Raw genomic sequence first — 72,089 nt, forward strand, 5'->3', positions numbered from 1 at the left:
TTGAACTGAAGATATTAGATGCTATCTGGATCTCATGTATGTCTTTCTAAAAGTTGCTGTTGCACTTATTGTTAACTCATAAAGACTGTGTTCGGAAGGAGGCCAGCAACAGTTTTCAACCAGATGAAATTCTCACCACCATATACAGATAATCAAACGATTTCAACAGATGTAATTATGCCCTTGCTCTGCCGTTGTTGTTGTGCTTCAATGTATGCTTCAGTGAACTTTCGAGTTTATACAGTAGGCTAAAGAGCAAACACTGCTTTGAAGAACGCTGGAGTCTTTTGTGTAGTGTGCTTCACCTGACACACTAAAAGATCTATATGTGACTTCACCGTTCACAGTGGTTTCCTATGTTGTTTCTTGGTAATTCACTGTGAAACTCTGAAAAAACCGTGTTTTCAAAGAGGCCTAGCTTAGAAATTATATCAGGTAAAGGATCATTCTTTGAAACAGGAGAGAACATCACAATTTCTAGCAATTATAACAGAAGTTATTGCTTTCTCTTCCCTGTCCGTGCTGTATTGGCATTCATTGTGGGAGATAGTGACCGGTGGCATTGCCAATGAAGGCAGAAGCAGAGATAGCAATGTCTGGACATATCTTGTTTTCCGTGCAGAGTAACGCATGTACTACTGAAAGTACAGATGTAGCTCTTTGAACTGAAGATATTAGATGCTATCTGGATCTCATGTATGTCTTTCTAAAAGTTGCTGTTGCACTTATTGTTAACTCATAAAGACTGTGTTCGGAAGGAGGCCAGCAACAGTTTTCAACCAGATGAAATTCTCACCACCATATACAGATAATCAAACGATTTCAACAGATGTAATTATGCCCTTGCTCTGCCGTTGTTGTTCTGCTTCAATGTATGCTTCAGTGAACTTTCGAGTTTATACAGTAGGCTAAAGAGCAAACACTGCTTTGAAGAACGCTGGAGTCTTTTGTGTAGTGTGCTTCACCTGACACACTAAAAGATCTATATGTGACTTCACCGTTCACAGTGGTTTCCTATGTTGTTTCTTGGTAATTCACTGTGAAACTCTGAAAATACCGTGTTTTCAAAGAGGCCTAGCTTAGAAATTATATCAGGTAAAGGATCATTCTTTGAAACAGGAGAGAACATCACAATTTCTAGCAATTATAACAGAAGTTATTGTTTTCTCTTCCCTGTCTGTGCGGTGATGGCATTCATTGTGGGAGATAGTGACCGGTGGCATTGCCATTGAAGGCAGAAGCAGAGATACCAATGTCTGGACATATCTGTTTTCCGTGCAGAGTAACGCATGTACTACTGAAAGTACAGATGTAGCTCTTTGAACTGAAGATATTAGATGCTATCTGGTTCTCATGTATGTCTTTCTAAAAGTTGCTGTTGCACTTATTGTTAACTCATAAAGACTGTGTTCGGAAGGAGGCCAGCAACAGTTTTCAACCAGATGAAATTCTAACCACCATATACAGATAATCAAACGATTTCAACAGATGTAATTATGCCCTTGCTCTGCCGTTGTTGTTGTGCTTCAATGTATGCCTCAGTGAAGTTTCGAGTTTATACAGTAGGCTAAAGAGCAAACACTGGTTTCAAGAACGCTGGAGTCTTTTGTGTAGTGTGCTTCACCTGACACACTAAAAGATCTATATGTGACTTCACCGTTCACAGTGGTTTCCTATGTTGTTTCTTGGTAATTCACTGTGAAACTCTGAAAAAACCGTGTTTTCAAAGAGGCCTAGCTTAGAAATTATATCAGGTAAAGGATCATTCTTTGAAACAGGAGAGAACATCACAATTTCTAGCAATTATAACAGAAGTTATTGTTTTCTCTTCCCTGTCTGTGCGGTGATGGCATTCATTGTGGGAGATAGTGACCGGTGGCATTGCCATTGAAGGCAGAAGCAGAGATAGCGATGTGTGGACATATCTTCTTTTTCATGCAGAGTAACGCATGTACTGCTGAAAGTACAGATGTAGCTCTTTGAACTGAAGATATTAGATGCTATCTGGTTCTCATGTATGTCTTTCTAAAAGTTGCTGTTGCACTTATTGTTAACTCATAAAGACTGTGTTCGGAAGGAGGCCAGCAACAGTTTTCAACCAGATGAAATTCTAACCACCATATACAGATAATCAAACGATTTCAACAGATGTAATTATGCCCTTGCTCTGCCGTTGTTGTTGTGCTTCAATGTATGCCTCAGTGAAGTTTCGAGTTTATACAGTAGACTAAAGAGCAAACACTGGTTTCAAGAACGCTGGAGTCTTTTGTGTAGTGTGCTTCACCTGACACACTAAAAGATCTATATGTGACTTCACCGTTCACAGTGGTTTCCTATGTTGTTTCTTGGTAATTCACTGTGAAACTCTGAAAATACCGTGTTTTCAAAGAGGCCTAGCTTAGAAATTATATCAGGTAAAGGATCATTCTTTGAAACAGGAGACAACATCACAATTTCTAGCAATTATAACAGAAGTTATTGCTTTCTCTTCCCTGTCCGTGCTGTATTGGCATTCATTGTGGGAGATAGTGACCGGTGGCATTGCCAATGAAGGCAGAAGCAGAGATAGCAATGTCTGGACATATCTTGTTTTCCGTGCAGAGTAACGCATGTACTACTGAAAGTACAGATGTAGCTCTTTGAACTGAAGATATTAGATGCTATCTGGATCTCATGTATGTCTTTCTAAAAGTTGCTGTTGCACTTATTGTTAACTCATAAAGACTGTGTTCGGAAGGAGGCCAGCAACAGTTTTCAACCAGATGAAATTCTCACCACCATATACAGATAATCAAACGATTTCAACAGATGTAATTATGCCCTTGCTCTGCCGTTGTTGTTCTGCTTCAATGTATGCTTCAGTGAACTTTCGAGTTTATACAGTAGACTAAAGAGCAAACACTGGTTTCAAGAACGCTGGAGTCTTTTGTGTAGTGTGCTTCACCTGCCACACTAAAAGATCTATATGTGACTTCACCGTTCACAGTGGTTTCCTATGTTGTTTCTTGGTAATTCACTGTGAAACTCTGAAAAAACCGTGTTTTCAAAGAGGCCTAGCTTAGAAATTATATCAGGTAAAGGATCATTCTTTGAAACAGGAGAGAACATCACAATTTCTAGCAATTATAACAGAAGTTATTGTTTTCTCTTCCCTGTCTGTGCGGTGATGGCATTCATTGTGGGAGATAGTGACCGGTGGCATTGCCATTGAAGGCAGAAGCAGAGATACCAATGTCTGGACATATCTGTTTTCCGTGCAGAGTAACGCATGTACTACTGAAAGTACAGATGTAGCTCTTTGAACTGAAGATATTAGATGCTATCTGGTTCTCATGTATGTCTTTCTAAAAGTTGCTGTTGCACTTATTGTTAACTCATAAAGACTGTGTTCGGAAGGAGGCCAGCAACAGTTTTCAACCAGATGAAATTCTAACCACCATATACAGATAATCAAACGATTTCAACAGATGTAATTATGCCCTTGCTCTGCCGTTGTTGTTGTGCTTCAATGTATGCCTCAGTGAAGTTTCGAGTTTATACAGTAGACTAAAGAGCAAACACTGGTTTCAAGAACGCTGGAGTCTTTTGTGTAGTGTGCTTCACCTGACACACTAAAAGATCTATATGTGACTTCACCGTTCACAGTGGTTTCCTATGTTGTTTCTTGGTAATTCACTGTGAAACTCTGAAAATACCGTGTTTTCAAAGAGGCCTAGCTTAGAAATTATATCAGGTAAAGGATCATTCTTTGAAACAGGAGAGAACATCACAATTTCTAGCAATTATAACAGAAGTTATTGTTTTCTCTTCCCTGTCTGTGCGGTGATGGCATTCATTGTGGGAGATAGTGACCGGTGGCATTGCCATTGAAGGCAGAAGCAGAGATAGCGATGTGTGGACATATCTTCTTTTTCATGCAGAGTAACGCATGTACTGCTGAAAGTACAGATGTAGCTCTTTGAACTGAAGATATTAGATGCTATCTGGATCTCATGTATGTCTTTCTAAAAGTTGCTGTTGCACTTATTGTTAACTCATAAAGACTGTGTTCGGAAGGAGGCCAGCAACAGTTTTCAACCAGATGAAATTCTCACCACCATATACAGATAATCAAACGATTTCAACAGATGTAATTATGCCCTTGCTCTGCCGTTGTTGTTCTGCTTCAATGTATGCTTCAGTGAACTTTCGAGTTTATACAGTAGACTAAAGAGCAAACACTGGTTTCAAGAACGCTGGAGTCTTTTGTGTAGTGTGCTTCACCTGACACACTAAAAGATCCATATGTGACTTCACCGTTCACAGTGGTTTCCTATGTTGTTTCTTGGTAATTCACTGTGAAACTCTGAAAAAACCGTGTTTTCAAAGAGGCCTAGCTTAGAAATTATATCAGGTAAAGGATCATTCTTTGAAACAGGAGACAACATCACAATTTCTAGCAATTATAACAGAAGTTATTGCTTTCTCTTCCCTGTCCGTGCTGTATTGGCATTCATTGTGGGAGATAGTGACCGGTGGCATTGCCAATGAAGGCAGAAGCAGAGATAGCAATGTCTGGACATATCTTGTTTTCCGTGCAGAGTAACGCATGTACTACTGAAAGTACAGATGTAGCTCTTTGAACTGAAGATATTAGATGCTATCTGGATCTCATGTATGTCTTTCTAAAAGTTGCTGTTGCACTTATTGTTAACTCATAAAGACTGTGTTCGGAAGGAGGCCAGCAACAGTTTTCAACCAGATGAAATTCTCACCACCATATACAGATAAACGATTTCAACAGATGTAATTATGCCCTTGCTCTGCCGTTGTTGTTCTGCTTCAATGTATGCTTCAGTGAACTTTCGAGTTTATACAGTAGACTAAAGAGCAAACACTGGTTTCAAGAACGCTGGAGTCTTTTGTGTAGTGTGCTTCACCTGACACACTAAAAGATCCATATGTGACTTCACCGTTCACAGTGGTTTCCTATGTTGTTTCTTGGTAATTCACTGTGAAACTCTGAAAAAACCGTGTTTTCAAAGAGGCCTAGCTTAGAAATTATATCAGGTAAAGGATCATTCTTTGAAACAGGAGACAACATCACAATTTCTAGCAATTATAACAGAAGTTATTGCTTTCTCTTCCCTGTCCGTGCTGTATTGGCATTCATTGTGGGAGATAGTGACCGGTGGCATTGCCAATGAAGGCAGAAGCAGAGATAGCAATGTCTGGACATATCTTGTTTTCCGTGCAGAGTAACGCATGTACTACTGAAAGTACAGATGTAGCTCTTTGAACTGAAGATATTAGATGCTATCTGGATCTCATGTATGTCTTTCTAAAAGTTGCTGTTGCACTTATTGTTAACTCATAAAGACTGTGTTCGGAAGGAGGCCAGCAACAGTTTTCAACCAGATGAAATTCTCACCACCATATACAGATAATCAAACGATTTCAACAGATGTAATTATGCCCTTGCTCTGCCGTTGTTGTTCTGCTTCAATGTATGCTTCAGTGAACTTTCGAGTTTATACAGTAGACTAAAGAGCAAACACTGGTTTCAAGAACGCTGGAGTCTTTTGTGTAGTGTGCTTCACCTGACACACTAAAAGATCCATATGTGACTTCACCGTTCACAGTGGTTTCCTATGTTGTTTCTTGGTAATTCACTGTGAAACTCTGAAAATACCGTGTTTTCAAAGAGGCCTAGCTTAGAAATTATATCAGGTAAAGGATCATTCTTTGAAACAGGAGAGAACATCACAATTTCTAGCAATTATAACAGAAGTTATTGTTTTCTCTTCCCTGTCTGTGCGGTGATGGCATTCATTGTGGGAGATAGTGACCGGTGGCATTGCCATTGAAGGCAGAAGCAGAGATACCAATGTCTGGACATATCTGTTTTCCGTGCAGAGTAACGCATGTACTACTGAAAGTACAGATGTAGCTCTTTGAACTGAAGATATTAGATGCTATCTGGTTCTCATGTATGTCTTTCTAAAAGTTGCTGTTGCACTTATTGTTAACTCATAAAGACTGTGTTCGGAAGGAGGCCAGCAACAGTTTTCAACCAGATGAAATTCTAACCACCATATACAGATAATCAAACGATTTCAACAGATGTAATTATGCCCTTGCTCTGCCGTTGTTGTTGTGCTTCAATGTATGCCTCAGTGAAGTTTCGAGTTTATACAGTAGACTAAAGAGCAAACACTGGTTTCAAGAACGCTGGAGTCTTTTGTGTAGTGTGCTTCACCTGACACACTAAAAGATCTATATGTGACTTCACCGTTCACAGTGGTTTCCTATGTTGTTTCTTGGTAATTCACTGTGAAACTCTGAAAAAACCGTGTTTTCAAAGAGGCCTAGCTTAGAAATTATATCAGGTAAAGGATCATTCTTTGAAACAGGAGAGAACATCACAATTTCTAGCAATTATAACAGAAGTTATTGTTTTCTCTTCCCTGTCTGTGCGGTGATGGCATTCATTGTGGGAGATAGTGACCGGTGGCATTGCCATTGAAGGCAGAAGCAGAGATACCAATGTCTGGACATATCTGTTTTCCGTGCAGAGTAACGCATGTACTACTGAAAGTACAGATGTAGCTCTTTGAACTGAAGATATTAGATGCTATCTGGTTCTCATGTATGTCTTTCTAAAAGTTGCTGTTGCACTTATTGTTAACTCATAAAGACTGTGTTCGGAAGGAGGCCAGCAACAGTTTTCAACCAGATGAAATTCTAACCACCATATACAGATAATCAAACGATTTCAACAGATGTAATTATGCCCTTGCTCTGCCGTTGTTGTTGTGCTTCAATGTATGCCTCAGTGAAGTTTCGAGTTTATACAGTAGACTAAAGAGCAAACACTGGTTTCAAGAACGCTGGAGTCTTTTGTGTAGTGTGCTTCACCTGACACACTAAAAGATCTATATGTGACTTCACCGTTCACAGTGGTTTCCTATGTTGTTTCTTGGTAATTCACTGTGAAACTCTGAAAATACCGTGTTTTCAAAGAGGCCTAGCTTAGAAATTATATCAGGTAAAGGATCATTCTTTGAAACAGGAGACAACATCACAATTTCTAGCAATTATAACAGAAGTTATTGCTTTCTCTTCCCTGTCCGTGCTGTATTGGCATTCATTGTGGGAGATAGTGACCGGTGGCATTGCCAATGAAGGCAGAAGCAGAGATAGCAATGTCTGGACATATCTTGTTTTCCGTGCAGAGTAACGCATGTACTACTGAAAGTACAGATGTAGCTCTTTGAACTGAAGATATTAGATGCTATCTGGATCTCATGTATGTCTTTCTAAAAGTTGCTGTTGCACTTATTGTTAACTCATAAAGACTGTGTTCGGAAGGAGGCCAGCAACAGTTTTCAACCAGATGAAATTCTCACCACCATATACAGATAATCAAACGATTTCAACAGATGTAATTATGCCCTTGCTCTGCCGTTGTTGTTCTGCTTCAATGTATGCTTCAGTGAACTTTCGAGTTTATACAGTAGACTAAAGAGCAAACACTGGTTTCAAGAACGCTGGAGTCTTTTGTGTAGTGTGCTTCACCTGACACACTAAAAGATCCATATGTGACTTCACCGTTCACAGTGGTTTCCTATGTTGTTTCTTGGTAATTCACTGTGAAACTCTGAAAAAACCGTGTTTTCAAAGAGGCCTAGCTTAGAAATTATATCAGGTAAAGGATCATTCTTTGAAACAGGAGAGAACATCACAATTTCTAGCAATTATAACAGAAGTTATTGTTTTCTCTTCCCTGTCTGTGCGGTGATGGCATTCATTGTGGGAGATAGTGACCGGTGGCATTGCCATTGAAGGCAGAAGCAGAGATACCAATGTCTGGACATATCTGTTTTCCGTGCAGAGTAACGCATGTACTACTGAAAGTACAGATGTAGCTCTTTGAACTGAAGATATTAGATGCTATCTGGTTCTCATGTATGTCTTTCTAAAAGTTGCTGTTGCACTTATTGTTAACTCATAAAGACTGTGTTCGGAAGGAGGCCAGCAACAGTTTTCAACCAGATGAAATTCTCACCACCATATACAGATAATCAAACGATTTCAACAGATGTAATTATGCCCTTGCTCTGCCGTTGTTGTTCTGCTTCAATGTATGCTTCAGTGAACTTTCGAGTTTATACAGTAGGCTAAAGAGCAAACACTGCTTTGAAGAACGCTGGAGTCTTTTGTGTAGTGTGCTTCACCTGACACACTAAAAGATCTATATGTGACTTCACCGTTCACAGTGGTTTCCTATGTTGTTTCTTGGTAATTCACTGTGAAACTCTGAAAATACCGTGTTTTCAAAGAGGCCTAGCTTAGAAATTATATCAGGTAAAGGATCATTCTTTGAAACAGGAGAGAACATCACAATTTCTAGCAATTATAACAGAAGTTATTGTTTTCTCTTCCCTGTCTGTGCGGTGATGGCATTCATTGTGGGAGATAGTGACCGGTGGCATTGCCATTGAAGGCAGAAGCAGAGATACCAATGTCTGGACATATCTGTTTTCCGTGCAGAGTAACGCATGTACTACTGAAAGTACAGATGTAGCTCTTTGAACTGAAGATATTAGATGCTATCTGGTTCTCATGTATGTCTTTCTAAAAGTTGCTGTTGCACTTATTGTTAACTCATAAAGACTGTGTTCGGAAGGAGGCCAGCAACAGTTTTCAACCAGATGAAATTCTAACCACCATATACAGATAATCAAACGATTTCAACAGATGTAATTATGCCCTTGCTCTGCCGTTGTTGTTGTGCTTCAATGTATGCCTCAGTGAAGTTTCGAGTTTATACAGTAGACTAAAGAGCAAACACTGCTTTGAAGAACGCTGGAGTCTTTTGTGTAGTGTGCTTCACCTGACACACTAAAAGATCTATATGTGACTTCACCGTTCACAGTGGTTTCCTATGTTGTTTCTTGGTAATTCACTGTGAAACTCTGAAAATACCGTGTTTTCAAAGAGGCCTAGCTTAGAAATTATATCAGGTAAAGGATCATTCTTTGAAACAGGAGAGAACATCACAATTTCTAGCAATTATAACAGAAGTTATTGTTTTCTCTTCCCTGTCCGTGCGGTGATGGCATTCATTGTGGGAGATAGTGACCGGTGGCATTGCCATTGAAGGCAGAAGCAGAGATAGCGATGTGTGGACATATCTTCTTTTTCATGCAGAGTAACGCATGTACTGCTGAAAGTACAGATGTAGCTCTTTGAACTGAAGATATTAGATGCTATCTGGTTCTCATGTATGTCTTTCTAAAAGTTGCTGTTGCACTTATTGTTAACTCATAAAGACTGTGTTCGGAAGGAGGCCAGCAACAGTTTTCAACCAGATGAAATTCTCACCACCATATACAGATAATCAAACGATTTCAACAGATGTAATTATGCCCTTGCTCTGCCGTTGTTGTTGTGCTTCAATGTATGCCTCAGTGAAGTTTCGAGTTTATACAGTAGACTAAAGAGCAAACACTGGTTTCAAGAACGCTGGAGTCTTTTGTGTAGTGTGCTTCACCTGACACACTAAAAGATCTATATGTGACTTCACCGTTCACAGTGGTTTCCTATGTTGTTTCTTGGTAATTCACTGTGAAACTCTGAAAAAACCGTGTTTTCAAAGAGGCCTAGCTTAGAAATTATATCAGGTAAAGGATCATTCTTTGAAACAGGAGAGAACATCACAATTTCTAGCAATTATAACAGAAGTTATTGTTTTCTCTTCCCTGTCTGTGCGGTGATGGCATTCATTGTGGGAGATAGTGACCGGTGGCATTGCCATTGAAGGCAGAAGCAGAGATACCAATGTCTGGACATATCTGTTTTCCGTGCAGAGTAACGCATGTACTACTGAAAGTACAGATGTAGCTCTTTGAACTGAAGATATTAGATGCTATCTGGTTCTCATGTATGTCTTTCTAAAAGTTGCTGTTGCACTTATTGTTAACTCATAAAGACTGTGTTCGGAAGGAGGCCAGCAACAGTTTTCAACCAGATGAAATTCTAACCACCATATACAGATAATCAAACGATTTCAACAGATGTAATTATGCCCTTGCTCTGCCGTTGTTGTTGTGCTTCAATGTATGCCTCAGTGAAGTTTCGAGTTTATACAGTAGACTAAAGAGCAAACACTGGTTTCAAGAACGCTGGAGTCTTTTGTGTAGTGTGCTTCACCTGACACACTAAAAGATCTATATGTGACTTCACCGTTCACAGTGGTTTCCTATGTTGTTTCTTGGTAATTCACTGTGAAACTCTGAAAAAACCGTGTTTTCAAAGAGGCCTAGCTTAGAAATTATATCAGGTAAAGGATCATTCTTTGAAACAGGAGAGAACATCACAATTTCTAGCAATTATAACAGAAGTTATTGTTTTCTCTTCCCTGTCTGTGCGGTGATGGCATTCATTGTGGGAGATAGTGACCGGTGGCATTGCCATTGAAGGCAGAAGCAGAGATACCAATGTCTGGACATATCTGTTTTCCGTGCAGAGTAACGCATGTACTACTGAAAGTACAGATGTAGCTCTTTGAACTGAAGATATTAGATGCTATCTGGTTCTCATGTATGTCTTTCTAAAAGTTGCTGTTGCACTTATTGTTAACTCATAAAGACTGTGTTCGGAAGGAGGCCAGCAACAGTTTTCAACCAGATGAAATTCTAACCACCATATACAGATAATCAAACGATTTCAACAGATGTAATTATGCCCTTGCTCTGCCGTTGTTGTTGTGCTTCAATGTATGCCTCAGTGAAGTTTCGAGTTTATACAGTAGACTAAAGAGCAAACACTGGTTTCAAGAACGCTGGAGTCTTTTGTGTAGTGTGCTTCACCTGACACACTAAAAGATCTATATGTGACTTCACCGTTCACAGTGGTTTCCTATGTTGTTTCTTGGTAATTCACTGTGAAACTCTGAAAATACCGTGTTTTCAAAGAGGCCTAGCTTAGAAATTATATCAGGTAAAGGATCATTCTTTGAAACAGGAGACAACATCACAATTTCTAGCAATTATAACAGAAGTTATTGCTTTCTCTTCCCTGTCCGTGCTGTATTGGCATTCATTGTGGGAGATAGTGACCGGTGGCATTGCCAATGAAGGCAGAAGCAGAGATAGCAATGTCTGGACATATCTTGTTTTCCGTGCAGAGTAACGCATGTACTACTGAAAGTACAGATGTAGCTCTTTGAACTGAAGATATTAGATGCTATCTGGATCTCATGTATGTCTTTCTAAAAGTTGCTGTTGCACTTATTGTTAACTCATAAAGACTGTGTTCGGAAGGAGGCCAGCAACAGTTTTCAACCAGATGAAATTCTCACCACCATATACAGATAATCAAACGATTTCAACAGATGTAATTATGCCCTTGCTCTGCCGTTGTTGTTCTGCTTCAATGTATGCTTCAGTGAACTTTCGAGTTTATACAGTAGACTAAAGAGCAAACACTGGTTTCAAGAACGCTGGAGTCTTTTGTGTAGTGTGCTTCACCTGACACACTAAAAGATCCATATGTGACTTCACCGTTCACAGTGGTTTCCTATGTTGTTTCTTGGTAATTCACTGTGAAACTCTGAAAAAACCGTGTTTTCAAAGAGGCCTAGCTTAGAAATTATATCAGGTAAAGGATCATTCTTTGAAACAGGAGAGAACATCACAATTTCTAGCAATTATAACAGAAGTTATTGTTTTCTCTTCCCTGTCTGTGCGGTGATGGCATTCATTGTGGGAGATAGTGACCGGTGGCATTGCCATTGAAGGCAGAAGCAGAGATACCAATGTCTGGACATATCTGTTTTCCGTGCAGAGTAACGCATGTACTACTGAAAGTACAGATGTAGCTCTTTGAACTGAAGATATTAGATGCTATCTGGTTCTCATGTATGTCTTTCTAAAAGTTGCTGTTGCACTTATTGTTAACTCATAAAGACTGTGTTCGGAAGGAGGCCAGCAACAGTTTTCAACCAGATGAAATTCTAACCACCATATACAGATAATCAAACGATTTCAACAGATGTAATTATGCCCTTGCTCTGCCGTTGTTGTTGTGCTTCAATGTATGCTTCAGTGAAGTTTCGAGTTTATACAGTAGACTAAAGAGCAAACACTGCTTTGAAGAACGCTGGAGTCTTTTGTGTAGTGTGCTTCACCTGACACACTAAAAGATCTATATGTGACTTCACCGTTCACAGTGGTTTCCTATGTTGTTTCTTGGTAATTCACTGTGAAACTCTGAAAATACCGTGTTTTCAAAGAGGCCTAGCTTAGAAATTATATCAGGTAAAGGATCATTCTTTGAAACAGGAGAGAACATCACAATTTCTAGCAATTATAACAGAAGTTATTGTTTTCTCTTCCCTGTCTGTGCGGTGATGGCATTCATTGTGGGAGATAGTGACCGGTGGCATTGCCATTGAAGGCAGAAGCAGAGATACCAATGTCTGGACATATCTGTTTTCCGTGCAGAGTAACGCATGTACTACTGAAAGTACAGATGTAGCTCTTTGAACTGAAGATATTAGATGCTATCTGGTTCTCATGTATGTCTTTCTAAAAGTTGCTGTTGCACTTATTGTTAACTCATAAAGACTGTGTTCGGAAGGAGGCCAGCAACAGTTTTCAACCAGATGAAATTCTCACCACCATATACAGATAATCAAACGATTTCAACAGATGTAATTATGCCCTTGCTCTGCCGTTGTTGTTGTGCTTCAATGTATGCCTCAGTGAAGTTTCGAGTTTATACAGTAGACTAAAGAGCAAACACTGGTTTCAAGAACGCTGGAGTCTTTTGTGTAGTGTGCTTCACCTGACACACTAAAAGATCTATATGTGACTTCACCGTTCACAGTGGTTTCCTATGTTGTTTCTTGGTAATTCACTGTGAAACTCTGAAAATACCGTGTTTTCAAAGAGGCCTAGCTTAGAAATTATATCAGGTAAAGGATCATTCTTTGAAACAGGAGACAACATCACAATTTCTAGCAATTATAACAGAAGTTATTGCTTTCTCTTCCCTGTCCGTGCTGTATTGGCATTCATTGTGGGAGATAGTGACCGGTGGCATTGCCAATGAAGGCAGAAGCAGAGATAGCAATGTCTGGACATATCTTGTTTTCCGTGCAGAGTAACGCATGTACTACTGAAAGTACAGATGTAGCTCTTTGAACTGAAGATATTAGATGCTATCTGGATCTCATGTATGTCTTTCTAAAAGTTGCTGTTGCACTTATTGTTAACTCATAAAGACTGTGTTCGGAAGGAGGCCAGCAACAGTTTTCAACCAGATGAAATTCTCACCACCATATACAGATAATCAAACGATTTCAACAGATGTAATTATGCCCTTGCTCTGCCGTTGTTGTTCTGCTTCAATGTATGCTTCAGTGAACTTTCGAGTTTATACAGTAGACTAAAGAGCAAACACTGGTTTCAAGAACGCTGGAGTCTTTTGTGTAGTGTGCTTCACCTGCCACACTAAAAGATCTATATGTGACTTCACCGTTCACAGTGGTTTCCTATGTTGTTTCTTGGTAATTCACTGTGAAACTCTGAAAAAACCGTGTTTTCAAAGAGGCCTAGCTTAGAAATTATATCAGGTAAAGGATCATTCTTTGAAACAGGAGAGAACATCACAATTTCTAGCAATTATAACAGAAGTTATTGTTTTCTCTTCCCTGTCTGTGCGGTGATGGCATTCATTGTGGGAGATAGTGACCGGTGGCATTGCCATTGAAGGCAGAAGCAGAGATACCAATGTCTGGACATATCTGTTTTCCGTGCAGAGTAACGCATGTACTACTGAAAGTACAGATGTAGCTCTTTGAACTGAAGATATTAGATGCTATCTGGTTCTCATGTATGTCTTTCTAAAAGTTGCTGTTGCACTTATTGTTAACTCATAAAGACTGTGTTCGGAAGGAGGCCAGCAACAGTTTTCAACCAGATGAAATTCTAACCACCATATACAGATAATCAAACGATTTCAACAGATGTAATTATGCCCTTGCTCTGCCGTTGTTGTTGTGCTTCAATGTATGCCTCAGTGAAGTTTCGAGTTTATACAGTAGACTAAAGAGCAAACACTGGTTTCAAGAACGCTGGAGTCTTTTGTGTAGTGTGCTTCACCTGACACACTAAAAGATCTATATGTGACTTCACCGTTCACAGTGGTTTCCTATGTTGTTTCTTGGTAATTCACTGTGAAACTCTGAAAATACCGTGTTTTCAAAGAGGCCTAGCTTAGAAATTATATCAGGTAAAGGATCATTCTTTGAAACAGGAGAGAACATCACAATTTCTAGCAATTATAACAGAAGTTATTGTTTTCTCTTCCCTGTCTGTGCGGTGATGGCATTCATTGTGGGAGATAGTGACCGGTGGCATTGCCATTGAAGGCAGAAGCAGAGATAGCGATGTGTGGACATATCTTCTTTTTCATGCAGAGTAACGCATGTACTGCTGAAAGTACAGATGTAGCTCTTTGAACTGAAGATATTAGATGCTATCTGGATCTCATGTATGTCTTTCTAAAAGTTGCTGTTGCACTTATTGTTAACTCATAAAGACTGTGTTCGGAAGGAGGCCAGCAACAGTTTTCAACCAGATGAAATTCTCACCACCATATACAGATAATCAAACGATTTCAACAGATGTAATTATGCCCTTGCTCTGCCGTTGTTGTTCTGCTTCAATGTATGCTTCAGTGAACTTTCGAGTTTATACAGTAGACTAAAGAGCAAACACTGGTTTCAAGAACGCTGGAGTCTTTTGTGTAGTGTGCTTCACCTGACACACTAAAAGATCCATATGTGACTTCACCGTTCACAGTGGTTTCCTATGTTGTTTCTTGGTAATTCACTGTGAAACTCTGAAAAAACCGTGTTTTCAAAGAGGCCTAGCTTAGAAATTATATCAGGTAAAGGATCATTCTTTGAAACAGGAGACAACATCACAATTTCTAGCAATTATAACAGAAGTTATTGCTTTCTCTTCCCTGTCCGTGCTGTATTGGCATTCATTGTGGGAGATAGTGACCGGTGGCATTGCCAATGAAGGCAGAAGCAGAGATAGCAATGTCTGGACATATCTTGTTTTCCGTGCAGAGTAACGCATGTACTACTGAAAGTACAGATGTAGCTCTTTGAACTGAAGATATTAGATGCTATCTGGATCTCATGTATGTCTTTCTAAAAGTTGCTGTTGCACTTATTGTTAACTCATAAAGACTGTGTTCGGAAGGAGGCCAGCAACAGTTTTCAACCAGATGAAATTCTCACCACCATATACAGATAATCAAACGATTTCAACAGATGTAATTATGCCCTTGCTCTGCCGTTGTTGTTCTGCTTCAATGTATGCTTCAGTGAACTTTCGAGTTTATACAGTAGACTAAAGAGCAAACACTGGTTTCAAGAACGCTGGAGTCTTTTGTGTAGTGTGCTTCACCTGCCACACTAAAAGATCTATATGTGACTTCACCGTTCACAGTGGTTTCCTATGTTGTTTCTTGGTAATTCACTGTGAAACTCTGAAAAAACCGTGTTTTCAAAGAGGCCTAGCTTAGAAATTATATCAGGTAAAGGATCATTCTTTGAAACAGGAGAGAACATCACAATTTCTAGCAATTATAACAGAAGTTATTGTTTTCTCTTCCCTGTCTGTGCGGTGATGGCATTCATTGTGGGAGATAGTGACCGGTGGCATTGCCATTGAAGGCAGAAGCAGAGATACCAATGTCTGGACATATCTGTTTTCCGTGCAGAGTAACGCATGTACTACTGAAAGTACAGATGTAGCTCTTTGAACTGAAGATATTAGATGCTATCTGGTTCTCATGTATGTCTTTCTAAAAGTTGCTGTTGCACTTATTGTTAACTCATAAAGACTGTGTTCGGAAGGAGGCCAGCAACAGTTTTCAACCAGATGAAATTCTAACCACCATATACAGATAATCAAACGATTTCAACAGATGTAATTATGCCCTTGCTCTGCCGTTGTTGTTGTGCTTCAATGTATGCCTCAGTGAAGTTTCGAGTTTATACAGTAGACTAAAGAGCAAACACTGGTTTCAAGAACGCTGGAGTCTTTTGTGTAGTGTGCTTCACCTGACACACTAAAAGATCTATATGTGACTTCACCGTTCACAGTGGTTTCCTATGTTGTTTCTTGGTAATTCACTGTGAAACTCTGAAAAAACCGTGTTTTCAAAGAGGCCTAGCTTAGAAATTATATCAGGTAAAGGATCATTCTTTGAAACAGGAGAGAACATCACAATTTCTAGCAATTATAACAGAAGTTATTGTTTTCTCTTCCCTGTCTGTGCGGTGATGGCATTCATTGTGGGAGATAGTGACCGGTGGCATTGCCATTGAAGGCAGAAGCAGAGATACCAATGTCTGGACATATCTGTTTTCCGTGCAGAGTAACGCATGTACTACTGAAAGTACAGATGTAGCTCTTTGAACTGAAGATATTAGATGCTATCTGGTTCTCATGTATGTCTTTCTAAAAGTTGCTGTTGCACTTATTGTTAACTCATAAAGACTGTGTTCGGAAGGAGGCCAGCAACAGTTTTCAACCAGATGAAATTCTAACCACCATATACAGATAATCAAACGATTTCAACAGATGTAATTATGCCCTTGCTCTGCCGTTGTTGTTGTGCTTCAATGTATGCCTCAGTGAAGTTTCGAGTTTATACAGTAGACTAAAGAGCAAACACTGGTTTCAAGAACGCTGGAGTCTTTTGTGTAGTGTGCTTCACCTGACACACTAAAAGATCTATATGTGACTTCACCGTTCACAGTGGTTTCCTATGTTGTTTCTTGGTAATTCACTGTGAAACTCTGAAAATACCGTGTTTTCAAAGAGGCCTAGCTTAGAAATTATATCAGGTAAAGGATCATTCTTTGAAACAGGAGACAACATCACAATTTCTAGCAATTATAACAGAAGTTATTGCTTTCTCTTCCCTGTCCGTGCTGTATTGGCATTCATTGTGGGAGATAGTGACCGGTGGCATTGCCAATGAAGGCAGAAGCAGAGATAGCAATGTCTGGACATATCTTGTTTTCCGTGCAGAGTAACGCATGTACTACTGAAAGTACAGATGTAGCTCTTTGAACTGAAGATATTAGATGCTATCTGGATCTCATGTATGTCTTTCTAAAAGTTGCTGTTGCACTTATTGTTAACTCATAAAGACTGTGTTCGGAAGGAGGCCAGCAACAGTTTTCAACCAGATGAAATTCTCACCACCATATACAGATAATCAAACGATTTCAACAGATGTAATTATGCCCTTGCTCTGCCGTTGTTGTTCTGCTTCAATGTATGCTTCAGTGAACTTTCGAGTTTATACAGTAGACTAAAGAGCAAACACTGGTTTCAAGAACGCTGGAGTCTTTTGTGTAGTGTGCTTCACCTGACACACTAAAAGATCCATATGTGACTTCACCGTTCACAGTGGTTTCCTATGTTGTTTCTTGGTAATTCACTGTGAAACTCTGAAAAAACCGTGTTTTCAAAGAGGCCTAGCTTAGAAATTATATCAGGTAAAGGATCATTCTTTGAAACAGGAGAGAACATCACAATTTCTAGCAATTATAACAGAAGTTATTGTTTTCTCTTCCCTGTCCGTGCGGTGATGGCATTCATTGTGGGAGATAGTGACCGGTGGCATTGCCATTGAAGGCAGAAGCAGAGATACCAATGTCTGGACATATCTGTTTTCCGTGCAGAGTAACGCATGTACTACTGAAAGTACAGATGTAGCTCTTTGAACTGAAGATATTAGATGCTATCTGGTTCTCATGTATGTCTTTCTAAAAGTTGCTGTTGCACTTATTGTTAACTCATAAAGACTGTGTTCGGAAGGAGGCCAGCAACAGTTTTCAACCAGATGAAATTCTAACCACCATATACAGATAATCAAACGATTTCAACAGATGTAATTATGCCCTTGCTCTGCCGTTGTTGTTGTGCTTCAATGTATGCTTCAGTGAAGTTTCGAGTTTATACAGTAGACTAAAGAGCAAACACTGCTTTGAAGAACGCTGGAGTCTTTTGTGTAGTGTGCTTCACCTGACACACTAAAAGATCTATATGTGACTTCACCGTTCACAGTGGTTTCCTATGTTGTTTCTTGGTAATTCACTGTGAAACTCTGAAAATACCGTGTTTTCAAAGAGGCCTAGCTTAGAAATTATATCAGGTAAAGGATCATTCTTTGAAACAGGAGAGAACATCACAATTTCTAGCAATTATAACAGAAGTTATTGTTTTCTCTTCCCTGTCTGTGCGGTGATGGCATTCATTGTGGGAGATAGTGACCGGTGGCATTGCCATTGAAGGCAGAAGCAGAGATACCAATGTCTGGACATATCTGTTTTCCGTGCAGAGTAACGCATGTACTACTGAAAGTACAGATGTAGCTCTTTGAACTGAAGATATTAGATGCTATCTGGTTCTCATGTATGTCTTTCTAAAAGTTGCTGTTGCACTTATTGTTAACTCATAAAGACTGTGTTCGGAAGGAGGCCAGCAACAGTTTTCAACCAGATGAAATTCTAACCACCATATACAGATAATCAAACGATTTCAACAGATGTAATTATGCCCTTGCTCTGCCGTTGTTGTTGTGCTTCAATGTATGCCTCAGTGAAGTTTCGAGTTTATACAGTAGACTAAAGAGCAAACACTGGTTTCAAGAACGCTGGAGTCTTTTGTGTAGTGTGCTTCACCTGACACACTAAAAGATCTATATGTGACTTCACCGTTCACAGTGGTTTCCTATGTTGTTTCTTGGTAATTCACTGTGAAACTCTGAAAATACCGTGTTTTCAAAGAGGCCTAGCTTAGAAATTATATCAGGTAAAGGATCATTCTTTGAAACAGGAGAGAACATCACAATTTCTAGCAATTATAACAGAAGTTATTGTTTTCTCTTCCCTGTCCGTGCGGTGATGGCATTCATTGTGGGAGATAGTGACCGGTGGCATTGCCATTGAAGGCAGAAGCAGAGATAGCGATGTGTGGACATATCTTCTTTTTCATGCAGAGTAACGCATGTACTGCTGAAAGTACAGATGTAGCTCTTTGAACTGAAGATATTAGATGCTATCTGGTTCTCATGTATGTCTTTCTAAAAGTTGCTGTTGCACTTATTGTTAACTCATAAAGACTGTGTTCGGAAGGAGGCCAGCAACAGTTTTCAACCAGATGAAATTCTAACCACCATATACAGATAATCAAACGATTTCAACAGATGTAATTATGCCCTTGCTCTGCCGTTGTTGTTGTGCTTCAATGTATGCCTCAGTGAAGTTTCGAGTTTATACAGTAGACTAAAGAGCAAACACTGGTTTCAAGAACGCTGGAGTCTTTTGTGTAGTGTGCTTCACCTGACACACTAAAAGATCTATATGTGAATTCACCGTTCACAGTGGTTTCCTATGTTGTTTCTTGGTAATTCACTGTGAAACTCTGAAAATACCGTGTTTTCAAAGAGGCCTAGCTTAGAAATTATATCAGGTAAAGGATCATTCTTTGAAACAGGAGACAACATCACAATTTCTAGCAATTATAACAGAAGTTATTGCTTTCTCTTCCCTGTCCGTGCTGTATTGGCATTCATTGTGGGAGATAGTGACCGGTGGCATTGCCAATGAAGGCAGAAGCAGAGATAGCAATGTCTGGACATATCTTGTTTTCCGTGCAGAGTAACGCATGTACTACTGAAAGTACAGATGTAGCTCTTTGAACTGAAGATATTAGATGCTATCTGGATCTCATGTATGTCTTTCTAAAAGTTGCTGTTGCACTTATTGTTAACTCATAAAGACTGTGTTCGGAAGGAGGCCAGCAACAGTTTTCAACCAGATGAAATTCTCACCACCATATACAGATAATCAAACGATTTCAACAGATGTAATTATGCCCTTGCTCTGCCGTTGTTGTTCTGCTTCAATGTATGCTTCAGTGAACTTTCGAGTTTATACAGTAGACTAAAGAGCAAACACTGGTTTCAAGAACGCTGGAGTCTTTTGTGTAGTGTGCTTCACCTGACACACTAAAAGATCCATATGTGACTTCACCGTTCACAGTGGTTTCCTATGTTGTTTCTTGGTAATTCACTGTGAAACTCTGAAAAAACCGTGTTTTCAAAGAGGCCTAGCTTAGAAATTATATCAGGTAAAGGATCATTCTTTGAAACAGGAGAGAACATCACAATTTCTAGCAATTATAACAGAAGTTATTGTTTTCTCTTCCCTGTCTGTGCGGTGATGGCATTCATTGTGGGAGATAGTGACCGGTGGCATTGCCATTGAAGGCAGAAGCAGAGATACCAATGTCTGGACATATCTGTTTTCCGTGCAGAGTAACGCATGTACTACTGAAAGTACAGATGTAGCTCTTTGAACTGAAGATATTAGATGCTATCTGGTTCTCATGTATGTCTTTCTAAAAGTTGCTGTTGCACTTATTGTTAACTCATAAAGACTGTGTTCGGAAGGAGGCCAGCAACAGTTTTCAACCAGATGAAATTCTAACCACCATATACAGATAATCAAACGATTTCAACAGATGTAATTATGCCCTTGCTCTGCCGTTGTTGTTGTGCTTCAATGTATGCTTCAGTGAAGTTTCGAGTTTATACAGTAGACTAAAGAGCAAACACTGCTTTGAAGAACGCTGGAGTCTTTTGTGTAGTGTGCTTCACCTGACACACTAAAAGATCTATATGTGACTTCACCGTTCACAGTGGTTTCCTATGTTGTTTCTTGGTAATTCACTGTGAAACTCTGAAAATACCGTGTTTTCAAAGAGGCCTAGCTTAGAAATTATATCAGGTAAAGGATCATTCTTTGAAACAGGAGAGAACATCACAATTTCTAGCAATTATAACAGAAGTTATTGTTTTCTCTTCCCTGTCTGTGCGGTGATGGCATTCATTGTGGGAGATAGTGACCGGTGGCATTGCCATTGAAGGCAGAAGCAGAGATACCAATGTCTGGACATATCTGTTTTCCGTGCAGAGTAACGCATGTACTACTGAAAGTACAGATGTAGCTCTTTGAACTGAAGATATTAGATGCTATCTGGTTCTCATGTATGTCTTTCTAAAAGTTGCTGTTGCACTTATTGTTAACTCATAAAGACTGTGTTCGGAAGGAGGCCAGCAACAGTTTTCAACCAGATGAAATTCTAACCACCATATACAGATAATCAAACGATTTCAACAGATGTAATTATGCCCTTGCTCTGCCGTTGTTGTTGTGCTTCAATGTATGCCTCAGTGAAGTTTCGAGTTTATACAGTAGACTAAAGAGCAAACACTGGTTTCAAGAACGCTGGAGTCTTTTGTGTAGTGTGCTTCACCTGACACACTAAAAGATCTATATGTGACTTCACCGTTCACAGTGGTTTCCTATGTTGTTTCTTGGTAATTCACTGTGAAACTCTGAAAATACCGTGTTTTCAAAGAGGCCTAGCTTAGAAATTATATCAGGTAAAGGATCATTCTTTGAAACAGGAGACAACATCACAATTTCTAGCAATTATAACAGAAGTTATTGCTTTCTCTTCCCTGTCCGTGCTGTATTGGCATTCATTGTGGGAGATAGTGACCGGTGGCATTGCCAATGAAGGCAGAAGCAGAGATAGCAATGTCTGGACATATCTTGTTTTCCGTGCAGAGTAACGCATGTACTACTGAAAGTACAGATGTAGCTCTTTGAACTGAAGATATTAGATGCTATCTGGATCTCATGTATGTCTTTCTAAAAGTTGCTGTTGCACTTATTGTTAACTCATAAAGACTGTGTTCGGAAGGAGGCCAGCAACAGTTTTCAACCAGATGAAATTCTCACCACCATATACAGATAATCAAACGATTTCAACAGATGTAATTATGCCCTTGCTCTGCCGTTGTTGTTCTGCTTCAATGTATGCTTCAGTGAACTTTCGAGTTTATACAGTAGACTAAAGAGCAAACACTGGTTTCAAGAACGCTGGAGTCTTTTGTGTAGTGTGCTTCACCTGACACACTAAAAGATCCATATGTGACTTCACCGTTCACAGTGGTTTCCTATGTTGTTTCTTGGTAATTCACTGTGAAACTCTGAAAAAACCGTGTTTTCAAAGAGGCCTAGCTTAGAAATTATATCAGGTAAAGGATCATTCTTTGAAACAGGAGAGAACATCACAATTTCTAGCAATTATAACAGAAGTTATTGTTTTCTCTTCCCTGTCTGTGCGGTGATGGCATTCATTGTGGGAGATAGTGACCGGTGGCATTGCCATTGAAGGCAGAAGCAGAGATACCAATGTCTGGACATATCTGTTTTCCGTGCAGAGTAACGCATGTACTACTGAAAGTACAGATGTAGCTCTTTGAACTGAAGATATTAGATGCTATCTGGTTCTCATGTATGTCTTTCTAAAAGTTGCTGTTGCACTTATTGTTAACTCATAAAGACTGTGTTCGGAAGGAGGCCAGCAACAGTTTTCAACCAGATGAAATTCTAACCACCATATACAGATAATCAAACGATTTCAACAGATGTAATTATGCCCTTGCTCTGCCGTTGTTGTTGTGCTTCAATGTATGCTTCAGTGAAGTTTCGAGTTTATACAGTAGACTAAAGAGCAAACACTGCTTTGAAGAACGCTGGAGTCTTTTGTGTAGTGTGCTTCACCTGACACACTAAAAGATCTATATGTGACTTCACCGTTCACAGTGGTTTCCTATGTTGTTTCTTGGTAATTCACTGTGAAACTCTGAAAATACCGTGTTTTCAAAGAGGCCTAGCTTAGAAATTATATCAGGTAAAGGATCATTCTTTGAAACAGGAGAGAACATCACAATTTCTAGCAATTATAACAGAAGTTATTGTTTTCTCTTCCCTGTCTGTGCGGTGATGGCATTCATTGTGGGAGATAGTGACCGGTGGCATTGCCATTGAAGGCAGAAGCAGAGATACCAATGTCTGGACATATCTGTTTTCCGTGCAGAGTAACGCATGTACTACTGAAAGTACAGATGTAGCTCTTTGAACTGAAGATATTAGATGCTATCTGGTTCTCATGTATGTCTTTCTAAAAGTTGCTGTTGCACTTATTGTTAACTCATAAAGACTGTGTTCGGAAGGAGGCCAGCAACAGTTTTCAACCAGATGAAATTCTAACCACCATATACAGATAATCAAACGATTTCAACAGATGTAATTATGCCCTTGCTCTGCCGTTGTTGTTGTGCTTCAATGTATGCCTCAGTGAAGTTTCGAGTTTATACAGTAGACTAAAGAGCAAACACTGGTTTCAAGAACGCTGGAGTCTTTTGTGTAGTGTGCTTCACCTGACACACTAAAAGATCTATATGTGACTTCACCGTTCACAGTGGTTTCCTATGTTGTTTCTTGGTAATTCACTGTGAAACTCTGAAAATACCGTGTTTTCAAAGAGGCCTAGCTTAGAAATTATATCAGGTAAAGGATCATTCTTTGAAACAGGAGAGAACATCACAATTTCTAGCAATTATAACAGAAGTTATTGTTTTCTCTTCCCTGTCTGTGCGGTGATGGCATTCATTGTGGGAGATAGTGACCGGTGGCATTGCCATTGAAGGCAGAAGCAGAGATAGCGATGTGTGGACATATCTTCTTTTTCATGCAGAGTAACGCATGTACTGCTGAAAGTACAGATGTAGCTCTTTGAACTGAAGATATTAGATGCTATCTGGTTCTCATGTATGTCTTTCTAAAAGTTGCTGTTGCACTTATTGTTAACTCATAAAGACTGTGTTCGGAAGGAGGCCAGCAACAGTTTTCAACCAGATGAAATTCTAACCACCATATACAGATAATCAAACGATTTCAACAGATGTAATTATGCCCTTGCTCTGCCGTTGTTGTTGTGCTTCAATGTATGCCTCAGTGAAGTTTCGAGTTTATACAGTAGACTAAAGAGCAAACACTGGTTTCAAGAACGCTGGAGTCTTTTGTGTAGTGTGCTTCACCTGACACACTAAAAGATCTATATGTGACTTCACCGTTCACAGTGGTTTCCTATGTTGTTTCTTGGTAATTCACTGTGAAACTCTGAAAATACCGTGTTTTCAAAGAGGCCTAGCTTAGAAATTATATCAGGTAAAGGATCATTCTTTGAAACAGGAGAGAACATCACAATTTCTAGCAATTATAACAGAAGTTATTGCTTTCTCTTCCCTGTCCGTGCTGTATTGGCATTCATTGTGGGAGATAGTGACCGGTGGCATTGCCAATGAAGGCAGAAGCAGAGATAGCAATGTCTGGACATATCTTGTTTTCCGTGCAGAGTAACGCATGTACTACTGAAAGTACAGATGTAGCTCTTTGAACTGAAGATATTAGATGCTATCTGGATCTCATGTATGTCTTTCTAAAAGTTGCTGTTGCACTTATTGTTAACTCATAAAGACTGTGTTCGGAAGGAGGCCAGCAACAGTTTTCAACCAGATGAAATTCTCACCACCATATACAGATAATCAAACGATTTCAACAGATGTAATTATGCCCTTGCTCTGCCGTTGTTGTTGTGCTTCAATGTATGCTTCAGTGAACTTTCGAGTTTATACAGTAGGCTAAAGAGCAAACACTGCTTTGAAGAACGCTGGAGTCTTTTGTGTAGTGTGCTTCACCTGACACACTAAAAGATCTATATGTGACTTCACCGTTCACAGTGGTTTCCTATGTTGTTTCTTGGTAATTCACTGTGAAACTCTGAAAAAACCGTGTTTTCAAAGAGGCCTAGCTTAGAAATTATATCAGGTAAAGGATCATTCTTTGAAACAGGAGAGAACATCACAATTTCTAGCAATTATAACAGAAGTTATTGCTTTCTCTTCCCTGTCCGTGCTGTATTGGCATTCATTGTGGGAGATAGTGACCGGTGGCATTGCCAATGAAGGCAGAAGCAGAGATAGCAATGTCTGGACATATCTTGTTTTCCGTGCAGAGTAACGCATGTACTACTGAAAGTACAGATGTAGCTCTTTGAACTGAAGATATTAGATGCTATCTGGATCTCATGTATGTCTTTCTAAAAGTTGCTGTTGCACTTATTGTTAACTCATAAAGACTGTGTTCGGAAGGAGGCCAGCAACAGTTTTCAACCAGATGAAATTCTCACCACCATATACAGATAATCAAACGATTTCAACAGATGTAATTATGCCCTTGCTCTGCCGTTGTTGTTCTGCTTCAATGTATGCTTCAGTGAACTTTCGAGTTTATACAGTAGGCTAAAGAGCAAACACTGCTTTGAAGAACGCTGGAGTCTTTTGTGTAGTGTGCTTCACCTGACACACTAAAAGATCTATATGTGACTTCACCGTTCACAGTGGTTTCCTATGTTGTTTCTTGGTAATTCACTGTGAAACTCTGAAAATACCGTGTTTTCAAAGAGGCCTAGCTTAGAAATTATATCAGGTAAAGGATCATTCTTTGAAACAGGAGAGAACATCACAATTTCTAGCAATTATAACAGAAGTTATTGTTTTCTCTTCCCTGTCTGTGCGGTGATGGCATTCATTGTGGGAGATAGTGACCGGTGGCATTGCCATTGAAGGCAGAAGCAGAGATACCAATGTCTGGACATATCTGTTTTCCGTGCAGAGTAACGCATGTACTACTGAAAGTACAGATGTAGCTCTTTGAACTGAAGATATTAGATGCTATCTGGTTCTCATGTATGTCTTTCTAAAAGTTGCTGTTGCACTTATTGTTAACTCATAAAGACTGTGTTCGGAAGGAGGCCAGCAACAGTTTTCAACCAGATGAAATTCTAACCACCATATACAGATAATCAAACGATTTCAACAGATGTAATTATGCCCTTGCTCTGCCGTTGTTGTTGTGCTTCAATGTATGCCTCAGTGAAGTTTCGAGTTTATACAGTAGGCTAAAGAGCAAACACTGGTTTCAAGAACGCTGGAGTCTTTTGTGTAGTGTGCTTCACCTGACACACTAAAAGATCTATATGTGACTTCACCGTTCACAGTGGTTTCCTATGTTGTTTCTTGGTAATTCACTGTGAAACTCTGAAAAAACCGTGTTTTCAAAGAGGCCTAGCTTAGAAATTATATCAGGTAAAGGATCATTCTTTGAAACAGGAGAGAACATCACAATTTCTAGCAATTATAACAGAAGTTATTGTTTTCTCTTCCCTGTCTGTGCGGTGATGGCATTCATTGTGGGAGATAGTGACCGGTGGCATTGCCATTGAAGGCAGAAGCAGAGATAGCGATGTGTGGACATATCTTCTTTTTCATGCAGAGTAACGCATGTACTGCTGAAAGTACAGATGTAGCTCTTTGAACTGAAGATATTAGATGCTATCTGGTTCTCATGTATGTCTTTCTAAAAGTTGCTGTTGCACTTATTGTTAACTCATAAAGACTGTGTTCGGAAGGAGGCCAGCAACAGTTTTCAACCAGATGAAATTCTAACCACCATATACAGATAATCAAACGATTTCAACAGATGTAATTATGCCCTTGCTCTGCCGTTGTTGTTGTGCTTCAATGTATGCCTCAGTGAAGTTTCGAGTTTATACAGTAGACTAAAGAGCAAACACTGGTTTCAAGAACGCTGGAGTCTTTTGTGTAGTGTGCTTCACCTGACACACTAAAAGATCTATATGTGACTTCACCGTTCACAGTGGTTTCCTATGTTGTTTCTTGGTAATTCACTGTGAAACTCTGAAAATACCGTGTTTTCAAAGAGGCCTAGCTTAGAAATTATATCAGGTAAAGGATCATTCTTTGAAACAGGAGACAACATCACAATTTCTAGCAATTATAACAGAAGTTATTGCTTTCTCTTCCCTGTCCGTGCTGTATTGGCATTCATTGTGGGAGATAGTGACCGGTGGCATTGCCAATGAAGGCAGAAGCAGAGATAGCAATGTCTGGACATATCTTGTTTTCCGTGCAGAGTAACGCATGTACTACTGAAAGTACAGATGTAGCTCTTTGAACTGAAGATATTAGATGCTATCTGGATCTCATGTATGTCTTTCTAAAAGTTGCTGTTGCACTTATTGTTAACTCATAAAGACTGTGTTCGGAAGGAGGCCAGCAACAGTTTTCAACCAGATGAAATTCTCACCACCATATACAGATAATCAAACGATTTCAACAGATGTAATTATGCCCTTGCTCTGCCGTTGTTGTTCTGCTTCAATGTATGCTTCAGTGAACTTTCGAGTTTATACAGTAGACTAAAGAGCAAACACTGGTTTCAAGAACGCTGGAGTCTTTTGTGTAGTGTGCTTCACCTGCCACACTAAAAGATCTATATGTGACTTCACCGTTCACAGTGGTTTCCTATGTTGTTTCTTGGTAATTCACTGTGAAACTCTGAAAAAACCGTGTTTTCAAAGAGGCCTAGCTTAGAAATTATATCAGGTAAAGGATCATTCTTTGAAACAGGAGAGAACATCACAATTTCTAGCAATTATAACAGAAGTTATTGTTTTCTCTTCCCTGTCTGTGCGGTGATGGCATTCATTGTGGGAGATAGTGACCGGTGGCATTGCCATTGAAGGCAGAAGCAGAGATACCAATGTCTGGACATATCTGTTTTCCGTGCAGAGTAACGCATGTACTACTGAAAGTACAGATGTAGCTCTTTGAACTGAAGATATTAGATGCTATCTGGTTCTCATGTATGTCTTTCTAAAAGTTGCTGTTGCACTTATTGTTAACTCATAAAGACTGTGTTCGGAAGGAGGCCAGCAACAGTTTTCAACCAGATGAAATTCTAACCACCATATACAGATAATCAAACGATTTCAACAGATGTAATTATGCCCTTGCTCTGCCGTTGTTGTTGTGCTTCAATGTATGCCTCAGTGAAGTTTCGAGTTTATACAGTAGACTAAAGAGCAAACACTGGTTTCAAGAACGCTGGAGTCTTTTGTGTAGTGTGCTTCACCTGACACACTAAAAGATCTATATGTGACTTCACCGTTCACAGTGGTTTCCTATGTTGTTTCTTGGTAATTCACTGTGAAACTCTGAAAATACCGTGTTTTCAAAGAGGCCTAGCTTAGAAATTATATCAGGTAAAGGATCATTCTTTGAAACAGGAGAGAACATCACAATTTCTAGCAATTATAACAGAAGTTATTGTTTTCTCTTCCCTGTCTGTGCGGTGATGGCATTCATTGTGGGAGATAGTGACCGGTGGCATTGCCATTGAAGGCAGAAGCAGAGATAGCGATGTGTGGACATATCTTCTTTTTCATGCAGAGTAACGCATGTACTGCTGAAAGTACAGATGTAGCTCTTTGAACTGAAGATATTAGATGCTATCTGGATCTCATGTATGTCTTTCTAAAAGTTGCTGTTGCACTTATTGTTAACTCATAAAGACTGTGTTCGGAAGGAGGCCAGCAACAGTTTTCAACCAGATGAAATTCTCACCACCATATACAGATAATCAAACGATTTCAACAGATGTAATTATGCCCTTGCTCTGCCGTTGTTGTTCTGCTTCAATGTATGCTTCAGTGAACTTTCGAGTTTATACAGTAGACTAAAGAGCAAACACTGGTTTCAAGAACGCTGGAGTCTTTTGTGTAGTGTGCTTCACCTGACACACTAAAAGATCCATATGTGACTTCACCGTTCACAGTGGTTTCCTATGTTGTTTCTTGGTAATTCACTGTGAAACTCTGAAAAAACCGTGTTTTCAAAGAGGCCTAGCTTAGAAATTATATCAGGTAAAGGATCATTCTTTGAAACAGGAGACAACATCACAATTTCTAGCAATTATAACAGAAGTTATTGCTTTCTCTTCCCTGTCCGTGCTGTATTGGCATTCATTGTGGGAGATAGTGACCGGTGGCATTGCCAATGAAGGCAGAAGCAGAGATAGCAATGTCTGGACATATCTTGTTTTCCGTGCAGAGTAACGCATGTACTACTGAAAGTACAGATGTAGCTCTTTGAACTGAAGATATTAGATGCTATCTGGATCTCATGTATGTCTTTCTAAAAGTTGCTGTTGCACTTATTGTTAACTCATAAAGACTGTGTTCGGAAGGAGGCCAGCAACAGTTTTCAACCAGATGAAATTCTCACCACCATATACAGATAAACGATTTCAACAGATGTAATTATGCCCTTGCTCTGCCGTTGTTGTTCTGCTTCAATGTATGCTTCAGTGAACTTTCGAGTTTATACAGTAGACTAAAGAGCAAACACTGGTTTCAAGAACGCTGGAGTCTTTTGTGTAGTGTGCTTCACCTGACACACTAAAAGATCCATATGTGACTTCACCGTTCACAGTGGTTTCCTATGTTGTTTCTTGGTAATTCACTGTGAAACTCTGAAAAAACCGTGTTTTCAAAGAGGCCTAGCTTAGAAATTATATCAGGTAAAGGATCATTCTTTGAAACAGGAGACAACATCACAATTTCTAGCAATTATAACAGAAGTTATTGCTTTCTCTTCCCTGTCCGTGCTGTATTGGCATTCATTGTGGGAGATAGTGACCGGTGGCATTGCCAATGAAGGCAGAAGCAGAGATAGCAATGTCTGGACATATCTTGTTTTCCGTGCAGAGTAACGCATGTACTACTGAAAGTACAGATGTAGCTCTTTGAACTGAAGATATTAGATGCTATCTGGATCTCATGTATGTCTTTCTAAAAGTTGCTGTTGCACTTATTGTTAACTCATAAAGACTGTGTTCGGAAGGAGGCCAGCAACAGTTTTCAACCAGATGAAATTCTCACCACCATATACAGATAATCAAACGATTTCAACAGATGTAATTATGCCCTTGCTCTGCCGTTGTTGTTCTGCTTCAATGTATGCTTCAGTGAACTTTCGAGTTTATACAGTAGACTAAAGAGCAAACACTGGTTTCAAGAACGCTGGAGTCTTTTGTGTAGTGTGCTTCACCTGACACACTAAAAGATCCATATGTGACTTCACCGTTCACAGTGGTTTCCTATGTTGTTTCTTGGTAATTCACTGTGAAACTCTGAAAATACCGTGTTTTCAAAGAGGCCTAGCTTAGAAATTATATCAGGTAAAGGATCATTCTTTGAAACAGGAGAGAACATCACAATTTCTAGCAATTATAACAGAAGTTATTGTTTTCTCTTCCCTGTCTGTGCGGTGATGGCATTCATTGTGGGAGATAGTGACCGGTGGCATTGCCATTGAAGGCAGAAGCAGAGATACCAATGTCTGGACATATCTGTTTTCCGTGCAGAGTAACGCATGTACTACTGAAAGTACAGATGTAGCTCTTTGAACTGAAGATATTAGATGCTATCTGGTTCTCATGTATGTCTTTCTAAAAGTTGCTGTTGCACTTATTGTTAACTCATAAAGACTGTGTTCGGAAGGAGGCCAGCAACAGTTTTCAACCAGATGAAATTCTAACCACCATATACAGATAATCAAACGATTTCAACAGATGTAATTATGCCCTTGCTCTGCCGTTGTTGTTGTGCTTCAATGTATGCCTCAGTGAAGTTTCGAGTTTATACAGTAGACTAAAGAGCAAACACTGGTTTCAAGAACGCTGGAGTCTTTTGTGTAGTGTGCTTCACCTGACACACTAAAAGATCTATATGTGACTTCACCGTTCACAGTGGTTTCCTATGTTGTTTCTTGGTAATTCACTGTGAAACTCTGAAAAAACCGTGTTTTCAAAGAGGCCTAGCTTAGAAATTATATCAGGTAAAGGATCATTCTTTGAAACAGGAGAGAACATCACAATTTCTAGCAATTATAACAGAAGTTATTGTTTTCTCTTCCCTGTCTGTGCGGTGATGGCATTCATTGTGGGAGATAGTGACCGGTGGCATTGCCATTGAAGGCAGAAGCAGAGATACCAATGTCTGGACATATCTGTTTTCCGTGCAGAGTAACGCATGTACTACTGAAAGTACAGATGTAGCTCTTTGAACTGAAGATATTAGATGCTATCTGGTTCTCATGTATGTCTTTCTAAAAGTTGCTGTTGCACTTATTGTTAACTCATAAAGACTGTGTTCGGAAGGAGGCCAGCAACAGTTTTCAACCAGATGAAATTCTAACCACCATATACAGATAATCAAACGATTTCAACAGATGTAATTATGCCCTTGCTCTGCCGTTGTTGTTGTGCTTCAATGTATGCCTCAGTGAAGTTTCGAGTTTATACAGTAGACTAAAGAGCAAACACTGGTTTCAAGAACGCTGGAGTCTTTTGTGTAGTGTGCTTCACCTGACACACTAAAAGATCTATATGTGACTTCACCGTTCACAGTGGTTTCCTATGTTGTTTCTTGGTAATTCACTGTGAAACTCTGAAAATACCGTGTTTTCAAAGAGGCCTAGCTTAGAAATTATATCAGGTAAAGGATCATTCTTTGAAACAGGAGACAACATCACAATTTCTAGCAATTATAACAGAAGTTATTGCTTTCTCTTCCCTGTCCGTGCTGTATTGGCATTCATTGTGGGAGATAGTGACCGGTGGCATTGCCAATGAAGGCAGAAGCAGAGATAGCAATGTCTGGACATATCTTGTTTTCCGTGCAGAGTAACGCATGTACTACTGAAAGTACAGATGTAGCTCTTTGAACTGAAGATATTAGATGCTATCTGGATCTCATGTATGTCTTTCTAAAAGTTGCTGTTGCACTTATTGTTAACTCATAAAGACTGTGTTCGGAAGGAGGCCAGCAACAGTTTTCAACCAGATGAAATTCTCACCACCATATACAGATAATCAAACGATTTCAACAGATGTAATTATGCCCTTGCTCTGCCGTTGTTGTTCTGCTTCAATGTATGCTTCAGTGAACTTTCGAGTTTATACAGTAGACTAAAGAGCAAACACTGGTTTCAAGAACGCTGGAGTCTTTTGTGTAGTGTGCTTCACCTGACACACTAAAAGATCCATATGTGACTTCACCGTTCACAGTGGTTTCCTATGTTGTTTCTTGGTAATTCACTGTGAAACTCTGAAAAAACCGTGTTTTCAAAGAGGCCTAGCTTAGAAATTATATCAGGTAAAGGATCATTCTTTGAAACAGGAGAGAACATCACAATTTCTAGCAATTATAACAGAAGTTATTGTTTTCTCTTCCCTGTCTGTGCGGTGATGGCATTCATTGTGGGAGATAGTGACCGGTGGCATTGCCATTGAAGGCAGAAGCAGAGATACCAATGTCTGGACATATCTGTTTTCCGTGCAGAGTAACGCATGTACTACTGAAAGTACAGATGTAGCTCTTTGAACTGAAGATATTAGATGCTATCTGGTTCTCATGTATGTCTTTCTAAAAGTTGCTGTTGCACTTATTGTTAACTCATAAAGACTGTGTTCGGAAGGAGGCCAGCAACAGTTTTCAACCAGATGAAATTCTCACCACCATATACAGATAATCAAACGATTTCAACAGATGTAATTATGCCCTTGCTCTGCCGTTGTTGTTCTGCTTCAATGTATGCTTCAGTGAACTTTCGAGTTTATACAGTAGGCTAAAGAGCAAACACTGCTTTGAAGAACGCTGGAGTCTTTTGTGTAGTGTGCTTCACCTGACACACTAAAAGATCTATATGTGACTTCACCGTTCACAGTGGTTTCCTATGTTGTTTCTTGGTAATTCACTGTGAAACTCTGAAAATACCGTGTTTTCAAAGAGGCCTAGCTTAGAAATTATATCAGGTAAAGGATCATTCTTTGAAACAGGAGAGAACATCACAATTTCTAGCAATTATAACAGAAGTTATTGTTTTCTCTTCCCTGTCTGTGCGGTGATGGCATTCATTGTGGGAGATAGTGACCGGTGGCATTGCCATTGAAGGCAGAAGCAGAGATACCAATGTCTGGACATATCTGTTTTCCGTGCAGAGTAACGCATGTACTACTGAAAGTACAGATGTAGCTCTTTGAACTGAAGATATTAGATGCTATCTGGTTCTCATGTATGTCTTTCTAAAAGTTGCTGTTGCACTTATTGTTAACTCATAAAGACTGTGTTCGGAAGGAGGCCAGCAACAGTTTTCAACCAGATGAAATTCTAACCACCATATACAGATAATCAAACGATTTCAACAGATGTAATTATGCCCTTGCTCTGCCGTTGTTGTTGTGCTTCAATGTATGCCTCAGTGAAGTTTCGAGTTTATACAGTAGACTAAAGAGCAAACACTGCTTTGAAGAACGCTGGAGTCTTTTGTGTAGTGTGCTTCACCTGACACACTAAAAGATCTATATGTGACTTCACCGTTCACAGTGGTTTCCTATGTTGTTTCTTGGTAATTCACTGTGAAACTCTGAAAATACCGTGTTTTCAAAGAGGCCTAGCTTAGAAATTATATCAGGTAAAGGATCATTCTTTGAAACAGGAGAGAACATCACAATTTCTAGCAATTATAACAGAAGTTATTGTTTTCTCTTCCCTGTCCGTGCGGTGATGGCATTCATTGTGGGAGATAGTGACCGGTGGCATTGCCATTGAAGGCAGAAGCAGAGATAGCGATGTGTGGACATATCTTCTTTTTCATGCAGAGTAACGCATGTACTGCTGAAAGTACAGATGTAGCTCTTTGAACTGAAGATATTAGATGCTATCTGGTTCTCATGTATGTCTTTCTAAAAGTTGCTGTTGCACTTATTGTTAACTCATAAAGACTGTGTTCGGAAGGAGGCCAGCAACAGTTTTCAACCAGATGAAATTCTAACCACCATATACAGATAATCAAACGATTTCAACAGATGTAATTATGCCCTTGCTCTGCCGTTGTTGTTGTGCTTCAATGTATGCCTCAGTGAAGTTTCGAGTTTATACAGTAGACTAAAGAGCAAACACTGGTTTCAAGAACGCTGGAGTCTTTTGTGTAGTGTGCTTCACCTGACACACTAAAAGATCTATATGTGACTTCACCGTTCACAGTGGTTTCCTATGTTGTTTCTTGGTAATTCACTGTGAAACTCTGAAAAAACCGTGTTTTCAAAGAGGCCTAGCTTAGAAATTATATCAGGTAAAGGATCATTCTTTGAAACAGGAGAGAACATCACAATTTCTAGCAATTATAACAGAAGTTATTGTTTTCTCTTCCCTGTCTGTGCGGTGATGGCATTCATTGTGGGAGATAGTGACCGGTGGCATTGCCATTGAAGGCAGAAGCAGAGATACCAATGTCTGGACATATCTGTTTTCCGTGCAGAGTAACGCATGTACTACTGAAAGTACAGATGTAGCTCTTTGAACTGAAGATATTAGATGCTATCTGGTTCTCATGTATGTCTTTCTAAAAGTTGCTGTTGCACTTATTGTTAACTCATAAAGACTGTGTTCGGAAGGAGGCCAGCAACAGTTTTCAACCAGATGAAATTCTAACCACCATATACAGATAATCAAACGATTTCAACAGATGTAATTATGCCCTTGCTCTGCCGTTGTTGTTGTGCTTCAATGTATGCCTCAGTGAAGTTTCGAGTTTATACAGTAGACTAAAGAGCAAACACTGGTTTCAAGAACGCTGGAGTCTTTTGTGTAGTGTGCTTCACCTGACACACTAAAAGATCTATATGTGACTTCACCGTTCACAGTGGTTTCCTATGTTGTTTCTTGGTAATTCACTGTGAAACTCTGAAAAAACCGTGTTTTCAAAGAGGCCTAGCTTAGAAATTATATCAGGTAAAGGATCATTCTTTGAAACAGGAGAGAACATCACAATTTCTAGCAATTATAACAGAAGTTATTGTTTTCTCTTCCCTGTCTGTGCGGTGATGGCATTCATTGTGGGAGATAGTGACCGGTGGCATTGCCATTGAAGGCAGAAGCAGAGATACCAATGTCTGGACATATCTGTTTTCCGTGCAGAGTAACGCATGTACTACTGAAAGTACAGATGTAGCTCTTTGAACTGAAGATATTAGATGCTATCTGGTTCTCATGTATGTCTTTCTAAAAGTTGCTGTTGCACTTATTGTTAACTCATAAAGACTGTGTTCGGAAGGAGGCCAGCAACAGTTTTCAACCAGATGAAATTCTAACCACCATATACAGATAATCAAACGATTTCAACAGATGTAATTATGCCCTTGCTCTGCCGTTGTTGTTGTGCTTCAATGTATGCCTCAGTGAAGTTTCGAGTTTATACAGTAGACTAAAGAGCAAACACTGGTTTCAAGAACGCTGGAGTCTTTTGTGTAGTGTGCTTCACCTGACACACTAAAAGATCTATATGTGACTTCACCGTTCACAGTGGTTTCCTATGTTGTTTCTTGGTAATTCACTGTGAAACTCTGAAAATACCGTGTTTTCAAAGAGGCCTAGCTTAGAAATTATATCAGGTAAAGGATCATTCTTTGAAACAGGAGACAACATCACAATTTCTAGCAATTATAACAGAAGTTATTGCTTTCTCTTCCCTGTCCGTGCTGTATTGGCATTCATTGTGGGAGATAGTGACCGGTGGCATTGCCAATGAAGGCAGAAGCAGAGATAGCAATGTCTGGACATATCTTGTTTTCCGTGCAGAGTAACGCATGTACTACTGAAAGTACAGATGTAGCTCTTTGAACTGAAGATATTAGATGCTATCTGGATCTCATGTATGTCTTTCTAAAAGTTGCTGTTGCACTTATTGTTAACTCATAAAGACTGTGTTCGGAAGGAGGCCAGCAACAGTTTTCAACCAGATGAAATTCTCACCACCATATACAGATAATCAAACGATTTCAACAGATGTAATTATGCCCTTGCTCTGCCGTTGTTGTTCTGCTTCAATGTATGCTTCAGTGAACTTTCGAGTTTATACAGTAGACTAAAGAGCAAACACTGGTTTCAAGAACGCTGGAGTCTTTTGTGTAGTGTGCTTCACCTGACACACTAAAAGATCCATATGTGACTTCACCGTTCACAGTGGTTTCCTATGTTGTTTCTTGGTAATTCACTGTGAAACTCTGAAAAAACCGTGTTTTCAAAGAGGCCTAGCTTAGAAATTATATCAGGTAAAGGATCATTCTTTGAAACAGGAGAGAACATCACAATTTCTAGCAATTATAACAGAAGTTATTGTTTTCTCTTCCCTGTCTGTGCGGTGATGGCATTCATTGTGGGAGATAGTGACCGGTGGCATTGCCATTGAAGGCAGAAGCAGAGATACCAATGTCTGGACATATCTGTTTTCCGTGCAGAGTAACGCATGTACTACTGAAAGTACAGATGTAGCTCTTTGAACTGAAGATATTAGATGCTATCTGGTTCTCATGTATGTCTTTCTAAAAGTTGCTGTTGCACTTATTGTTAACTCATAAAGACTGTGTTCGGAAGGAGGCCAGCAACAGTTTTCAACCAGATGAAATTCTAACCACCATATACAGATAATCAAACGATTTCAACAGATGTAATTATGCCCTTGCTCTGCCGTTGTTGTTGTGCTTCAATGTATGCTTCAGTGAAGTTTCGAGTTTATACAGTAGACTAAAGAGCAAACACTGCTTTGAAGAACGCTGGAGTCTTTTGTGTAGTGTGCTTCACCTGACACACTAAAAGATCTATATGTGACTTCACCGTTCACAGTGGTTTCCTATGTTGTTTCTTGGTAATTCACTGTGAAACTCTGAAAATACCGTGTTTTCAAAGAGGCCTAGCTTAGAAATTATATCAGGTAAAGGATCATTCTTTGAAACAGGAGAGAACATCACAATTTCTAGCAATTATAACAGAAGTTATTGTTTTCTCTTCCCTGTCTGTGCGGTGATGGCATTCATTGTGGGAGATAGTGACCGGTGGCATTGCCATTGAAGGCAGAAGCAGAGATACCAATGTCTGGACATATCTGTTTTCCGTGCAGAGTAACGCATGTACTACTGAAAGTACAGATGTAGCTCTTTGAACTGAAGATATTAGATGCTATCTGGTTCTCATGTATGTCTTTCTAAAAGTTGCTGTTGCACTTATTGTTAACTCATAAAGACTGTGTTCGGAAGGAGGCCAGCAACAGTTTTCAACCAGATGAAATTCTAACCACCATATACAGATAATCAAACGATTTCAACAGATGTAATTATGCCCTTGCTCTGCCGTTGTTGTTGTGCTTCAATGTATGCCTCAGTGAAGTTTCGAGTTTATACAGTAGACTAAAGAGCAAACACTGGTTTCAAGAACGCTGGAGTCTTTTGTGTAGTGTGCTTCACCTGACACACTAAAAGATCTATATGTGACTTCACCGTTCACAGTGGTTTCCTATGTTGTTTCTTGGTAATTCACTGTGAAACTCTGAAAATACCGTGTTTTCAAAGAGGCCTAGCTTAGAAATTATATCAGGTAAAGGATCATTCTTTGAAACAGGAGAGAACATCACAATTTCTAGCAATTATAACAGAAGTTATTGTTTTCTCTTCCCTGTCTGTGCGGTGATGGCATTCATTGTGGGAGATAGTGACCGGTGGCATTGCCATTGAAGGCAGAAGCAGAGATAGCGATGTGTGGACATATCTTCTTTTTCATGCAGAGTAACGCATGTACTGCTGAAAGTACAGATGTAGCTCTTTGAACTGAAGATATTAGATGCTATCTGGTTCTCATGTATGTCTTTCTAAAAGTTGCTGTTGCACTTATTGTTAACTCATAAAGACTGTGTTCGGAAGGAGGCCAGCAACAGTTTTCAACCAGATGAAATTCTCACCACCATATACAGATAATCAAACGATTTCAACAGATGTAATTATGCCCTTGCTCTGCCGTTGTTGTTGTGCTTCAATGTATGCTTCAGTGAACTTTCGAGTTTATACAGTAGGCTAAAGAGCAAACACTGCTTTGAAGAACGCTGGAGTCTTTTGTGTAGTGTGCTTCACCTGACACACTAAAAGATCTATATGTGACTTCACCGTTCACAGTGGTTTCCTATGTTGTTTCTTGGTAATTCACTGTGAAACTCTGAAAAAACCGTGTTTTCAAAGAGGCCTAGCTTAGAAATTATATCAGGTAAAGGATCATTCTTTGAAACAGGAGAGAACATCACAATTTCTAGCAATTATAACAGAAGTTATTGCTTTCTCTTCCCTGTCCGTGCTGTATTGGCATTCATTGTGGGAGATAGTGACCGGTGGCATTGCCAATGAAGGCAGAAGCAGAGATAGCAATGTCTGGACATATCTTGTTTTCCGTGCAGAGTAACGCATGTACTACTGAAAGTACAGATGTAGCTCTTTGAACTGAAGATATTAGATGCTATCTGGATCTCATGTATGTCTTTCTAAAAGTTGCTGTTGCACTTATTGTTAACTCATAAAGACTGTGTTCGGAAGGAGGCCAGCAACAGTTTTCAACCAGATGAAATTCTCACCACCATATACAGATAATCAAACGATTTCAACAGATGTAATTATGCCCTTGCTCTGCCGTTGTTGTTCTGCTTCAATGTATGCTTCAGTGAACTTTCGAGTTTATACAGTAGGCTAAAGAGCAAACACTGCTTTGAAGAACGCTGGAGTCTTTTGTGTAGTGTGCTTCACCTGACACACTAAAAGATCTATATGTGACTTCACCGTTCACAGTGGTTTCCTATGTTGTTTCTTGGTAATTCACTGTGAAACTCTGAAAAAACCGTGTTTTCAAAGAGGCCTAGCTTAGAAATTATATCAGGTAAAGGATCATTCTTTGAAACAGGAGACAACATCACAATTTCTAGCAATTATAACAGAAGTTATTGCTTTCTCTTCCCTGTCCGTGCTGTATTGGCATTCATTGTGGGAGATAGTGACCGGTGGCATTGCCAATGAAGGCAGAAGCAGAGATAGCAATGTCTGGACATATCTTGTTTTCCGTGCAGAGTAACGCATGTACTACTGAAAGTACAGATGTAGCTCTTTGAACTGAAGATATTAGATGCTATCTGGATCTCATGTATGTCTTTCTAAAAGTTGCTGTTGCACTTATTGTTAACTCATAAAGACTGTGTTCGGAAGGAGGCCAGCAACAGTTTTCAACCAGATGAAATTCTCACCACCATATACAGATAATCAAACGATTTCAACAGATGTAATTATGCCCTTGCTCTGCCGTTGTTGTTCTGCTTCAATGTATGCTTCAGTGAACTTTCGAGTTTATACAGTAGGCTAAAGAGCAAACACTGCTTTGAAGAACGCTGGAGTCTTTTGTGTAGTGTGCTTCACCTGACACACTAAAAGATCTATATGTGACTTCACCGTTCACAGTGGTTTCCTATGTTGTTTCTTGGTAATTCACTGTGAAACTCTGAAAATACCGTGTTTTCAAAGAGGCCTAGCTTAGAAATTATATCAGGTAAAGGATCATTCTTTGAAACAGGAGAGAACATCACAATTTCTAGCAATTATAACAGAAGTTATTGCTTTCTCTTCCCTGTCCGTGCTGTATTGGCATTCATTGTGGGAGATAGTGACCGGTGGCATTGCCATTGAAGGCAGAAGCAGAGATACCAATGTCTGGACATATCTGTTTTCCGTGCAGAGTAACGCATGTACTACTGAAAGTACAGATGTAGCTCTTTGAACTGAAGATATTAGATGCTATCTGGTTCTCATGTATGTCTTTCTAAAAGTTGCTGTTGCACTTATTGTTAACTCATAAAGACTGTGTTCGGAAGGAGGCCAGCAACAGTTTTCAACCAGATGAAATTCTAACCACCATATACAGATAATCAAACGATTTCAACAGATGTAATTATGCCCTTGCTCTGCCGTTGTTGTTGTGCTTCAATGTATGCCTCAGTGAAGTTTCGAGTTTATACAGTAGACTAAAGAGCAAACACTGGTTTCAAGAACGCTGGAGTCTTTTGTGTAGTGTGCTTCACCTGACACACTAAAAGATCTATATGTGACTTCACCGTTCACAGTGGTTTCCTATGTTGTTTCTTGGTAATTCACTGTGAAACTCTGAAAAAACCGTGTTTTCAAAGAGGCCTAGCTTAGAAATTATATCAGGTAAAGGATCATTCTTTGAAACAGGAGAGAACATCACAATTTCTAGCAATTATAACAGAAGTTATTGTTTTCTCTTCCCTGTCTGTGCGGTGATGGCATTCATTGTGGGAGATAGTGACCGGTGGCATTGCCATTGAAGGCAGAAGCAGAGATACCAATGTCTGGACATATCTGTTTTCCGTGCAGAGTAACGCATGTACTACTGAAAGTACAGATGTAGCTCTTTGAACTGAAGATATTAGATGCTATCTGGTTCTCATGTATGTCTTTCTAAAAGTTGCTGTTGCACTTATTGTTAACTCATAAAGACTGTGTTCGGAAGGAGGCCAGCAACAGTTTTCAACCAGATGAAATTCTAACCACCATATACAGATAATCAAACGATTTCAACAGATGTAATTATGCCCTTGCTCTGCCGTTGTTGTTGTGCTTCAATGTATGCCTCAGTGAAGTTTCGAGTTTATACAGTAGACTAAAGAGCAAACACTGGTTTCAAGAACGCTGGAGTCTTTTGTGTAGTGTGCTTCACCTGACACACTAAAAGATCTATATGTGACTTCACCGTTCACAGTGGTTTCCTATGTTGTTTCTTGGTAATTCACTGTGAAACTCTGAAAATACCGTGTTTTCAAAGAGGCCTAGCTTAGAAATTATATCAGGTAAAGGATCATTCTTTGAAACAGGAGAGAACATCACAATTTCTAGCAATTATAACAGAAGTTATTGTTTTCTCTTCCCTGTCTGTGCGGTGATGGCATTCATTGTGGGAGATAGTGACCGGTGGCATTGCCATTGAAGGCAGAAGCAGAGATAGCGATGTGTGGACATATCTTCTTTTTCATGCAGAGTAACGCATGTACTGCTGAAAGTACAGATGTAGCTCTTTGAACTGAAGATATTAGATGCTATCTGGTTCTCATGTATGTCTTTCTAAAAGTTGCTGTTGCACTTATTGTTAACTCATAAAGACTGTGTTCGGAAGGAGGCCAGCAACAGTTTTCAACCAGATGAAATTCTCACCACCATATACAGATAATCAAACGATTTCAACAGATGTAATTATGCCCTTGCTCTGCCGTTGTTGTTGTGCTTCAATGTATGCTTCAGTGAACTTTCGAGTTTATACAGTAGGCTAAAGAGCAAACACTGCTTTGAAGAACGCTGGAGTCTTTTGTGTAGTGTGCTTCACCTGACACACTAAAAGATCTATATGTAACTTCACCGTTCACAGTGGTTTCCTATGTTGTTTCTTGGTAATTCACTGTGAAACTCTGAAAAAACCGTGTTTTCAAAGAGGCCTAGCTTAGAAATTATATCAGGTAAAGGATCATTCTTTGAAACAGGAGAGAACATCACAATTTCTAGCAATTATAACAGAAGTTATTGCTTTCTCTTCCCTGTCCGTGCTGTATTGGCATTCATTGTGGGAGATAGTGACCGGTGGCATTGCCAATGAAGGCAGAAGCAGAGATAGCAATGTCTGGACATATCTTGTTTTCCGTGCAGAGTAACGCATGTACTACTGAAAGTACAGATGTAGCTCTTTGAACTGAAGATATTAGATGCTATCTGGATCTCATGTATGTCTTTCTAAAAGTTGCTGTTGCACTTATTGTTAACTCATAAAGACTGTGTTCGGAAGGAGGCCAGCAACAGTTTTCAACCAGATGAAATTCTCACCACCATATACAGATAATCAAACGATTTCAACAGATGTAATTATGCCCTTGCTCTGCCGTTGTTGTTCTGCTTCAATGTATGCTTCAGTGAACTTTCGAGTTTATACAGTAGGCTAAAGAGCAAACACTGCTTTGAAGAACGCTGGAGTCTTTTGTGTAGTGTGCTTCACCTGACACACTAAAAGATCTATATGTGACTTCACCGTTCACAGTGGTTTCCTATGTTGTTTCTTGGTAATTCACTGTGAAACTCTGAAAAAACCGTGTTTTCAAAGAGGCCTAGCTTAGAAATTATATCAGGTAAAGGATCATTCTTTGAAACAGGAGACAACATCACAATTTCTAGCAATTATAACAGAAGTTATTGCTTTCTCTTCCCTGTCCGTGCTGTATTGGCATTCATTGTGGGAGATAGTGACCGGTGGCATTGCCAATGAAGGCAGAAGCAGAGATAGCAATGTCTGGACATATCTTGTTTTCCGTGCAGAGTAACGCATGTACTACTGAAAGTACAGATGTAGCTCTTTGAACTGAAGATATTAGATGCTATCTGGATCTCATGTATGTCTTTCTAAAAGTTGCTGTTGCACTTATTGTTAACTCATAAAGACTGTGTTCGGAAGGAGGCCAGCAACAGTTTTCAACCAGATGAAATTCTCACCACCATATACAGATAATCAAACGATTTCAACAGATGTAATTATGCCCTTGCTCTGCCGTTGTTGTTCTGCTTCAATGTATGCCTCAGTGAAGTTTCGAGTTTATACAGTAGACTAAAGAGCAAACACTGGTTTCAAGAACGCTGGAGTCTTTTGTGTAGTGTGCTTCACCTGACACACTAAAAGATCTATATGTGACTTCACCGTTCACAGTGGTTTCCTATGTTGTTTCTTGGTAATTCACTGTGAAACTCTGAAAATACCGTGTTTTCAAAGAGGCCTAGCTTAGAAATTATATCAGGTAAAGGATCATTCTTTGAAACAGGAGAGAACATCACAATTTCTAGCAATTATAACAGAAGTTATTGTTTTCTCTTCCCTGTCTGTGCGGTGATGGCATTCATTGTGGGAGATAGTGACCGGTGGCATTGCCATTGAAGGCAGAAGCAGAGATAGCGATGTGTGGACATATCTTCTTTTTCATGCAGAGTAACGCATGTACTGCTGAAAGTACAGATGTAGCTCTTTGAACTGAAGATATTAGATGCTATCTGGTTCTCATGTATGTCTTTCTAAAAGTTGCTGTTGCACTTATTGTTAACTCATAAAGACTGTGTTCGGAAGGAGGCCAGCAACAGTTTTCAACCAGATGAAATTCTCACCACCATATACAGATAATCAAACGATTTCAACAGATGTAATTATGCCCTTGCTCTGCCGTTGTTGTTGTGCTTCAATGTATGCTTCAGTGAACTTTCGAGTTTATACAGTAGGCTAAAGAGCAAACACTGCTTTGAAGAACGCTGGAGTCTTTTGTGTAGTGTGCTTCACCTGACACACTAAAAGATCTATATGTGACTTCACCGTTCACAGTGGTTTCCTATGTTGTTTCTTGGTAATTCACTGTGAAACTCTGAAAAAACCGTGTTTTCAAAGAGGCCTAGCTTAGAAATTATATCAGGTAAAGGATCATTCTTTGAAACAGGAGAGAACATCACAATTTCTAGCAATTATAACAGAAGTTATTGCTTTCTCTTCCCTGTCCGTGCTGTATTGGCATTCATTGTGGGAGATAGTGACCGGTGGCATTGCCAATGAAGGCAGAAGCAGAGATAGCAATGTCTGGACATATCTTGTTTTCCGTGCAGAGTAACGCATGTACTACTGAAAGTACAGATGTAGCTCTTTGAACTGAAGATATTAGATGCTATCTGGATCTCATGTATGTCTTTCTAAAAGTTGCTGTTGCACTTATTGTTAACTCATAAAGACTGTGTTCGGAAGGAGGCCAGCAACAGTTTTCAACCAGATGAAATTCTCACCACCGTATACAGATAATCAAACGATTTCAACAGATGTAATTATGCCCTTGCTCTGCCGTTGTTGTTGTGCTTCAATGTATGCTTCAGTGAACTTTCGAGTTTATACAGTAGGCTAAAGAGCAAACACTGCTTTGAAGAACGCTGGAGTCTTTTGTGTAGTGTGCTTCACCTGACACACTAAAAGATCTATATGTAACTTCACCGTTCACAGTGGTTTCCTATGTTGTTTCTTGGTAATTCACTGTGAAACTCTGAAAAAACCGTGTTTTCAAAGAGGCCTAGCTTAGAAATTATATCAGGTAAAGGATCATTCTTTGAAACAGGAGAGAACATCACAATTTCTAGCAATTATAACAGAAGTTATTGCTTTCTCTTCCCTGTCCGTGCTGTATTGGCATTCATTGTGGGAGATAGTGACCGGTGGCATTGCCAATGAAGGCAGAAGCAGAGATAGCAATGTCTGGACATATCTTGTTTTCCGTGCAGAGTAACGCATGTACTACTGAAAGTACAGATGTAGCTCTTTGAACTGAAGATATTAGATGCTATCTGGATCTCATGTATGTCTTTCTAAAAGTTGCTGTTGCACTTATTGTTAACTCATAAAGACTGTGTTCGGAAGGAGGCCAGCAACAGTTTTCAACCAGATGAAATTCTCACCACCATATACAGATAATCAAACGATTTCAACAGATGTAATTATGCCCTTGCTCTGCCGTTGTTGTTCTGCTTCAATGTATGCTTCAGTGAACTTTCGAGTTTATACAGTAGGCTAAAGAGCAAACACTGCTTTGAAGAACGCTGGAGTCTTTTGTGTAGTGTGCTTCACCTGACACACTAAAAGATCTATATGTGACTTCACCGTTCACAGTGGTTTCCTATGTTGTTTCTTGGTAATTCACTGTGAAACTCTGAAAAAACCGTGTTTTCAAAGAGGCCTAGCTTAGAAATTATATCAGGTAAAGGATCATTCTTTGAAACAGGAGACAACATCACAATTTCTAGCAATTATAACAGAAGTTATTGCTTTCTCTTCCCTGTCCGTGCTGTATTGGCATTCATTGTGGGAGATAGTGACCGGTGGCATTGCCAATGAAGGCAGAAGCAGAGATAGCAATGTCTGGACATATCTTGTTTTCCGTGCAGAGTAACGCATGTACTACTGAAAGTACAGATGTAGCTCTTTGAACTGAAGATATTAGATGCTATCTGGATCTCATGTATGTCTTTCTAAAAGTTGCTGTTGCACTTATTGTTAACTCATAAAGACTGTGTTCGGAAGGAGGCCAGCAACAGTTTTCAACCAGATGAAATTCTCACCACCATATACAGATAATCAAACGATTTCAACAGATGTAATTATGCCCTTGCTCTGCCGTTGTTGTTCTGCTTCAATGTATGCCTCAGTGAAGTTTCGAGTTTATACAGTAGACTAAAGAGCAAACACTGGTTTCAAGAACGCTGGAGTCTTTTGTGTAGTGTGCTTCACCTGACACACTAAAAGATCTATATGTGACTTCACCGTTCACAGTGGTTTCCTATGTTGTTTCTTGGTAATTCACTGTGAAACTCTGAAAATACCGTGTTTTCAAAGAGGCCTAGCTTAGAAATTATATCAGGTAAAGGATCATTCTTTGAAACAGGAGAGAACATCACAATTTCTAGCAATTATAACAGAAGTTATTGTTTTCTCTTCCCTGTCTGTGCGGTGATGGCATTCATTGTGGGAGATAGTGACCGGTGGCATTGCCATTGAAGGCAGAAGCAGAGATAGCGATGTGTGGACATATCTTCTTTTTCATGCAGAGTAACGCATGTACTGCTGAAAGTACAGATGTAGCTCTTTGAACTGAAGATATTAGATGCTATCTGGTTCTCATGTATGTCTTTCTAAAAGTTGCTGTTGCACTTATTGTTAACTCATAAAGACTGTGTTCGGAAGGAGGCCAGCAACAGTTTTCAACCAGATGAAATTCTCACCACCATATACAGATAATCAAACGATTTCAACAGATGTAATTATGCCCTTGCTCTGCCGTTGTTGTTGTGCTTCAATGTATGCTTCAGTGAACTTTCGAGTTTATACAGTAGGCTAAAGAGCAAACACTGCTTTGAAGAACGCTGGAGTCTTTTGTGTAGTGTGCTTCACCTGACACACTAAAAGATCTATATGTGACTTCACCGTTCACAGTGGTTTCCTATGTTGTTTCTTGGTAATTCACTGTGAAACTCTGAAAAAACCGTGTTTTCAAAGAGGCCTAGCTTAGAAATTATATCAGGTAAAGGATCATTCTTTGAAACAGGAGAGAACATCACAATTTCTAGCAATTATAACAGAAGTTATTGCTTTCTCTTCCCTGTCCGTGCTGTATTGGCATTCATTGTGGGAGATAGTGACCGGTGGCATTGCCATTGAAGGCAGAAGCAGAGATACCAATGTCTGGACATATCTGTTTTCCGTGCAGAGTAACGCATGTACTACTGAAAGTACAGATGTAGCTCTTTGAACTGAAGATATTAGATGCTATCTGGTTCTCATGTATGTCTTTCTAAAAGTTGCTGTTGCACTTATTGTTAACTCATAAAGACTGTGTTCGGAAGGAGGCCAGCAACAGTTTTCAACCAGATGAAATTCTAACCACCATATACAGATAATCAAACGATTTCAACAGATGTAATTATGCCCTTGCTCTGCCGTTGTTGTTGTGCTTCAATGTATGCCTCAGTGAAGTTTCGAGTTTATACAGTAGACTAAAGAGCAAACACTGGTTTCAAGAACGCTGGAGTCTTTTGTGTAGTGTGCTTCACCTGACACACTAAAAGATCTATATGTGACTTCACCGTTCACAGTGGTTTCCTATGTTGTTTCTTGGTAATTCACTGTGAAACTCTGAAAAAACCGTGTTTTCAAAGAGGCCTAGCTTAGAAATTATATCAGGTAAAGGATCATTCTTTGAAACAGGAGAGAACATCACAATTTCTAGCAATTATAACAGAAGTTATTGTTTTCTCTTCCCTGTCTGTGCGGTGATGGCATTCATTGTGGGAGATAGTGACCGGTGGCATTGCCATTGAAGGCAGAAGCAGAGATACCAATGTCTGGACATATCTGTTTTCCGTGCAGAGTAACGCATGTACTACTGAAAGTACAGATGTAGCTCTTTGAACTGAAGATATTAGATGCTATCTGGTTCTCATGTATGTCTTTCTAAAAGTTGCTGTTGCACTTATTGTTAACTCATAAAGACTGTGTTCGGAAGGAGGCCAGCAACAGTTTTCAACCAGATGAAATTCTAACCACCATATACAGATAATCAAACGATTTCAACAGATGTAATTATGCCCTTGCTCTGCCGTTGTTGTTGTGCTTCAATGTATGCCTCAGTGAAGTTTCGAGTTTATACAGTAGACTAAAGAGCAAACACTGGTTTCAAGAACGCTGGAGTCTTTTGTGTAGTGTGCTTCACCTGACACACTAAAAGATCTATATGTGACTTCACCGTTCACAGTGGTTTCCTATGTTGTTTCTTGGTAATTCACTGTGAAACTCTGAAAATACCGTGTTTTCAAAGAGGCCTAGCTTAGAAATTATATCAGGTAAAGGATCATTCTTTGAAACAGGAGAGAACATCACAATTTCTAGCAATTATAACAGAAGTTATTGTTTTCTCTTCCCTGTCTGTGCGGTGATGGCATTCATTGTGGGAGATAGTGACCGGTGGCATTGCCATTGAAGGCAGAAGCAGAGATAGCGATGTGTGGACATATCTTCTTTTTCATGCAGAGTAACGCATGTACTGCTGAAAGTACAGATGTAGCTCTTTGAACTGAAGATATTAGATGCTATCTGGTTCTCATGTATGTCTTTCTAAAAGTTGCTGTTGCACTTATTGTTAACTCATAAAGACTGTGTTCGGAAGGAGGCCAGCAACAGTTTTCAACCAGATGAAATTCTCACCACCATATACAGATAATCAAACGATTTCAACAGATGTAATTATGCCCTTGCTCTGCCGTTGTTGTTGTGCTTCAATGTATGCTTCAGTGAACTTTCGAGTTTATACAGTAGGCTAAAGAGCAAACACTGCTTTGAAGAACGCTGGAGTCTTTTGTGTAGTGTGCTTCACCTGACACACTAAAAGATCTATATGTAACTTCACCGTTCACAGTGGTTTCCTATGTTGTTTCTTGGTAATTCACTGTGAAACTCTGAAAAAACCGTGTTTTCAAAGAGGCCTAGCTTAGAAATTATATCAGGTAAAGGATCATTCTTTGAAACAGGAGAGAACATCACAATTTCTAGCAATTATAACAGAAGTTATTGCTTTCTCTTCCCTGTCCGTGCTGTATTGGCATTCATTGTGGGAGATAGTGACCGGTGGCATTGCCAATGAAGGCAGAAGCAGAGATAGCAATGTCTGGACATATCTTGTTTTCCGTGCAGAGTAACGCATGTACTACTGAAAGTACAGATGTAGCTCTTTGAACTGAAGATATTAGATGCTATCTGGATCTCATGTATGTCTTTCTAAAAGTTGCTGTTGCACTTATTGTTAACTCATAAAGACTGTGTTCGGAAGGAGGCCAGCAACAGTTTTCAACCAGATGAAATTCTCACCACCATATACAGATAATCAAACGATTTCAACAGATGTAATTATGCCCTTGCTCTGCCGTTGTTGTTCTGCTTCAATGTATGCTTCAGTGAACTTTCGAGTTTATACAGTAGGCTAAAGAGCAAACACTGCTTTGAAGAACGCTGGAGTCTTTTGTGTAGTGTGCTTCACCTGACACACTAAAAGATCTATATGTGACTTCACCGTTCACAGTGGTTTCCTATGTTGTTTCTTGGTAATTCACTGTGAAACTCTGAAAAAACCGTGTTTTCAAAGAGGCCTAGCTTAGAAATTATATCAGGTAAAGGATCATTCTTTGAAACAGGAGACAACATCACAATTTCTAGCAATTATAACAGAAGTTATTGCTTTCTCTTCCCTGTCCGTGCTGTATTGGCATTCATTGTGGGAGATAGTGACCGGTGGCATTGCCAATGAAGGCAGAAGCAGAGATAGCAATGTCTGGACATATCTTGTTTTCCGTGCAGAGTAACGCATGTACTACTGAAAGTACAGATGTAGCTCTTTGAACTGAAGATATTAGATGCTATCTGGATCTCATGTATGTCTTTCTAAAAGTTGCTGTTGCACTTATTGTTAACTCATAAAGACTGTGTTCGGAAGGAGGCCAGCAACAGTTTTCAACCAGATGAAATTCTCACCACCATATACAGATAATCAAACGATTTCAACAGATGTAATTATGCCCTTGCTCTGCCGTTGTTGTTGTGCTTCAATGTATGCTTCAGTGAACTTTCGAGTTTATACAGTAGGCTAAAGAGCAAACACTGCTTTGAAGAACGCTGGAGTCTTTTGTGTAGTGTGCTTCACCTGACACACTAAAAGATCTATATGTAACTTCACCGTTCACAGTGGTTTCCTATGTTGTTTCTTGGTAATTCACTGTGAAACTCTGAAAAAACCGTGTTTTCAAAGAGGCCTAGCTTAGAAATTATATCAGGTAAAGGATCATTCTTTGAAACAGGAGAGAACATCACAATTTCTAGCAATTATAACAGAAGTTATTGCTTTCTCTTCCCTGTCCGTGCTGTATTGGCATTCATTGTGGGAGATAGTGACCGGTGGCATTGCCAATGAAGGCAGAAGCAGAGATAGCAATGTCTGGACATATCTTGTTTTCCGTGCAGAGTAACGCATGTACTACTGAAAGTACAGATGTAGCTCTTTGAACTGAAGATATTAGATGCTATCTGGATCTCATGTATGTCTTTCTAAAAGTTGCTGTTGCACTTATTGTTAACTCATAAAGACTGTGTTCGGAAGGAGGCCAGCAACAGTTTTCAACCAGATGAAATTCTCACCACCATATACAGATAATCAAACGATTTCAACAGATGTAATTATGCCCTTGCTCTGCCGTTGTTGTTCTGCTTCAATGTATGCTTCAGTGAACTTTCGAGTTTATACAGTAGGCTAAAGAGCAAACACTGCTTTGAAGAACGCTGGAGTCTTTTGTGTAGTGTGCTTCACCTGACACACTAAAAGATCTATATGTGACTTCACCGTTCACAGTGGTTTCCTATGTTGTTTCTTGGTAATTCACTGTGAAACTCTGAAAAAACCGTGTTTTCAAAGAGGCCTAGCTTAGAAATTATATCAGGTAAAGGATCATTCTTTGAAACAGGAGACAACATCACAATTTCTAGCAATTATAACAGAAGTTATTGCTTTCTCTTCCCTGTCCGTGCTGTATTGGCATTCATTGTGGGAGATAGTGACCGGTGGCATTGCCAATGAAGGCAGAAGCAGAGATAGCAATGTCTGGACATATCTTGTTTTCCGTGCAGAGTAACGCATGTACTACTGAAAGTACAGATGTAGCTCTTTGAACTGAAGATATTAGATGCTATCTGGATCTCATGTATGTCTTTCTAAAAGTTGCTGTTGCACTTATTGTTAACTCATAAAGACTGTGTTCGGAAGGAGGCCAGCAACAGTTTTCAACCAGATGAAATTCTCACCACCATATACAGATAATCAAACGATTTCAACAGATGTAATTATGCCCTTGCTCTGCCGTTGTTGTTCTGCTTCAATGTATGCCTCAGTGAAGTTTCGAGTTTATACAGTAGACTAAAGAGCAAACACTGGTTTCAAGAACGCTGGAGTCTTTTGTGTAGTGTGCTTCACCTGACACACTAAAAGATCTATATGTGACTTCACCGTTCACAGTGGTTTCCTATGTTGTTTCTTGGTAATTCACTGTGAAACTCTGAAAATACCGTGTTTTCAAAGAGGCCTAGCTTAGAAATTATATCAGGTAAAGGATCATTCTTTGAAACAGGAGAGAACATCACAATTTCTAGCAATTATAACAGAAGTTATTGTTTTCTCTTCCCTGTCTGTGCGGTGATGGCATTCATTGTGGGAGATAGTGACCGGTGGCATTGCCATTGAAGGCAGAAGCAGAGATAGCGATGTGTGGACATATCTTCTTTTTCATGCAGAGTAACGCATGTACTGCTGAAAGTACAGATGTAGCTCTTTGAACTGAAGATATTAGATGCTATCTGGTTCTCATGTATGTCTTTCTAAAAGTTGCTGTTGCACTTATTGTTAACTCATAAAGACTGTGTTCGGAAGGAGGCCAGCAACAGTTTTCAACCAGATGAAATTCTCACCACCATATACAGATAATCAAACGATTTCAACAGATGTAATTATGCCCTTGCTCTGCCGTTGTTGTTGTGCTTCAATGTATGCTTCAGTGAACTTTCGAGTTTATACAGTAGGCTAAAGAGCAAACACTGCTTTGAAGAACGCTGGAGTCTTTTGTGTAGTGTGCTTCACCTGACACACTAAAAGATCTATATGTGACTTCACCGTTCACAGTGGTTTCCTATGTTGTTTCTTGGTAATTCACTGTGAAACTCTGAAAAAACCGTGTTTTCAAAGAGGCCTAGCTTAGAAATTATATCAGGTAAAGGATCATTCTTTGAAACAGGAGAGAACATCACAATTTCTAGCAATTATAACAGAAGTTATTGCTTTCTCTTCCCTGTCCGTGCTGTATTGGCATTCATTGTGGGAGATAGTGACCGGTGGCATTGCCAATGAAGGCAGAAGCAGAGATAGCAATGTCTGGACATATCTTGTTTTCCGTGCAGAGTAACGCATGTACTACTGAAAGTACAGATGTAGCTCTTTGAACTGAAGATATTAGATGCTATCTGGATCTCATGTATGTCTTTCTAAAAGTTGCTGTTGCACTTATTGTTAACTCATAAAGACTGTGTTCGGAAGGAGGCCAGCAACAGTTTTCAACCAGATGAAATTCTCACCACCGTATACAGATAATCAAACGATTTCAACAGATGTAATTATGCCCTTGCTCTGCCGTTGTTGTTGTGCTTCAATGTATGCTTCAGTGAACTTTCGAGTTTATACAGTAGGCTAAAGAGCAAACACTGCTTTGAAGAACGCTGGAGTCTTTTGTGTAGTGTGCTTCACCTGACACACTAAAAGATCTATATGTAACTTCACCGTTCACAGTGGTTTCCTATGTTGTTTCTTGGTAATTCACTGTGAAACTCTGAAAAAACCGTGTTTTCAAAGAGGCCTAGCTTAGAAATTATATCAGGTAAAGGATCATTCTTTGAAACAGGAGAGAACATCACAATTTCTAGCAATTATAACAGAAGTTATTGCTTTCTCTTCCCTGTCCGTGCTGTATTGGCATTCATTGTGGGAGATAGTGACCGGTGGCATTGCCAATGAAGGCAGAAGCAGAGATAGCAATGTCTGGACATATCTTGTTTTCCGTGCAGAGTAACGCATGTACTACTGAAAGTACAGATGTAGCTCTTTGAACTGAAGATATTAGATGCTATCTGGATCTCATGTATGTCTTTCTAAAAGTTGCTGTTGCACTTATTGTTAACTCATAAAGACTGTGTTCGGAAGGAGGCCAGCAACAGTTTTCAACCAGATGAAATTCTCACCACCATATACAGATAATCAAACGATTTCAACAGATGTAATTATGCCCTTGCTCTGCCGTTGTTGTTCTGCTTCAATGTATGCTTCAGTGAACTTTCGAGTTTATACAGTAGGCTAAAGAGCAAACACTGCTTTGAAGAACGCTGGAGTCTTTTGTGTAGTGTGCTTCACCTGACACACTAAAAGATCTATATGTGACTTCACCGTTCACAGTGGTTTCCTATGTTGTTTCTTGGTAATTCACTGTGAAACTCTGAAAAAACCGTGTTTTCAAAGAGGCCTAGCTTAGAAATTATATCAGGTAAAGGATCATTCTTTGAAACAGGAGACAACATCACAATTTCTAGCAATTATAACAGAAGTTATTGCTTTCTCTTCCCTGTCCGTGCTGTATTGGCATTCATTGTGGGAGATAGTGACCGGTGGCATTGCCAATGAAGGCAGAAGCAGAGATAGCAATGTCTGGACATATCTTGTTTTCCGTGCAGAGTAACGCATGTACTACTGAAAGTACAGATGTAGCTCTTTGAACTGAAGATATTAGATGCTATCTGGATCTCATGTATGTCTTTCTAAAAGTTGCTGTTGCACTTATTGTTAACTCATAAAGACTGTGTTCGGAAGGAGGCCAGCAACAGTTTTCAACCAGATGAAATTCTCACCACCATATACAGATAATCAAACGATTTCAACAGATGTAATTATGCCCTTGCTCTGCCGTTGTTGTTCTGCTTCAATGTATGCCTCAGTGAAGTTTCGAGTTTATACAGTAGACTAAAGAGCAAACACTGGTTTCAAGAACGCTGGAGTCTTTTGTGTAGTGTGCTTCACCTGACACACTAAAAGATCTATATGTGACTTCACCGTTCACAGTGGTTTCCTATGTTGTTTCTTGGTAATTCACTGTGAAACTCTGAAAATACCGTGTTTTCAAAGAGGCCTAGCTTAGAAATTATATCAGGTAAAGGATCATTCTTTGAAACAGGAGAGAACATCACAATTTCTAGCAATTATAACAGAAGTTATTGTTTTCTCTTCCCTGTCTGTGCGGTGATGGCATTCATTGTGGGAGATAGTGACCGGTGGCATTGCCATTGAAGGCAGAAGCAGAGATAGCGATGTGTGGACATATCTTCTTTTTCATGCAGAGTAACGCATGTACTGCTGAAAGTACAGATGTAGCTCTTTGAACTGAAGATATTAGATGCTATCTGGTTCTCATGTATGTCTTTCTAAAAGTTGCTGTTGCACTTATTGTTAACTCATAAAGACTGTGTTCGGAAGGAGGCCAGCAACAGTTTTCAACCAGATGAAATTCTCACCACCATATACAGATAATCAAACGATTTCAACAGATGTAATTATGCCCTTGCTCTGCCGTTGTTGTTGTGCTTCAATGTATGCTTCAGTGAACTTTCGAGTTTATACAGTAGGCTAAAGAGCAAACACTGCTTTGAAGAACGCTGGAGTCTTTTGTGTAGTGTGCTTCACCTGACACACTAAAAGATCTATATGTGACTTCACCGTTCACAGTGGTTTCCTATGTTGTTTCTTGGTAATTCACTGTGAAACTCTGAAAAAACCGTGTTTTCAAAGAGGCCTAGCTTAGAAATTATATCAGGTAAAGGATCATTCTTTGAAACAGGAGAGAACATCACAATTTCTAGCAATTATAACAGAAGTTATTGCTTTCTCTTCCCTGTCCGTGCTGTATTGGCATTCATTGTGGGAGATAGTGACCGGTGGCATTGCCATTGAAGGCAGAAGCAGAGATACCAATGTCTGGACATATCTGTTTTCCGTGCAGAGTAACGCATGTACTACTGAAAGTACAGATGTAGCTCTTTGAACTGAAGATATTAGATGCTATCTGGTTCTCATGTATGTCTTTCTAAAAGTTGCTGTTGCACTTATTGTTAACTCATAAAGACTGTGTTCGGAAGGAGGCCAGCAACAGTTTTCAACCAGATGAAATTCTAACCACCATATACAGATAATCAAACGATTTCAACAGATGTAATTATGCCCTTGCTCTGCCGTTGTTGTTGTGCTTCAATGTATGCCTCAGTGAAGTTTCGAGTTTATACAGTAGACTAAAGAGCAAACACTGGTTTCAAGAACGCTGGAGTCTTTTGTGTAGTGTGCTTCACCTGACACACTAAAAGATCTATATGTGACTTCACCGTTCACAGTGGTTTCCTATGTTGTTTCTTGGTAATTCACTGTGAAACTCTGAAAAAACCGTGTTTTCAAAGAGGCCTAGCTTAGAAATTATATCAGGTAAAGGATCATTCTTTGAAACAGGAGAGAACATCACAATTTCTAGCAATTATAACAGAAGTTATTGTTTTCTCTTCCCTGTCTGTGCGGTGATGGCATTCATTGTGGGAGATAGTGACCGGTGGCATTGCCATTGAAGGCAGAAGCAGAGATACCAATGTCTGGACATATCTGTTTTCCGTGCAGAGTAACGCATGTACTACTGAAAGTACAGATGTAGCTCTTTGAACTGAAGATATTAGATGCTATCTGGTTCTCATGTATGTCTTTCTAAAAGTTGCTGTTGCACTTATTGTTAACTCATAAAGACTGTGTTCGGAAGGAGGCCAGCAACAGTTTTCAACCAGATGAAATTCTAACCACCATATACAGATAATCAAACGATTTCAACAGATGTAATTATGCCCTTGCTCTGCCGTTGTTGTTGTGCTTCAATGTATGCCTCAGTGAAGTTTCGAGTTTATACAGTAGACTAAAGAGCAAACACTGGTTTCAAGAACGCTGGAGTCTTTTGTGTAGTGTGCTTCACCTGACACACTAAAAGATCTATATGTGACTTCACCGTTCACAGTGGTTTCCTATGTTGTTTCTTGGTAATTCACTGTGAAACTCTGAAAATACCGTGTTTTCAAAGAGGCCTAGCTTAGAAATTATATCAGGTAAAGGATCATTCTTTGAAACAGGAGAGAACATCACAATTTCTAGCAATTATAACAGAAGTTATTGTTTTCTCTTCCCTGTCTGTGCGGTGATGGCATTCATTGTGGGAGATAGTGACCGGTGGCATTGCCATTGAAGGCAGAAGCAGAGATAGCGATGTGTGGACATATCTTCTTTTTCATGCAGAGTAACGCATGTACTGCTGAAAGTACAGATGTAGCTCTTTGAACTGAAGATATTAGATGCTATCTGGTTCTCATGTATGTCTTTCTAAAAGTTGCTGTTGCACTTATTGTTAACTCATAAAGACTGTGTTCGGAAGGAGGCCAGCAACAGTTTTCAACCAGATGAAATTCTCACCACCATATACAGATAATCAAACGATTTCAACAGATGTAATTATGCCCTTGCTCTGCCGTTGTTGTTGTGCTTCAATGTATGCTTCAGTGAACTTTCGAGTTTATACAGTAGGCTAAAGAGCAAACACTGCTTTGAAGAACGCTGGAGTCTTTTGTGTAGTGTGCTTCACCTGACACACTAAAAGATCTATATGTAACTTCACCGTTCACAGTGGTTTCCTATGTTGTTTCTTGGTAATTCACTGTGAAACTCTGAAAAAACCGTGTTTTCAAAGAGGCCTAGCTTAGAAATTATATCAGGTAAAGGATCATTCTTTGAAACAGGAGAGAACATCACAATTTCTAGCAATTATAACAGAAGTTATTGCTTTCTCTTCCCTGTCCGTGCTGTATTGGCATTCATTGTGGGAGATAGTGACCGGTGGCATTGCCAATGAAGGCAGAAGCAGAGATAGCAATGTCTGGACATATCTTGTTTTCCGTGCAGAGTAACGCATGTACTACTGAAAGTACAGATGTAGCTCTTTGAACTGAAGATATTAGATGCTATCTGGATCTCATGTATGTCTTTCTAAAAGTTGCTGTTGCACTTATTGTTAACTCATAAAGACTGTGTTCGGAAGGAGGCCAGCAACAGTTTTCAACCAGATGAAATTCTCACCACCATATACAGATAATCAAACGATTTCAACAGATGTAATTATGCCCTTGCTCTGCCGTTGTTGTTCTGCTTCAATGTATGCTTCAGTGAACTTTCGAGTTTATACAGTAGGCTAAAGAGCAAACACTGCTTTGAAGAACGCTGGAGTCTTTTGTGTAGTGTGCTTCACCTGACACACTAAAAGATCTATATGTGACTTCACCGTTCACAGTGGTTTCCTATGTTGTTTCTTGGTAATTCACTGTGAAACTCTGAAAAAACCGTGTTTTCAAAGAGGCCTAGCTTAGAAATTATATCAGGTAAAGGATCATTCTTTGAAACAGGAGACAACATCACAATTTCTAGCAATTATAACAGAAGTTATTGCTTTCTCTTCCCTGTCCGTGCTGTATTGGCATTCATTGTGGGAGATAGTGACCGGTGGCATTGCCAATGAAGGCAGAAGCAGAGATAGCAATGTCTGGACATATCTTGTTTTCCGTGCAGAGTAACGCATGTACTACTGAAAGTACAGATGTAGCTCTTTGAACTGAAGATATTAGATGCTATCTGGATCTCATGTATGTCTTTCTAAAAGTTGCTGTTGCACTTATTGTTAACTCATAAAGACTGTGTTCGGAAGGAGGCCAGCAACAGTTTTCAACCAGATGAAATTCTCACCACCATATACAGATAATCAAACGATTTCAACAGATGTAATTATGCCCTTGCTCTGCCGTTGTTGTTCTGCTTCAATGTATGCCTCAGTGAAGTTTCGAGTTTATACAGTAGACTAAAGAGCAAACACTGGTTTCAAGAACGCTGGAGTCTTTTGTGTAGTGTGCTTCACCTGACACACTAAAAGATCTATATGTGACTTCACCGTTCACAGTGGTTTCCTATGTTGTTTCTTGGTAATTCACTGTGAAACTCTGAAAATACCGTGTTTTCAAAGAGGCCTAGCTTAGAAATTATATCAGGTAAAGGATCATTCTTTGAAACAGGAGAGAACATCACAATTTCTAGCAATTATAACAGAAGTTATTGTTTTCTCTTCCCTGTCTGTGCGGTGATGGCATTCATTGTGGGAGATAGTGACCGGTGGCATTGCCATTGAAGGCAGAAGCAGAGATAGCGATGTGTGGACATATCTTCTTTTTCATGCAGAGTAACGCATGTACTGCTGAAAGTACAGATGTAGCTCTTTGAACTGAAGATATTAGATGCTATCTGGTTCTCATGTATGTCTTTCTAAAAGTTGCTGTTGCACTTATTGTTAACTCATAAAGACTGTGTTCGGAAGGAGGCCAGCAACAGTTTTCAACCAGATGAAATTCTCACCACCATATACAGATAATCAAACGATTTCAACAGATGTAATTATGCCCTTGCTCTGCCGTTGTTGTTGTGCTTCAATGTATGCTTCAGTGAACTTTCGAGTTTATACAGTAGGCTAAAGAGCAAACACTGCTTTGAAGAACGCTGGAGTCTTTTGTGTAGTGTGCTTCACCTGACACACTAAAAGATCTATATGTGACTTCACCGTTCACAGTGGTTTCCTATGTTGTTTCTTGGTAATTCACTGTGAAACTCTGAAAAAACCGTGTTTTCAAAGAGGCCTAGCTTAGAAATTATATCAGGTAAAGGATCATTCTTTGAAACAGGAGAGAACATCACAATTTCTAGCAATTATAACAGAAGTTATTGCTTTCTCTTCCCTGTCCGTGCTGTATTGGCATTCATTGTGGGAGATAGTGACCGGTGGCATTGCCAATGAAGGCAGAAGCAGAGATAGCAATGTCTGGACATATCTTGTTTTCCGTGCAGAGTAACGCATGTACTACTGAAAGTACAGATGTAGCTCTTTGAACTGAAGATATTAGATGCTATCTGGATCTCATGTATGTCTTTCTAAAAGTTGCTGTTGCACTTATTGTTAACTCATAAAGACTGTGTTCGGAAGGAGGCCAGCAACAGTTTTCAACCAGATGAAATTCTCACCACCGTATACAGATAATCAAACGATTTCAACAGATGTAATTATGCCCTTGCTCTGCCGTTGTTGTTGTGCTTCAATGTATGCTTCAGTGAACTTTCGAGTTTATACAGTAGGCTAAAGAGCAAACACTGCTTTGAAGAACGCTGGAGTCTTTTGTGTAGTGTGCTTCACCTGACACACTAAAAGATCTATATGTAACTTCACCGTTCACAGTGGTTTCCTATGTTGTTTCTTGGTAATTCACTGTGAAACTCTGAAAAAACCGTGTTTTCAAAGAGGCCTAGCTTAGAAATTATATCAGGTAAAGGATCATTCTTTGAAACAGGAGAGAACATCACAATTTCTAGCAATTATAACAGAAGTTATTGCTTTCTCTTCCCTGTCCGTGCTGTATTGGCATTCATTGTGGGAGATAGTGACCGGTGGCATTGCCAATGAAGGCAGAAGCAGAGATAGCAATGTCTGGACATATCTTGTTTTCCGTGCAGAGTAACGCATGTACTACTGAAAGTACAGATGTAGCTCTTTGAACTGAAGATATTAGATGCTATCTGGATCTCATGTATGTCTTTCTAAAAGTTGCTGTTGCACTTATTGTTAACTCATAAAGACTGTGTTCGGAAGGAGGCCAGCAACAGTTTTCAACCAGATGAAATTCTCACCACCATATACAGATAATCAAACGATTTCAACAGATGTAATTATGCCCTTGCTCTGCCGTTGTTGTTCTGCTTCAATGTATGCTTCAGTGAACTTTCGAGTTTATACAGTAGGCTAAAGAGCAAACACTGCTTTGAAGAACGCTGGAGTCTTTTGTGTAGTGTGCTTCACCTGACACACTAAAAGATCTATATGTGACTTCACCGTTCACAGTGGTTTCCTATGTTGTTTCTTGGTAATTCACTGTGAAACTCTGAAAAAACCGTGTTTTCAAAGAGGCCTAGCTTAGAAATTATATCAGGTAAAGGATCATTCTTTGAAACAGGAGACAACATCACAATTTCTAGCAATTATAACAGAAGTTATTGCTTTCTCTTCCCTGTCCGTGCTGTATTGGCATTCATTGTGGGAGATAGTGACCGGTGGCATTGCCAATGAAGGCAGAAGCAGAGATAGCAATGTCTGGACATATCTTGTTTTCCGTGCAGAGTAACGCATGTACTACTGAAAGTACAGATGTAGCTCTTTGAACTGAAGATATTAGATGCTATCTGGATCTCATGTATGTCTTTCTAAAAGTTGCTGTTGCACTTATTGTTAACTCATAAAGACTGTGTTCGGAAGGAGGCCAGCAACAGTTTTCAACCAGATGAAATTCTCACCACCATATACAGATAATCAAACGATTTCAACAGATGTAATTATGCCCTTGCTCTGCCGTTGTTGTTCTGCTTCAATGTATGCCTCAGTGAAGTTTCGAGTTTATACAGTAGACTAAAGAGCAAACACTGGTTTCAAGAACGCTGGAGTCTTTTGTGTAGTGTGCTTCACCTGACACACTAAAAGATCTATATGTGACTTCACCGTTCACAGTGGTTTCCTATGTTGTTTCTTGGTAATTCACTGTGAAACTCTGAAAATACCGTGTTTTCAAAGAGGCCTAGCTTAGAAATTATATCAGGTAAAGGATCATTCTTTGAAACAGGAGAGAACATCACAATTTCTAGCAATTATAACAGAAGTTATTGTTTTCTCTTCCCTGTCTGTGCGGTGATGGCATTCATTGTGGGAGATAGTGACCGGTGGCATTGCCATTGAAGGCAGAAGCAGAGATAGCGATGTGTGGACATATCTTCTTTTTCATGCAGAGTAACGCATGTACTGCTGAAAGTACAGATGTAGCTCTTTGAACTGAAGATATTAGATGCTATCTGGTTCTCATGTATGTCTTTCTAAAAGTTGCTGTTGCACTTATTGTTAACTCATAAAGACTGTGTTCGGAAGGAGGCCAGCAACAGTTTTCAACCAGATGAAATTCTCACCACCATATACAGATAATCAAACGATTTCAACAGATGTAATTATGCCCTTGCTCTGCCGTTGTTGTTGTGCTTCAATGTATGCTTCAGTGAACTTTCGAGTTTATACAGTAGGCTAAAGAGCAAACACTGCTTTGAAGAACGCTGGAGTCTTTTGTGTAGTGTGCTTCACCTGACACACTAAAAGATCTATATGTGACTTCACCGTTCACAGTGGTTTCCTATGTTGTTTCTTGGTAATTCACTGTGAAACTCTGAAAAAACCGTGTTTTCAAAGAGGCCTAGCTTAGAAATTATATCAGGTAAAGGATCATTCTTTGAAACAGGAGAGAACATCACAATTTCTAGCAATTATAACAGAAGTTATTGCTTTCTCTTCCCTGTCCGTGCTGTATTGGCATTCATTGTGGGAGATAGTGACCGGTGGCATTGCCAATGAAGGCAGAAGCAGAGATAGCAATGTCTGGACATATCTTGTTTTCCGTGCAGAGTAACGCATGTACTACTGAAAGTACAGATGTAGCTCTTTGAACTGAAGATATTAGATGCTATCTGGATCTCATGTATGTCTTTCTAAAAGTTGCTGTTGCACTTATTGTTAACTCATAAAGACTGTGTTCGGAAGGAGGCCAGCAACAGTTTTCAACCAGATGAAATTCTCACCACCGTATACAGATAATCAAACGATTTCAACAGATGTAATTATGCCCTTGCTCTGCCGTTGTTGTTCTGCTTCAATGTATGCTTCAGTGAACTTTCGAGTTTATACAGTAGGCTAAAGAGCAAACACTGCTTTGAAGAACGCTGGAGTCTTTTGTGTAGTGTGCTTCACCTGACACACTAAAAGATCTATATGTGACTTCACCGTTCACAGTGGTTTCCTATGTTGTTTCTTGGTAATTCACTGTGAAACTCTGAAAAAACCGTGTTTTCAAAGAGGCCTAGCTTAGAAATTATATCAGGTAAAGGATCATTCTTTGAAACAGGAGACAACATCACAATTTCTAGCAATTATAACAGAAGTTATTGCTTTCTCTTCCCTGTCCGTGCTGTATTGGCATTCATTGTGGGAGATAGTGACCGGTGGCATTGCCAATGAAGGCAGAAGCAGAGATAGCAATGTCTGGACATATCTTGTTTTCCGTGCAGAGTAACGCATGTACTACTGAAAGTACAGATGTAGCTCTTTGAACTGAAGATATTAGATGCTATCTGGATCTCATGTATGTCTTTCTAAAAGTTGCTGTTGCACTTATTGTTAACTCATAAAGACTGTGTTCGGAAGGAGGCCAGCAACAGTTTTCAACCAGATGAAATTCTCACCACCATATACAGATAATCAAACGATTTCAACAGATGTAATTATGCCCTTGCTCTGCCGTTGTTGTTCTGCTTCAATGTATGCTTCAGTGAACTTTCGAGTTTATACAGTAGGCTAAAGAGCAAACACTGCTTTGAAGAACGCTGGAGTCTTTTGTGTAGTGTGCTTCACCTGACACACTAAAAGATCTATATGTGACTTCACCGTTCACAGTGGTTTCCTATGTTGTTTCTTGGTAATTCACTGTGAAACTCTGAAAATACCGTGTTTTCAAAGAGGCCTAGCTTAGAAATTATATCAGGTAAAGGATCATTCTTTGAAACAGGAGAGAACATCACAATTTCTAGCAATTATAACAGAAGTTATTGTTTTCTCTTCCCTGTCTGTGCGGTGATGGCATTCATTGTGGGAGATAGTGACCGGTGGCATTGCCATTGAAGGCAGAAGCAGAGATACCAATGTCTGGACATATCTGTTTTCCGTGCAGAGTAACGCATGTACTACTGAAAGTACAGATGTAGCTCTTTGAACTGAAGATATTAGATGCTATCTGGTTCTCATGTATGTCTTTCTAAAAGTTGCTGTTGCACTTATTGTTAACTCATAAAGACTGTGTTCGGAAGGAGGCCAGCAACAGTTTTCAACCAGATGAAATTCTAACCACCATATACAGATAATCAAACGATTTCAACAGATGTAATTATGCCCTTGCTCTGCCGTTGTTGTTGTGCTTCAATGTATGCCTCAGTGAAGTTTCGAGTTTATACAGTAGACTAAAGAGCAAACACTGGTTTCAAGAACGCTGGAGTCTTTTGTGTAGTGTGCTTCACCTGACACACTAAAAGATCTATATGTGACTTCACCGTTCACAGTGGTTTCCTATGTTGTTTCTTGGTAATTCACTGTGAAACTCTGAAAAAACCGTGTTTTCAAAGAGGCCTAGCTTAGAAATTATATCAGGTAAAGGATCATTCTTTGAAACAGGAGAGAACATCACAATTTCTAGCAATTATAACAGAAGTTATTGTTTTCTCTTCCCTGTCTGTGCGGTGATGGCATTCATTGTGGGAGATAGTGACCGGTGGCATTGCCATTGAAGGCAGAAGCAGAGATACCAATGTCTGGACATATCTGTTTTCCGTGCAGAGTAACGCATGTACTACTGAAAGTACAGATGTAGCTCTTTGAACTGAAGATATTAGATGCTATCTGGTTCTCATGTATGTCTTTCTAAAAGTTGCTGTTGCACTTATTGTTAACTCATAAAGACTGTGTTCGGAAGGAGGCCAGCAACAGTTTTCAACCAGATGAAATTCTAACCACCATATACAGATAATCAAACGATTTCAACAGATGTAATTATGCCCTTGCTCTGCCGTTGTTGTTGTGCTTCAATGTATGCCTCAGTGAAGTTTCGAGTTTATACAGTAGACTAAAGAGCAAACACTGGTTTCAAGAACGCTGGAGTCTTTTGTGTAGTGTGCTTCACCTGACACACTAAAAGATCTATATGTGACTTCACCGTTCACAGTGGTTTCCTATGTTGTTTCTTGGTAATTCACTGTGAAACTCTGAAAATACCGTGTTTTCAAAGAGGCCTAGCTTAGAAATTATATCAGGTAAAGGATCATTCTTTGAAACAGGAGAGAACATCACAATTTCTAGCAATTATAACAGAAGTTATTGTTTTCTCTTCCCTGTCTGTGCGGTGATGGCATTCATTGTGGGAGATAGTGACCGGTGGCATTGCCATTGAAGGCAGAAGCAGAGATAGCGATGTGTGGACATATCTTCTTTTTCATGCAGAGTAACGCATGTACTGCTGAAAGTACAGATGTAGCTCTTTGAACTGAAGATATTAGATGCTATCTGGTTCTCATGTATGTCTTTCTAAAAGTTGCTGTTGCACTTATTGTTAACTCATAAAGACTGTGTTCGGAAGGAGGCCAGCAACAGTTTTCAACCAGATGAAATTCTCACCACCATATACAGATAATCAAACGATTTCAACAGATGTAATTATGCCCTTGCTCTGCCGTTGTTGTTGTGCTTCAATGTATGCTTCAGTGAACTTTCGAGTTTATACAGTAGGCTAAAGAGCAAACACTGCTTTGAAGAACGCTGGAGTCTTTTGTGTAGTGTGCTTCACCTGACACACTAAAAGATCTATATGTGACTTCACCGTTCACAGTGGTTTCCTATGTTGTTTCTTGGTAATTCACTGTGAAACTCTGAAAAAAACGTGTTTTCAAAGAGGCCTAGCTTAGAAATTATATCAGGTAAAGGATCATTCTTTGAAACAGGAGAGAACATCACAATTTCTAGCAATTATAACAGAAGTTATTGCTTTCTCTTCCCTGTCCGTGCTGTATTGGCATTCATTGTGGGAGATAGTGACCGGTGGCATTGCCAATGAAGGCAGAAGCAGAGATAGCAATGTCTGGACATATCTTGTTTTCCGTGCAGAGTAACGCATGTACTACTGAAAGTACAGATGTAGCTCTTTGAACTGAAGATATTAGATGCTATCTGGATCTCATGTATGTCTTTCTAAAAGTTGCTGTTGCACTTATTGTTAACTCATAAAGACTGTGTTCGGAAGGAGGCCAGCAACAGTTTTCAACCAGATGAAATTCTCACCACCATATACAGATAATCAAACGATTTCAACAGATGTAATTATGCCCTTGCTCTGCCGTTGTTGTTCTGCTTCAATGTATGCTTCAGTGAACTTTCGAGTTTATACAGTAGGCTAAAGAGCAAACACTGCTTTGAAGAACGCTGGAGTCTTTTGTGTAGTGTGCTTCACCTGACACACTAAAAGATCTATATGTGACTTCACCGTTCACAGTGGTTTCCTATGTTGTTTCTTGGTAATTCACTGTGAAACTCTGAAAAAACCGTGTTTTCAAAGAGGCCTAGCTTAGAAATTATATCAGGTAAAGGATCATTCTTTGAAACAGGAGACAACATCACAATTTCTAGCAATTATAACAGAAGTTATTGCTTTCTCTTCCCTGTCCGTGCTGTATTGGCATTCATTGTGGGAGATAGTGACCGGTGGCATTGCCAATGAAGGCAGAAGCAGAGATAGCAATGTCTGGACATATCTTGTTTTCCGTGCAGAGTAACGCATGTACTACTGAAAGTACAGATGTAGCTCTTTGAACTGAAGATATTAGATGCTATCTGGATCTCATGTATGTCTTTCTAAAAGTTGCTGTTGCACTTATTGTTAACTCATAAAGACTGTGTTCGGAAGGAGGCCAGCAACAGTTTTCAACCAGATGAAATTCTCACCACCATATACAGATAATCAAACGATTTCAACAGATGTAATTATGCCCTTGCTCTGCCGTTGTTGTTCTGCTTCAATGTATGCTTCAGTGAACTTTCGAGTTTATACAGTAGGCTAAAGAGCAAACACTGCTTTGAAGAACGCTGGAGTCTTTTGTGTAGTGTGCTTCACCTGACACACTAAAAGATCTATATGTGACTTCACCGTTCACAGTGGTTTCCTATGTTGTTTCTTGGTAATTCACTGTGAAACTCTGAAAATACCGTGTTTTCAAAGAGGCCTAGCTTAGAAATTATATCAGGTAAAGGATCATTCTTTGAAACAGGAGAGAACATCACAATTTCTAGCAATTATAACAGAAGTTATTGTTTTCTCTTCCCTGTCTGTGCGGTGATGGCATTCATTGTGGGAGATAGTGACCGGTGGCATTGCCATTGAAGGCAGAAGCAGAGATAGCGATGTGTGGACATATCTTGTTTTCCGTGCAGAGTAACGCATGTACTACTGAAAGTACAGATGTAGCTCTTTGAACTGAAGATATTAGATGCTATCTGGTTCTCATGTATGTCTTTCTAAAAGTTGCTGTTGCACTTATTGTTAACTCATAAAGACTGTGTTCGGAAGGAGGCCAGCAACAGTTTTCAACCAGATGAAATTCTAACCACCATATACAGATAATCAAACGATTTCAACAGATGTAATTATGCCCTTGCTCTGCCGTTGTTGTTGTGCTTCAATGTATGCCTCAGTGAAGTTTCGAGTTTATACAGTAGACTAAAGAGCAAACACTGCTTTGAAGAACGCTGGAGTCTTTTGTGTAGTGTGCTTCACCTGACACACTAAAAGATCTATATGTGACTTCACCGTTCACAGTGGTTTCCTATGTTGTTTCTTGGTAATTCACTGTGAAACTCTGAAAAAACCGTGTTTTCAAAGAGGCCTAACTTAGAAATTATATCAGGTAAAGGATCATTCTTTGAAACAGGAGACAACATCACAATTTCTAGCAATTATAACAGAAGTTATGGTTTTCTCTTCCCTGTCCGTGCGGTGATGGCATTCATTGTCGGAGATAGTGACCGGTGGCATTGCCATTGAAGGCAGAAGCAGAGATAGCGATGTGTGGACATATCTTCTTTTTCATGCAGAGTAACGCATGTACTGCTGAAAGTACAGATGTAGCTCTTTGAACTGAAGATATTAGATGCTATCTGGTTCTCATGTATGTCTTTCTAAAAGTTGCTGTTGCACTTATTGTTAACTCATAAAGACTGTGTTCGGAAGGAGGCCAGCAACAGTTTTCAACCAGATGAAATTCTCACCACCATATACAGATAATCAAACGATTTCAACAGATGTAATTATGCCCTTGCTCTGCCGTTGTTGTTCTGCTTCAATGTATGCTTCAGTGAACTTTCGAGTTTATACAGTAGGCTAAAGAGCAAACACTGCTTTGAAGAACGCTGGAGTCTTTTGTGTAGTGTGCTTCACCTGACACACTAAAAGATCTATATGTGACTTCACCGTTCACAGTGGTTTCCTATGTTGTTTCTTGGTAATTCACTGTGAAACTCTGAAAATACCGTGTTTTCAAAGAGGCCTAGCTTAGAAATTATATCAGGTAAAGGATCATTCTTTGAAACAGGAGAGAACATCACAATTTCTAGCAATTATAACAGAAGTTATTGTTTTCTCTTCCCTGTCTGTGCGGTGATGGCATTCATTGTGGGAGATAGTGACCGGTGGCATTGCCATTGAAGGCAGAAGCAGAGATAGCGATGTGTGGACATATCTTGTTTTCCGTGCAGAGTAACGCATGTACTACTGAAAGTACAGATGTAGCTCTTTGAACTGAAGATATTAGATGCTATCTGGTTCTCATGTATGTCTTTCTAAAAGTTGCTGTTGCACTTATTGTTAACTCATAAAGACTGTGTTCGGAAGGAGGCCAGCAACAGTTTTCAACCAGATGAAATTCTAACCACCATATACAGATAATCAAACGATTTCAACAGATGTAATTATGCCCTTGCTCTGCCGTTGTTGTTGTGCTTCAATGTATGCCTCAGTGAAGTTTCGAGTTTATACAGTAGACTAAAGAGCAAACACTGCTTTGAAGAACGCTGGAGTCTTTTGTGTAGTGTGCTTCACCTGACACACTAAAAGATCTATATGTGACTTCACCGTTCACAGTGGTTTCCTATGTTGTTTCTTGGTAATTCACTGTGAAACTCTGAAAAAACCGTGTTTTCAAAGAGGCCTAACTTAGAAATTATATCAGGTAAAGGATCATTCTTTGAAACAGGAGACAACATCACAATTTCTAGCAATTATAACAGAAGTTATGGTTTTCTCTTCCCTGTCCGTGCGGTGATGGCATTCATTGTCGGAGATAGTGACCGGTGGCATTGCCATTGAAGGCAGAAGCAGAGATAGCGATGTGTGGACATATCTTCTTTTTCATGCAGAGTAACGCATGTACTGCTGAAAGTACAGATGTAGCTCTTTGAACTGAAGATATTAGATGCTATCTGGTTCTCATGTATGTCTTTCTAAAAGTTGCTGTTGCACTTATTGTTAACTCATAAAGACTGTGTTCGGAAGGAGGCCAGCAACAGTTTTCAACCAGATGAAATTCTCACCACCATATACAGATAATCAAACGATTTCAACAGATGTAATTATGCCCTTGCTCTGCCGTTGTTGTTCTGCTTCAATGTATGCTTCAGTGAACTTTCGAGTTTATACAGTAGGCTAAAGAGCAAACACTGCTTTGAAGAACGCTGGAGTCTTTTGTGTAGTGTGCTTCACCTGACACACTAAAAGATCTATATGTGACTTCACCGTTCACAGTGGTTTCCTATGTTGTTTCTTGGTAATTCACTGTGAAACTCTGAAAATACCGTGTTTTCAAAGAGGCCTAGCTTAGAAATTATATCAGGTAAAGGATCATTCTTTGAAACAGGAGAGAACATCACAATTTCTAGCAATTATAACAGAAGTTATTGCTTTCTCTTCCCTGTCCGTGCTGTATTGGCATTCATTGTGGGAGATAGTGACCGGTGGCATTGCCAATGAAGGCAGAAGCAGAGATAGCAATGTCTGGACATATCTTGTTTTCCGTGCAGAGTAACGCATGTACTACTGAAAGTACAGATGTAGCTCTTTGAACTGAAGATATTAGATGCTATCTGGATCTCATGTATGTCTTTCTAAAAGTTGCTGTTGCACTTATTGTTAACTCATAAAGACTGTGTTCGGAAGGAGGCCAGCAACAGTTTTCAACCAGATGAAATTCTCACCACCATATACAGATAATCAAACGATTTCAACAGATGTAATTATGCCCTTGCTCTGCCGTTGTTGTTCTGCTTCAATGTATGCTTCAGTGAACTTTCGAGTTTATACAGTAGACTAAAGAGCAAACACTGGTTTCAAGAACGCTGGAGTCTTTTGTGTAGTGTGCTTCACCTGACACACTAAAAGATCCATATGTGACTTCACCGTTCACAGTGGTTTCCTATGTTGTTTCTTGGTAATTCACTGTGAAACTCTGAAAAAACCGTGTTTTCAAAGAGGCCTAGCTTAGAAATTATATCAGGTAAAGGATCATTCTTTGAAACAGGAGAGAACATCACAATTTCTAGCAATTATAACAGAAGTTATTGTTTTCTCTTCCCTGTCTGTGCGGTGATGGCATTCATTGTGGGAGATAGTGACCGGTGGCATTGCCATTGAAGGCAGAAGCAGAGATACCAATGTCTGGACATATCTGTTTTCCGTGCAGAGTAACGCATGTACTACTGAAAGTACAGATGTAGCTCTTTGAACTGAAGATATTAGATGCTATCTGGTTCTCATGTATGTCTTTCTAAAAGTTGCTGTTGCACTTATTGTTAACTCATAAAGACTGTGTTCGGAAGGAGGCCAGCAACAGTTTTCAACCAGATGAAATTCTAACCACCATATACAGATAATCAAACGATTTCAACAGATGTAATTATGCCCTTGCTCTGCCGTTGTTGTTGTGCTTCAATGTATGCTTCAGTGAAGTTTCGAGTTTATACAGTAGACTAAAGAGCAAACACTGCTTTGAAGAACGCTGGAGTCTTTTGTGTAGTGTGCTTCACCTGACACACTAAAAGATCTATATGTGACTTCACCGTTCACAGTGGTTTCCTATGTTGTTTCTTGGTAATTCACTGTGAAACTCTGAAAATACCGTGTTTTCAAAGAGGCCTAGCTTAGAAATTATATCAGGTAAAGGATCATTCTTTGAAACAGGAGAGAACATCACAATTTCTAGCAATTATAACAGAAGTTATTGTTTTCTCTTCCCTGTCTGTGCGGTGATGGCATTCATTGTGGGAGATAGTGACCGGTGGCATTGCCATTGAAGGCAGAAGCAGAGATACCAATGTCTGGACATATCTGTTTTCCGTGCAGAGTAACGCATGTACTACTGAAAGTACAGATGTAGCTCTTTGAACTGAAGATATTAGATGCTATCTGGTTCTCATGTATGTCTTTCTAAAAGTTGCTGTTGCACTTATTGTTAACTCATAAAGACTGTGTTCGGAAGGAGGCCAGCAACAGTTTTCAACCAGATGAAATTCTAACCACCATATACAGATAATCAAACGATTTCAACAGATGTAATTATGCCCTTGCTCTGCCGTTGTTGTTGTGCTTCAATGTATGCCTCAGTGAAGTTTCGAGTTTATACAGTAGACTAAAGAGCAAACACTGGTTTCAAGAACGCTGGAGTCTTTTGTGTAGTGTGCTTCACCTGACACACTAAAAGATCTATATGTGACTTCACCGTTCACAGTGGTTTCCTATGTTGTTTCTTGGTAATTCACTGTGAAACTCTGAAAATACCGTGTTTTCAAAGAGGCCTAGCTTAGAAATTATATCAGGTAAAGGATCATTCTTTGAAACAGGAGAGAACATCACAATTTCTAGCAATTATAACAGAAGTTATTGTTTTCTCTTCCCTGTCTGTGCGGTGATGGCATTCATTGTGGGAGATAGTGACCGGTGGCATTGCCATTGAAGGCAGAAGCAGAGATAGCGATGTGTGGACATATCTTCTTTTTCATGCAGAGTAACGCATGTACTGCTGAAAGTACAGATGTAGCTCTTTGAACTGAAGATATTAGATGCTATCTGGTTCTCATGTATGTCTTTCTAAAAGTTGCTGTTGCACTTATTGTTAACTCATAAAGACTGTGTTCGGAAGGAGGCCAGCAACAGTTTTCAACCAGATGAAATTCTCACCACCATATACAGATAATCAAACGATTTCAACAGATGTAATTATGCCCTTGCTCTGCCGTTGTTGTTGTGCTTCAATGTATGCTTCAGTGAACTTTCGAGTTTATACAGTAGGCTAAAGAGCAAACACTGCTTTGAAGAACGCTGGAGTCTTTTGTGTAGTGTGCTTCACCTGACACACTAAAAGATCTATATGTGACTTCACCGTTCACAGTGGTTTCCTATGTTGTTTCTTGGTAATTCACTGTGAAACTCTGAAAAAACCGTGTTTTCAAAGAGGCCTAGCTTAGAAATTATATCAGGTAAAGGATCATTCTTTGAAACAGGAGAGAACATCACAATTTCTAGCAATTATAACAGAAGTTATTGCTTTCTCTTCCCTGTCCGTGCTGTATTGGCATTCATTGTGGGAGATAGTGACCGGTGGCATTGCCAATGAAGGCAGAAGCAGAGATAGCAATGTCTGGACATATCTTGTTTTCCGTGCAGAGTAACGCATGTACTACTGAAAGTACAGATGTAGCTCTTTGAACTGAAGATATTAGATGCTATCTGGATCTCATGTATGTCTTTCTAAAAGTTGCTGTTGCACTTATTGTTAACTCATAAAGACTGTGTTCGGAAGGAGGCCAGCAACAGTTTTCAACCAGATGAAATTCTCACCACCATATACAGATAATCAAACGATTTCAACAGATGTAATTATGCCCTTGCTCTGCCGTTGTTGTTGTGCTTCAATGTATGCTTCAGTGAACTTTCGAGTTTATACAGTAGGCTAAAGAGCAAACACTGCTTTGAAGAACGCTGGAGTCTTTTGTGTAGTGTGCTTCACCTGACACACTAAAAGATCTATATGTGACTTCACCGTTCACAGTGGTTTCCTATGTTGTTTCTTGGTAATTCACTGTGAAACTCTGAAAAAACCGTGTTTTCAAAGAGGCCTAGCTTAGAAATTATATCAGGTAAAGGATCATTCTTTGAAACAGGAGACAACATCACAATTTCTAGCAATTATAACAGAAGTTATTGCTTTCTCTTCCCTGTCCGTGCTGTATTGGCATTCATTGTGGGAGATAGTGACCGGTGGCATTGCCAATGAAGGCAGAAGCAGAGATAGCAATGTCTGGACATATCTTGTTTTCCGTGCAGAGTAACGCATGTACTACTGAAAGTACAGATGTAGCTCTTTGAACTGAAGATATTAGATGCTATCTGGATCTCATGTATGTCTTTCTAAAAGTTGCTGTTGCACTTATTGTTAACTCATAAAGACTGTGTTCGGAAGGAGGCCAGCAACAGTTTTCAACCAGATGAAATTCTCACCACCATATACAGATAATCAAACGATTTCAACAGATGTAATTATGCCCTTGCTCTGCCGTTGTTGTTCTGCTTCAATGTATGCTTCAGTGAACTTTCGAGTTTATACAGTAGGCTAAAGAGCAAACACTGCTTTGAAGAACGCTGGAGTCTTTTGTGTAGTGTGCTTCACCTGACACACTAAAAGATCTATATGTGACTTCACCGTTCACAGTGGTTTCCTATGTTGTTTCTTGGTAATTCACTGTGAAACTCTGAAAAAACCGTGTTTTCAAAGAGGCCTAGCTTAGAAATTATATCAGGTAAAGGATCATTCTTTGAAACAGGAGACAACATCACAATTTCTAGCAATTATAACAGAAGTTATTGCTTTCTCTTCCCTGTCCGTGCTGTATTGGCATTCATTGTGGGAGATAGTGACCGGTGGCATTGCCAATGAAGGCAGAAGCAGAGATAGCAATGTCTGGACATATCTTGTTTTCCGTGCAGAGTAACGCATGTACTACTGAAAGTACAGATGTAGCTCTTTGAACTGAAGATATTAGATGCTATCTGGATCTCATGTATGTCTTTCTAAAAGTTGCTGTTGCACTTATTGTTAACTCATAAAGACTGTGTTCGGAAGGAGGCCAGCAACAGTTTTCAACCAGATGAAATTCTCACCACCATATACAGATAATCAAACGATTTCAACAGATGTAATTATGCCCTTGCTCTGCCGTT

Source organism: Furipterus horrens, unplaced genomic scaffold, assembly GCF_987537825.1.
Source record: "Furipterus horrens unplaced genomic scaffold, mFurHor1.1.pri manual_scaffold_11, whole genome shotgun sequence".
In the NCBI taxonomy this organism is placed as follows: domain Eukaryota; kingdom Metazoa; phylum Chordata; class Mammalia; order Chiroptera; family Furipteridae; genus Furipterus; species Furipterus horrens.